Source organism: Capricornis sumatraensis, chromosome 22 (assembly GCF_032405125.1).
Source record: "Capricornis sumatraensis isolate serow.1 chromosome 22, serow.2, whole genome shotgun sequence".
Classification (NCBI taxonomy): domain Eukaryota; kingdom Metazoa; phylum Chordata; class Mammalia; order Artiodactyla; family Bovidae; genus Capricornis; species Capricornis sumatraensis.
This window is the reverse complement of record NC_091090.1, coordinates 11,951,333-12,003,503: the sequence shown is the minus strand read 5'-3', so window position 1 is coordinate 12,003,503 and position 52,171 is coordinate 11,951,333. Positions and strand designations below refer to the sequence as shown.

Sequence of the window (52,171 nt, the reverse complement as noted above, 5' to 3'; positions counted from 1 at the left end):
GCATATCTGAGGTTATTGATATCATAATGCAAATACAGCAAGTCTGCTACGTACAAACCTTGTTTTGAATTTTCAAAGATGCAAACCTGCCTTCCATCATGGTCAGGCTTTAGTGAAACTGCAGCTCGTCCTGTCTCCTATTGTTGACCCTTCAGCTCTGCCGTCTCCCACCTTCTCTCCCTCCTCGTCGGTAACTCTCCCTGCCTGCTCACTTGATGCCAGCCCCTGTATGTATGCCAGCTGTTGTCCTGTACTGCTGTACTTTCCAAAGAACTGTAAGATTAAAAATGTTTTATCTTTTGTGTTTGTTTTTTCATGTATTATTTGTGTGATAAGTACTATAAACCTATTACAGAACAGTACTATATAGCCGATTGTGTTAGTTGGGCATCTAGGCTAACTTTGTTGGACTTCCGAACATGGTCAGAACATGAACAGAACTTGCTTGTGTGTAGATTTACTGTAGTCTGAGGAGTGCATCTTTCCCAGCCAAGGTCACCTGCTAAGGCCTCCTCACATCCTGTCCAGACATTGGTTCCCTTCTAATTTACACTTTTGTAAATATCACTTGGCCTACATGTTCAGAAGCATTTACAGGGAATGTTAAAATATTTACACAAAAGCATAGAGAGGAGAGAGCAGCTGGTAGATCTCAGTGGCTTATCTTCATGGAACATAGGAGCAGGGAGCCTTAATCTAAATGGAAAGTTTGTTAGCAGCGCCCGTAAGAACCCTGCCATTAAACAGCCCATGTCCAGTTCTGAGAAGGGCCCCTTCCCCAGCAGGGAACCTTGATGCCCCGGAATCCCAGGCTCATAGCCCAGGTCTCTCCCCCCACATCCGACACCACCAGTCTTGAAGGATGCTGTTACATTTTCTCTCTGCAGGGTCCCCAAGGAACCTCCTGAGATGTGGCCTCATCCTGGGTTTCCACACTTTGCACTCTTTGTGTAGGTGCTAGTTCAGAAGGAGGCGGCCCAGGCCAGTGCCCTCCACTGAGACAGAAAGGCTCACCAACAGCTAGGGGCCAGGCGGCAGACAGAAGCATCCTGGGGCCAGGCTGGGCAGCAGACAGAAGAATCCTGGGGCCGGGCCAGGCCATGAGGCACACGGATTCGATTCCCTGACCAGGGATCGAACTTAAGCCCCCTGCCTCCGTAGCTTGCAGTTTTAACACAAGACCGCCAGGGGTCTGTCTGTAAACTTTTCTGTTTTTTCCAGTGCGGGGTCTCCAGCACTGCACAAGCTTTTCCCTGGTTGTGGCAAGCGGGGCTACTCCCTAACCGTGGCGCGGGCTTCCCACTGTGGTGGAGTCTTTCGCTGCAGAGCATGGGCTCCAGGGTGGTGGGTTCAGCCATGGCCCGAGGGCTGTGTGGCTCTCGGCTTAGCTGTCCTGTGCCATGCAGGATCTTCCTTGATCAGGGATAGAAAAACCCGTGTCTCTTGCACTGGCAGGCGGATTCGTCACCACTGAGCCACCAGGAAAGCCTCCTTCACAGGTTTTGTTTGGAAACCTCTTGTAAATCCAGGAGACTTGATGGGTCAAGAAAAGGCCAGTTGTGTTCTAAGTGAGTGGGACAAGGCACTCTTCGCTTATCTCACTGTTTTCCCCCCAAAGCCTGAACCCTCAGCTGTGTTCAGGAGGAAAAGGTGATGCTTTGTCTTGGATAGAGACACAGAGCTGCCATTTGAATTTTCATATACACATGAAAGATCAGTATCAGCTGACTTAGAACGGATGTGTGTCTGAGGTACAGGAGTGATCTAAGTCCCTGTTACTCAACATGGTCCACAGACCAGCAGCACCCCGGGCCCACTGAGCCAGAGCTGCACTTCAGAGATGTGTATGCAGATCTGTTTGGCAGTGGCCCTGCCCTGGGATCATTCAGAAAGATAAAAGCAGACCAGCAGGTGACGCTGAGAAAAGTGGACGGACCAGATGAACTAGGGGTCGGGGGTAGGTGAGAGATGTGTGTCTGAAGACATAGGTAGGCAGTGGCTGTCTGCTGGGCCTGCTGATCCAGTCTGAGTGGATTCTCCACTGTGCACAGAGCACCTGAGTTACTTGCATGTAATTCACCACATGATCACTGACTCAGCACGGTGACGGTTTGGAATAAAAGGAAAATTCATGTCCGGCGGTCACTGCTCCCCTCCCCACAGGGCTGAGGGCTCCTGGGGAGGTCAGGCATCTATCTGTTCTCATCACTGTGCTTCTTTCTAGAAAGAGCTGAGGATGGAGCATGATGAAGAAATCATTTTCTGGCGTACTTGGGCTAATTAAAAAAAATTCACCACCATCCGATTAGTTGCAGAACTCACTTTCAAGAGTTTTCACAATGCCAATTCCATTCTTTATTTCCTCATACCACAAACATTTTACTGCCTTTTTACAATCTGAATTTACATAAGCAAATTGCAAAGGGAAAATAGGCATTCTTTTATCCTCCAAAATGCATGTAAGAAATATAGTTCAAATGAACAGGCTTAGCTGAAGCTTTATGGCAATTTCTTAAAATGAGCATGACAGTTTAAATATTTATGCCTGTAAAGGTTTGCATAATCTACTATACATAGTTATTTCAGAAGCAGTTAAGACATTAATCGGAGAAAAACTTCAACAAAAAGCTCTAACAATTGTGTGCAACTTAAATTATTTACAATTAAACATTTAGGGTCCTGATTCACAAAACTTAGTGCATATCATGATTTTTGCAGAGAAGCTAAGTAGTACACAGAATATTCCTTGGGTAAAATCTAGAATAAATGGCTTTTAGAAGAATGTCTGTAATATGCTTATTGGAAACTAGAGGAAAAGTAACAAAACAAAAACTTCAGCAACTGCATTTGATTTGAAAATTTAAGTAGACAGCAGCAATCAGAAAAAACAGGGGCCACAAGAGAAGAGCCGGTGGCATTTTTGATTTTAGTTTTGCTATGTACAAGGAGAAAAACAATTCTCCCCATTTTTGTCCTTAAAAAAAAAAACAAAACACCCCCAATAATCACTACGTGTGAACTCAGAGTCTTTCTTCTTCCAGAGTTGTCTTCAAACTTAACACCAAAACTAGCAAATGTGGGTAAAAAGTACCATCAGTTCAGTGGGTTTTGTTTTAGTAGAGAAAGCCTGGGACAGGGTTACCAAGGGATTAGCTATTCAAATTATGAGAGAATTGTCACAGGTAAGGCGTCAGAACCCCAAGCTTCCCCTTGAAGCACTTTGGTGGATTCAAAAGTGATTTTACATATATGCCAAAGGAGATGATGCAAAGAAAATGAGCAGGACAATCTGTTTTCAAGGTAAAGTGACAGAATTTTCAGTGAATCAGGTACCAGGTTAAAGCCTTTAAAAAAAAAAAAGCCAACATTTACAGTAAACATCTTAAACTCTGGAATGCAGATATAGTACAGTTACCGGTAAGTTACATTTACAAAACTGCTTCAGACAGTAGTTGCTCCAGAGTCAGAATTGAAAAATGTACAAGCCAGCTCATGAGAACCTTAGATACAATGTTATTAAAATACATTGTTAATCATAAAAATACTTTACTATGTACATGTACACTGTATAAACTCTAGGTCTGCTGAATCCCACTTCTGCCAGCGCAGCGCACTATTTCCACCTGCTCCTCACACAACGCACACAGCTGGTCCAGCCGTCAGTTCTTCGGGAACGCGGGGAAGGGCTTCTCGTCCTGCGGGGCGTCTAGGTGGAAGAGTCGCTTTTACTTCCACTGTACCTTACTTTCCTAAACGCTGGTCCGAGTAACTCTGGGCACTCACATGATTCATTTGCGATTTGATTACACTTTAGAAGAAGGCTATAGTTCATCTGGTCAGTTATTACACTGTCCTGCTTGTAGTCGGGATGCTTTGCGATAAACTCCCTCATCCATTTGGCAACTGTCATTAATTCTCCTGGCGGGGGGAAAATAATTTTTTTTAATGACAACTTAGTAGCATTTTTTTTGTTTGTTGGGTTTGCGTTTTATCTTTAGAAAGGCGACATTTAGCGCCTGGACAACACAACCCTGAAGAAGAATCAAGAGGCGTTTGGGCCGAGCCACAGGGCAGGGGCTGGGAACAAGATGGTTTTCACCTTGTCTGAAAAACTCCTTCTGGGAAGGGTTTCATGCTGCCGGCAGGAGCAAGAACACACATGCCCTGCTGCTGTGAGGCCTGCTAGGTGCCAGCCATACGGGGACGCCGCCCGCCCTCAGACACAGGAGCCAGCGCATGCTGACTAGTCCGTGTCCTCCCGTCCAGCCAGACCTGCCCGTGTCGGTGTCAGAGACTGCCCTGGACGGGGGGCTCTGGGCTCCCCAGAGAGACTCGATCCAAGAGGGACACAGAATGGTGCGTAGATGCACTCAGAGAGAAACCCGCAGAGACAGCACTTGGGGGGTCACCCTCTTGGCTCTGGAAACCTTACAGAAGCCTCAAGTGAAACACACAAGTCACTGTCCTCTTAGTCACAGCTGACAGCTCCCTGGCCACCGGGATCTCAAAGCGGGAAAGCAGAGGTCCGCGGGTGTCCCTACCGGGAGCCAGGCTAGTGGGCCCGAGTCCAAGCTGTGTGCTTAGTTGGTTGACCCTGGAACCAGCTTAGGCTCATATAGAGCCCGGGGTGCTGCAGAGCACACACAGTTGGGCAATAATGACAAACTATCCACGTACGGTATTTCATCGCCTGAAATGCCATCGGGTTAAAGATTCAACACTGGTTTATGAACCAGTAAGAGAAAAAACGCTGCTGATTCTCTTTCACACTGTGAAAGACAACAAGGTGTATGTAACTGCAGAGATGGTACTACCCAGACAAGTGCAGTGATCAGGATGCAGTATACTTTAATAAAAGACCACTTCATAAACTGAGTATTTTAAGACTGTGAGGTTCTGCCTATGCTAAGAGATTCTTTTTTAAAGCACAAAGGAAAGCGGAGGCTGCCGTACCGGATGCCCTCTTCTTGATGAGCCTCAGGTAGTTCAGGATGCTGCACCTGGTGTCCACGTCCACCTCCATGCTCTCCAGGTAGGAGTTCAGGACGGGGATCAGCCCAGGGAACACGCCTTCCTGCGAGGAGCAGTGCGCGGTCAGGCAGGGGCGCCCTGGGGGGGCTCTGGGCAGGCAGATGGGGAGCAGGCCAAGGCAGGCCCTACCTTGCCGTTGATGATGGTGTCGATGGACATGAGCGCGTACTCCTCGGCCGCTGGCTCCGCCCTGCCCGCGGCCTTGCCGCAGCCGTCCACCACGGCGTTGCCACCTGCTGGAGGGGTGAGGGGTGCGTTAGCAACTGGTGCGGCCTCCAGGGACCCCAGAAATGCAAGAAAAGGTGGTACCTTTGCAAATGTCTTTTCTGAAATAAAACAGTTCCTGCAGGACGGCATCTCGCTTCTGGGCGACCTTCATGTTCTCATCAACCTAGGGAGGAAAACCATCATGGCCACGTTAGAATGTTCCCGAAGTCGGGGACACTCATGCTCCCATGTGGGTGGGGCCGCTGGCCTCTGTGGTGGGGACCCACCTGTGACGAACCCTCCCAACCCCAGCGCTGGCTGGGGCCAGAGAGGCTGCACGCTCACGTGGAGTCATGTCTCTCAACCCCAGCCTGGGATGTGCTTTTCAATAACGGGGCAACTTGAAGAGACACGCACCTTAGAAATCCATGTGAAACTTACACGCATGGAGGCTGCCTGGGAAAACTGGGGGGAATGTATGGTGCTGGGGAGGCAGGGAGCCGTCCCGGCTCACAGCTGGAGGCATGGAGGGAAGCGCTGAGGCCCTGCTGCCTTGGCGGGTGGGGGGTCCTCTGTCCTCCCTGCCCAGGGCTTTGCTGCCTCACCCAACCACCTGGCAGTGGGCAGGTCGCCAACACTGCCTGCCCGCCTGGGGCTCTGCCCACTCCCTCAGGAGCCCCCAGCTCCCTCTTCGTGAATTCTTATTTCGATCAACATAAGAAATCTTAGGGGACACTCCAATATACAAAATGGACATAAGTCAGAGGTCACACTGGAAGGGACGGCTGAGACAAAGTCCTGGATCAGCTTCGCCCTTCACACCCATTAATTCCTACAGGTATTTATTTGTTTTTAAAGGTACATATGACCTTCGGATTAATGTAGATAGTTCTAGGAACATGTTCAAATAATAATCCTCATATGTCTGGCTTCAATCCTAATCAACACTTGCATTTTTCTTAGTCTTGACAAAAAGTCACAAAGATCAACAGTTGTAACTTCTGCTTTTATAAATTCCTTTTTCAGTCTATTTTTACTACTGCTCTTTAGATTCTGAATTTGACTACCTAGGTTTATTTTTAATCTTTCTGTTAAAGCATTTAAAGCTATGGTTTTCCCTTGAGACCAGCGTTGCCTACCTCATTTTCCTATACAATCTACAGTTCTAATTTTGATTTAATCTAGAACCTATTAGGAAAACAATTTAAAATTTCCAACAGTTAAATTTTTCCTGAACATTTTCTTGATGAATCTTGGTGGAAATGTGACTTACTGTATGCTGTCTAGTTCTGAGAAGTGAAAATTTTCCTCGATTAGTTTTTGATATTCTTCCTCGGGGCCTTCAAAAGGCATGTGTGGTATGAGATCTGTGATACAAACGACACAGCCGGGCTTGTTAGCCATGCTGTTCACCTCCGCTGAGGCTTTTCTCTTCCTGACTGTGTGGCCTGTCAGTTACTGAGCAAGGCGCTGTTGTAAGTGGTCTCCTCCACCATCCCGGCGCGGCCTCAGGACAGCCCGCCCGGCCCCACTCTACACCTGCACACCGGGGTGCCAAGAGGACACCAACTGTCCAGGTGAAAAGGCTGGTAGGTGGTGCAAGCCAACTGAGTGTTCACCCGGACCAGTATCTTACCCACTGCACCACAGTGCCCTTAAATTCGTTTATGCTCTTGAGAAGCTAGGCTTTCTGGATGATAAAAAAAAAAAAAAGAAAGAATCATGTCTCTCAATGATCTTGGATGAGCAAGTGGATAAACTTGCTTTCTGCATCTCATTTAAGACTGTCTCACATTTCTCTGCTACATCTTTGCCATTCCTGTGTTCTTTTTAAAAGGTCATTATGGAGCTCTTTACTGTCAACATCTGTCCGTGTTTTAGGTGTCGCTTATGCAAATTACACTGCCATGTTAGATCACCGCTTTCAGCATTTGAATAGGAGAACACAGTCTATTCAAATTTGTCTTCACCTTATGTTCCCCACTGTGTGCTCTCCTGGGCACAGTCTTCCCATGCCTACGGCCGGAGACCCACTGCTGTGGCTCCGAAGTTTCCTTTGTTCTTTCCCCACCCCCTTTAGCTAGGAGATTAGAGGCGACAAATCCTATTTCTAAGCATTAAGTGTGAGACAGTTCAGTTCAGTTTAGTTGCTCAGTCGTGTCCGACTTTTTGCAACCCCATGAACCGCAGCACGCCAGGCTTCCCTGTCCATCACCAATTCCTGGAGATTACTCAAACTCATGTCCATCGAGTCGGTGATGCCATACGACCATCTCATCCTCTGTCGTCCCCTTCTCCTTCCGCCCTCAATCTTTCCCAGCATCAGGGTCTTTTCCAATGAGTCAGCTCTTTGCACGAGGTGGCCAAAGTATTGGAGTTTCAGCTTCAGCATCAGTCCTTCCATGAACACCCAGGACTGATCTCCTTTAGGATGGACTGGTTGGATCTCCTTGCAGTCCAAGGGACTCTCAAGAGTCTTCTCCAACACCACAGTTGAAAAGCATCAATTCTTCTGTGCTCAGTTTTCTTCACAGTCCAACTCTCACATCCATATATGACCACTGGAAAAACCATAGCCTTGACTAGACAGACAAGTAGTTTTGAAACTCTTTCTCCAGATGTCAGCCATTAAGAAGCATCTAATATTCCCCTCCTTCCACTGACCCCTTGCTAGATAAGATTTCTGTCTGACTTTGAGCCCTAACTTCATCTTTTTTGTTATAATCACTTGGAATTTAAACACTAGCTTGGCTGCCAGAGACATCCATGGTTCTGGTTCTTTACCTTCAGGATTCGGGAGACTTCTCTCCATCTCTTCCAGCATTTAATATTGCAAATGAGAAATGAGACCAACTGATTTTTCTTCTTTTTGGCAGAAAGCTAAGTAGCCTAATTTCCTTTCCTTTCTGGACAACTGATCTTTTCTTTGAGATTCTTCCTAGATTTCGGTTCTTCTTTACCTATTTCTGTCTCATCCTTAATGGATTCTTACTCAGGGAAAATTATATTCATTTATTTTCTTTATTGTATCTCACATCTCTTTTGTGTAGACTACTCTCTTCTTCTAATTATTAGCCAAACACTGAACTTTTCAAATAATTTCTCTCTTGCTTTTCCCATGAGTTCTGTTTCTCTGCCGTCCTACAGGGACGAACTCAGGTTGGTTCCCGAAATCAGTGACTTTGACCTTCAACCACATCTGCTTACTGGCGAGTATACCAAGTTTTAAAAGTGTGGCTACCACATTGTTTCTGAGAACTCCTCTGCTCCCCAAATGCTCTTTGATCCACAGGGCTTGTTTATTTAAGATGCAACTCTTCTCTAGAATTTCTTCAAGGGCATTAGTGAGAATTTCTTAAAATATTCTTTCCAGTTTCCAAATTAACCGTGTTCTACTCAGGATAACACACTCTGGGGGCCCATGGGCTCTTCTCTTTAAGGCTATTGAAAGTTTTCAAGTTTCTCCTGCCTTTCAGATATCTATACCAGGCCCTGGAACAACGCGTGTCCCCCTAGATGAAGATGCTCTCCAGCAGTGAACATCACGGTACTCCATGATCTGCTGCTGGTCGAATTCTCGGATACGGAGGAACCGACTGTAAGTTGCATGTAGTTTTCTGACTGTGTGAGGGTCAGAGTCCCTAAGGCCTGTGTTGTCCAAGGGTCAAGTGTATTTACATTCATAAGCAAAGGCTTAGAATGGCAGCTCTCGGGGACCCATGACATGGGCTGATCTCCCCAGGGGGTGCCCCGCAAGGCTAACAGGGGCCCGCAGGGTCCTGCAGGTCACCTTGGGCCTAGGCGCAGTGGGCAGGCAGGGTCTGCCTGACTGCCAGACTTCTTCAGGGTGCATGTATGCACGCCGGCGGGAGTGGCCCCCACAGAGGAAGGGGGCATCGGCGGCAGGCACTGGCCCAGTGGCTCTGGTCCTCCTCCCACGCTCGCGGGACAAGCAGCGTGTCCCGCTGTCTCTGCTCTGGCTCTGAGCCCCGCAGACCCCCACTCTGCCCGGCAGCCTCTCCCAGCCCCACTCTGTGCCAAGACCCTCCAGCCGGGAGCCCAAGGCCTCCATGCTCGCTTGGCTACACCCCCAGGGTCTGCAGCACTGCAGCCTCACAGCCTGGAGCTATTTCAAGGCCCTGAACAGCTTCCAGAAAGCTCCATCTTGGTTTTAGTTGGGCTGGGGCAGATTCAGATCTGTTCTTCCGATGGTGCCCTGCCATCCGCATTCTCCAGAAACCTCCCCAGCTCAGCGCCTCTGAGGCGCCCCCTCCCTGCACTGAGTAGTCACGCGTCCCTTCCTCCCGAGTCTGAGGTTGTGACCAGCCTGGGAGTTGACAGGATGAAAACACACTGGGGGGCACCCCCTGCCACCACCATCTTAAATCGAAAGTCTAGAAATTGGCGGCTATTCAAATGAAACTCTGAATGTCCTTCAAATGGGCCGAGTAAGGAGCTACCATCAGCACTCTGTTTCCAGGAGTCTCCACCAAAATGGTCCCCAGATCTATAGTATAAGCTTTGGTTTGAAAGGAAAAAGAAACAGGGTGGAAGGGGAACACTCTTTCTAAGGAGGAACAGGTCTAAGTGAGGTCAGAGTTGAAACAAGTATTATACAGAAAGGAGCATCAGATGGTAATCCAGATACCCACAGCCAGCCCTACGGTGAACACCGTCCTTACCTTGGACAGCGGGATGAGAAAGTCCAGTTTGTAGGACAGGATCACCCTGGTGAGCAGCACCACGAACACCACATACGCGGAGTTCTCGAAGTCCGTCAGCTGAACCTGGACGTGGGGCCAAGATGTCAGGGACCCACTGTGCCTCCCCGAGGGGCCCCGCGGATCACAGCGTTCCCATGCACCTCCTGAGCCCCCACCTGGGGCCGGAAGCCTCTGCCCACTGTCTACTCCCAGAAAGCAGTCCTCCTGAGAGACACACACACACACACACACACACACACACACACACACACACACACACACACACACACACACACACACACACACACACACACACACACACACACACACACACACACACACACACACACACACACACACACACACACACACACACACACACACACACACACACACACACAATCTGTGGTGCTGTCTGTGTAACCCAAGCCTCCAGGGAGGGTATAGGTGGGTGGGTGGCGGTCAGGTGGGAATAGGTTCTGCCCACTGTCTACTCCCAGAAAGCAGTCCTCCTGAGACACACACACACACACACACACACACACACACACAATCTGTGGTGCTGTCTGTGTAACCCAAGCCTCCAGGGAGGGTATAGGTGGGTGGGTGGCGGTCAGGTGGGAATAGGTTCTGCCCACTGTCTACTCCCAGAAAGCAGTCCTCCTGAGACACACACACACACACACACACACACACACACACAATCTGTGGTGCTGTCTGTGTAACCCAAGCCTCCAGGGAGGGTATAGGTGGGTGGGTGGCGGTCAGGTGGGAATAGGTTCAACAGAGTTGGTTCCGGCCCGCGGGCTGCATACCTCCATGGGCCGGAATTCCACTCTCCACCCAATGTCAGAGTTTGGAGGTGGAGGCTTGAATCGCATTGTCTGCCAATTTGTGGACTGAATATTCTGTAACCAAACAGGAGAGAATAAAACCAGTTTTCCACATATCCAGGAAGATACTAAGATGATTTCATATTTAACATGTGAAGCAGACTATTTACTGTCTATACCCTTCGACCTACAAAGAAAACTGAACAGCGAGCATTTTACAGAAGTGAGGTGACATTTCAGCGACTCTGAAAGTAGCAGTCATGTTCTTTATTTTTTAAAACATTTGTTGCAGATACCTCAAAGTGGTCGGACTCGTTGGCATCATCCAGGTGGATTTTCTCTTCAAACAGAGTCAGCGGGTCTCTGATGAAGAGATGAGCCACGTGCTGGGCCAGCAGGTGGTCGAGGCCTGCGGAGAGGTCACACCAGGCTCACTCCAGAGCTGCTCTCCACGCCCCGGGGACGGCAGACGGCTCGGGGTGGGGGGGGTTGAAGAAAGGCAGCTAGGAGCTTAGGAGACGCTGGGTTGTGCAGGATTCTTGTGCCGCCCCAAGTTTATCCTGCAGACCCGAGGGGAGTGTCGGAGTTGCGTTCACCCCTTAAACGACGCCCGTGGGGATCTGAGGGACACACCTCCAAAGTCAGCTCTTTTCGCTAAAAGTTAAGCTCTCACAAGTATCTGGGACTTGAAACTTTAGGACTAACAGCCTCGTAAGAAAAGTTAAGAGACCTCACATTAAAAATAGAAGCCAGATGGGAGTCAGCAGAGGAGTTTAACAGAGTTTTGAAGAACTAAAGGCTTACAGTCAAATCTAGACAAGGGGAATGGAGGCTTACCTTCCTGCAACAGCTGTTCGTAGATTTCTTTGTCTTTTGTCAGGTCAATGTCATTGTATTTCTCACCACACTCAGATAAGTAACTGTCTATCGAATCGTATCGGGACTTACTGATCCTATAGTGGTTGTTCTTCAGTGGCTAAAATTGAAAAAATACAAACGAATGCCATATACAGTGATGTGGAAATAAACGAATGCCCCAAGTAAGTATATTAAAAGGTTACATGCTTTATAAATAATTACATTAAACTGTTCAACCTGAACATGAGATCCCGAAAAATAGCTATTAACCCTAAAAAGTATTAGAATTAAAAAACAAAAATTGGAGACAATTTAATCTGTTCTCAGATCTCAGTTAAATGTATGTACATATTTCTTTTTTTTTTTTTTTTTACAAGTGGTTCACCATTATTATTAAGACTAGAAAATGCCCATGTTGGGAGCAAAAATATAAACCCACCATGTATTCTTGCCTGGAAAATCCCAGGCACAGAGGAGCCTAGTGGGCTTATATATAGTCCATGGGGTTGCAAAGAGCTGGACATGACTAAGCCACTAAAACTTTCACTTTCATAATGTAAACCAAAAAATTTGGCTTAAGCCATTAAAAAACCATTAAAATATCTACTTTAAAGCTTATTTGTACTTAGCATGGTCAACAATTTATGAACAATTATATAAAGACCAGAGCAGCAGTAGCGCAGCCCTGGTCAAGAACATGAGAATCACCTGTGAGGACTCCTTTACTAACACGCACGCCTGCATCTCAGTTCTGGACTTTCTTTACTCACTGGGTCTGGGGGTGGGCAGGGCTGGGTAACTATTTTTAAAGAGCTCTATAGGTGGTTCTGATGCACACTCTTGGTTGGAGAGATGCAGGGTCAGAGTTCAACATGCAAATAAGAGACACAAACCTACATTTCTTAGGCAAAACTCACCCTTTATAAGGGGCCAAGGACTCTGACAACAGACTGTGCTTTCCCCAGCAGAGAAAGCACCATAGGCAAAGCACTCATGTAGCGCCAAAAGCTTTCTGGTAAAAACAGCCATCAGCACTGCCTCCCAAACAAAGAAAACCTGTTCTATTAATCTTAGAGGGCAAAACAAACACAGATTGCAACAAATGATGGAAATTAACTTGGCACGGCCCCTCCCCCTCAACCAAATCACATTTCCCACATTCTCACCCCAAACACACCATAAAGCCAAAGACAGGCTGATCAGCTGCCAGCTTCTTCCTGGGTGTGACTAACCCACTCAGGATGGAAACGGTGTAAGGGAGACTTCAGCACTGTCAGTGGCGACAAGCCCCCCTCTTCACCTGCCGGATTCAAAAGGCTGGAAAGGAAAAGCGTGCCCACCTCCAGTCCTCTCTCCTCCCGAGTTCTATCATCTACAGACGCAGAAATCACGCCCCAGCGACAATCAATGTCTGACACATAGCCTCGGTAAAAAGGCGACGCAGCGCTCAAAGCCATCTAGGAACAAACAGAAGTCAGCACCTGCAAGGTCAAAGTGTCACCAACACGCTGAAGAAGGCTCCATGCAGTTATCCCCGGTCTAGAAGCACCAGCTTACGCCAACCCTGCAGGCTCTACCACAGGCACTGTGCCTGCCTGCTCCTGGGGAAGGACAGCGGGAGTGACTCCAGCCCTGGCCTCTGCTTCCTTGAATCATTCTCTCTAGACGGTGAGGACAGGCGGGATGAGAGAAGGAAAACAGCTATGCTTGAACTTGACGTTTAACACATAAATGCTTCGCTAGCTAAAGCACTGCTAAACTCTTCAGCTTAGACGCTTATCCAGGAGCTCTCCGTCTGCATACTAGTCGTGTTAGTTCAGTTCTAAATGAAGTCTTAGCTGGACTTAAATAGCACATGGTCAGCAAATTTTGCACATGCAGTCTTTATCTGATACAAAAGAGTAGTTAAAATTAGGTGTGATTTCTACTTACGACAATTGGGCAGATGGTAGCCAACTGATCATAAAGGTATCTGGCCTCAGATATGCTGCAGGCTTGGAACGTTACCTGTTTAAGAATCACAGATTATTAGAGAATAATACAAAATCATCACCATCCTCCCCAAGGAGCCAGTCCGAGAAGGAAGGTCGTTGCTCGTGGCATGTGAGGTCATCCCACTGATCGCAACACTGAAGCCAGTTTTAAAAGCTGTCTCAGATGAACTTGTCTAGAATATGGCTTTAATCATGTTTGCATGGGATATAAATAACCATGTTCTGATGTCAAGTAAGATGAAGAAGTCAGGAAAGAAAACCAGGACCTGTACTGACAGTGAAGCTCAGCCAGGCACTTCTCTATGGCTGGCCATCCATGTGCCATTGGCTGCGGGCTTGTATACATTTTGGTACAAAAGGAGAATCTGGAGATGCGAATAATGGGCGTCAAAGCTCCCCACTGTGGCACAATGGGTAACAGCTTGGAAGGGGGCAGGACTGTAGAGAAGGCAGGAAGAGAGGGCAGCTTAAACACTGACTGCCCAGGCGGAACTGCAGGCTGGTGGAGGAGGCACGGAAGAGCCACAGCGGGCCCGGAGGCCGGTGCGCACAGACCAGAGAGAGCAGACCTGGGTCTGGGCCCGAGGGATCCTTGGGCAGGTGGGGAGCTGCACCATCAGGACGCGACGGGCTTACTGAGCCACGGAAGAGACCAAGAGACCCTGTAAGCACGCTTTCTTCTCAGGTTTTTGATTGGTGTCTCTTAGACGGTCTAGTACACACTCCATTTACAGGCAAATTCTGGAAAAGTCAACCCTAGAAAAATGTGCTTGAGAAAACTGGCGGCTGGAATTCAATACCCAAGTTACAACAGTGACACAGCTTACAGCTTAGTTATTTTAAGTACATTTAAGAGCTAGCTTCCTTACCCCAAGAACGAGAGAGGCACAGCCAAACCAAAGAGGACATCACTGCCAATAATGATGGGAAAGGAAAAAAGTATTCTTAACACCTTAAAAAGGTATGAATATATGAATGGTTTTCGCTTCTGGTATCCTTTCAAAGTATCATATAAAGAAGAGAAGCAATTTCCCCTCAGGAAAATGAGGAGGGGGAAAAAAGAAGAAACATTGATTTTAGGAAACTAAGTACCTAAAATTTATCTAGTACCCAGTGTTGAAATCATAGAATTTTCTTGGGGTGGGGGGTAGGAAGGGAGCCTATCATAACAGGCATGAACTTATTAAATGATTCCTGAAAAGTCCCAAGTGTCAAAAATTTGAATATGGTTAAAAATACTTTTTGTTCTGTATAGTGAGTTGCTCAAAAGCCTTAAAACAATACTTTGAAATCATTTTGTCCTGCTTTCTTGTAATGGGTAGTTTCTAGAGTTCCACTTAAAAGATAACAGAGAGACTTCTGTGGAGATTGGTGGAATCTGTCTCATTTTCCACTTACTCACAGTAGCTGGGCTAAAGACTTTTAAGAGTAGTATTGAAAGTGGGGTGGCTGGACACGCCATTTAGAAAAAAAAAATGTTAAACCCATGACACAAAGCTTAAACTGGATGGGAAACTGTATCTACAAGCAATAAAAATGCCAACTACCTGCCATTAGGACACATTTGTTTGTATAAACACTGTATCAAGGGAAAGAATGATCCCTTTGGAATGGGGCGACAGTGTAGTCTTCTGCAAAACACCTTGGTTTAATAGTAAACCGATGAAAAAAGGCAACTGGCACTCCGACAGCACTGCTGCAATTTTAAAGCCGTGCGCTGTTAAGTTCTAGAGTTTAATGGCTCTCTTCAGAAATATTTGTAATTAAGATAGTTAAGTAGATATGCAGTTAGAAGTCAAAAGGTCTCCTTTGTTATGCAGTGTACCCAGCTGGAAGGAAACTCATGGCCTAGGTTTGTTTGGCAGACACGCTTTATACCACTTACATCAATAAGTCGGGGAAAGCGGGGGGAATGGGATCCTCGGCCACGGTTAAACACACTTAGCATGGATACATCTGAGTCTGACATTCAATTCTGATTATACATAGCTGGAAAAATGAACACATTCGAGATCCAAATGCAGGAAGGCGTGCCTCTGTGCAAAGCTGCCTGAGATGGTGGGACACAGTCACCAGCCATGTGTGCAGAGCAGAGCCACCCCACGTGGGGCCAGGCTTCACGGTGCTCCAACCAGCCAAGAAATTGGAACTAGAAAAAAATCTCCTTAAGTAATAACGAGGCCCTCCTTTTTATCGGAGATTTTGAAACATCTAGTTTTGAGCCACTCCTACTTCTAACATTTTATTTTTTAAAATTTGTATTTACTTAGTTTTGGCTGCACTGGGCCTTCGCTGCTGTGCGTGGGCTTTTCACGGCCACGGCTTCTTGTGTGGAACACAGGCTCGAGGCGCACAGGCTCAGCTGCCCTGAGGCATGCAGAATCTTCCCGGGCTAGGATCGAACCTGTGTCCCCCTGCACTGGCAGGCGAATTCTTAACCTGGTCTTTAACCTTAAGGTGGTCTTTTCCTGGACCACCAGGAAGGTCCCAACATGATTTTAAACAAACTAAAGATTGAAACCAGTATTGCTGTTAATAAAAACAACAAAAGAGTATGAGCCGAGTCAGACTTAGAAAGGGCCTTAATATAAACTCTTCTTTCAACTGCTGAGAAAACTGAGGCCAGAAGGGAAAGGAGTTAGCCAAGTACCCGAGAGGTGACAGCTGAAGCCTGGATGCAGGCTGGCGGGCAGCCTGAGGGGTCCCCCCACAGATCGCCTATGGGATGGGGACGCATCGCTGCCGTAGGCACCAGCAATAGATTAGACCCGGGGTGCGGGGGGAGCAGTTTAATCATGTCATTAAAAGAGAGGCTATTCTATGTCCTGTGAAACAGCCAGGGGCAAGGCAAACCGGGGCTGTTAAATATTTATTCTTTTTATACCACTATACAGCCTTACAGGAAGATAGATTGTTTAAAGTCCAAACAATCCTTCCCTTGGACCACAAACTCACTGGGGTGCATCCAGGGTTCATTTTCAGAAACAGACTTGAGCAGTGTTTACAATCTCAAAGCTAAACCATCACTAGATGGCAGCAGAAATTAGGCACAGAAAGAACTGAGACAGTGGCCCTGGAACATTCCACATTTTAAGTTCACGAGGAACTATGTCTTTGCAGTGAACTGAAGATTTTGCGAATTCTGTTCAGTGGTACCTTCCAATGAATTTACTAATATAACTTCAGTGGTTTTCAGAAAGATGTTACTAGTTACAGTAATATTTCAACCTGATGAAAATTTTTAAAACGAAACTCGCGCACCTCAAGAACAGAAGGTAATCAAGACAAGAGGAGGCGGAAGCACCTCTCTGGGTCTTTGCACGGTACCTGCAGGCAGCAGTTGCCCATCCCGAAGCCCATGGCGTCCATGTAAATGTGGTCGGGCTTAGAGGCCTTCGCGGCCTCCTCGTCCTCAGGGAAAGTCTCTATAAATGGAGCCGGGGTGTTCTTGTCCTTAAAGACTGCAGTAATAAAACCAGAGAGAAAGAGGAGAGAGCAGGGAGTGAGAGAGAGTCAGCATCAACAGCGGGGCAGGGGCTGCCCCCTCCCGCCCACGGACTCACTGGGCACGTTGATGACCACTTTCTCGCCCCTCCGATGCCGGATGTTCCTGGTGAGTGTGCTGAAACAGACAACAAACGTCCTGAGCGGGCTGCCCAAAACCCTCCTATGGAAGAAGAATTTGATAATACAGCGCTACGCGGGATGGCTCCTTCCTCAGACAAGTCCCCTAAGGAAGCCCTACAGAAAAATCACATGAGGGGGCCCGCGGGCTCCTCCTGCCTGAGGACGTCACCCTCTCTCCTGTCCAAGCCCCCTTCCCGGCTCCGGGTAACTCCCCAAACCAAGCTCAAGTGTTTAAGGTCTGCCGTGGTCTGGCCTCACGCTATGCTTCTAACATTTTCCATGTTAAGTCCAAAACCTGAGCCAAGTTGAGGTCATCACGTTCCCTGTGCCTCACGGGACCCCAGTACCTCATCACTGCCCCCATCCAACCCCCAGCTTAACACCATCTCACAGCCCACCACCTAATCCAGAAGTCCCCAGGCATGCTGTGAGCACCGAACATGTGGCCAGTCCTAAAAAAGATGTCCTCTGAGAGCAAACACACAGCAGATTTTTAAGACTTGGTTTAGAAATAAAGTAAAACTTACTAGTAATTTAAAAATACTGATTGCAAGTTGGATGTGTGTGTGTCATTAGTCACTCAATCGTGTCCAACTCTTGTGACCCCATGGACTGTAGCCCACCAGGCTCCTCTGTCCATGGGATTCTCCAGGCAAGAATGCTGGAGTGGGCTGCCATGCCTTCCTCCAGGGGACCTTCCGGACCCAGAGTCAAGCCTGAGTCTCCTGCTATACAGGCAGAGTCCTTACTGGCTGAGCCACCAGGGAAGTTGGATATAGCTATAAAGGTAATTCACTATTTTTTTTTTTTAACTTTTTTAACGTGGCTACTAAATTACTATTAAAATGACATGTGTGGCTCGCATTATGGTTTTACCAGGCAGGGCTGCTGCCCGCCTGGCATAACACCAGCGCTCTCGGGAGGCCTGCCTTTGACTCCCCCTCCCCCCCTCCTCCCCACCCCCCCACCCCCGCCATCAGAAGCACCTTCCTCTGTCGGGTGTTGCCATCTTTGGACATAATCTACCTTTTCTTATAGCTGACCATCTCCTCTTTGGCACACTCTAATCCTAATGTTGGAAACTAAGCTTCTGCGTCTTCCTCTTCCCCAAAGATTCCATGCGTAGCGGGTGTGTGGACGTGTTATAGGGAATGAACACTGAGCCGTCACAGGTCCCTAACTCTAGGTCAGGAGCCCGGGTTCAGGATGACAGGGGAGACCCAAAGGTACAAAGCCGAGATCAGACCGGTGTGGGTCCTAAAGCAGCCTGAAGCCCTGGAATCAGACCTACAGAGGAGAAGGCAGCCCGCGCCTATCACACACACAGGCACTGGACATGCCACCCTACAGTCAAGGCACACGAGCAGGGTGAGGAGACCACAGACACTGGAGGTGAAAGATTGGAGTAACGGCAAGAAAGCTTCTCCGAACAGAGACTGAAATGGCCTGGGATTGAAATGACTTTGTAGCTAATGAACAACTTTAGGATGACTCGGAAAACAGGCAGATCCAGCCTGGAAACAAGTGGCAAGGGCCGTGCAGCGCACAGGAGGGTCCCGGCGGGGGCGGGGACGACACCACCCCCAAGGCACGGGCCGGGCGCTGAGTCACGGCACTCACCTGAAGCGCGGGTGCTTGTTGATGGCTTCATCGGGAAAGAAGAGGGACTTGGAAGCTCCTCCTTCCACCGGGCTGGGTTTGAACTCAGGCAGCGTGAACCCAGGGCAGCCTAATCTACAACAAATTGAAGAACTAAAGAGATAGAATGCGTCTCCAAGGATTAAAAACTCGCAAGTGCAACACTGCCTTGTTCAGGGGGGCCCAGGTGTTCTGCCAACCCCGGGCCCCTTGCAACCAGCCCGCTGCAACCTGTCTTGCTCACCAAGCTCTTCTCTTGTGATTGCAGCCTTGGGCTAATTTATCAAAAGCCTCTATCCACCCAGGGTCTGCAGGGCACATGTCACAGCCGCCTCAGCTATTTCCCCCAGGAGCTTCTGTCTGAGGCATGCTCCTGTACCGGCTGTCAGCCCTGCACACCCTCACTTCCCGGCTGTGTGGGTGCCTTGGGAAGGGTCTCCTGTTTCCTGCCTCTGCCCAGCACCTCCCGAATCCCTCCAGATCAGGCAGGTCCCCCACAGGTGACCCCGTTCGCCTCCGGGTTTCCCCCAGAGGCTGAAATCCAACCCTATTATCTCACTAGACTTAAAAGCACTTTAATTCCAACACAGAAACAAAGCTCCGCTTTCATCCGTAAACGTAAAGCTCAAATTCCACATCATGGGCAGTGACGCCACCAGCTCTCCCAAGTTTAAGATCACTGCTGAGTGTGCTGGGGGCAGGCATGGGACTCACAGAGCAGCGCCAGCAGAGGAAGAGTGGCTGCTGGGGGGGCGGGGGTGCAGCTCCAGGGTGGGGAATTTCTGGCCTCAGAGCCAAAACTAGCTGGTGCCTTCTTTATTTTCAGCCTCACCTTTAATAAAACCGGTTGCCCGCAACCACCTTGTGAAGAACAGTGAACTTGCCCATCACATCTGGAATAGTCCCAGATGTGACGGGGTCTCGGGAGCGTTCCTGCAGCAGCCTGCGTTATCCACCCCGAGCCGGAAGCCTTAGGAGAAGCCCTCGCAGAGAGAGACAGACTGAGGGCCGGGGACTCTCCGCTGACCAGGGTCAGGCTGGAGCAGGGAGGTGAGCACCAGCGCGCTGAGCAGGAAGTGGGCGGCTGGGACTCAGACCTGCACGCGCAGCAGGGCCTTCCCTCTAGACGACCCATCCGACCATCCGACGGCGCCTCCAGGGGTGGAGACACCCTCCACCTGCCCTGCGGGGCCAGCACTGGCAGGCGAACAAGGCCACAGGGACCAAGGAACTGCACTTCCGTTTGCGTCAGCCTGAGTAATTGACGTGTCAACAGCCACGTGAGCCCGGGGCCACAGGGCCACCCTGCAGTTGCACCCGTTTAGGAGCAGAGAATCCCCGTTTACACTGAAAAAAGCCCAGCCTTCTCCCTCTTGATCCCCCAGTAAAACTTTCCTTACCACTCACCTGTGCATTTAAAGTTAGGCTTTTACAAACCAATAATTATTACTCTTGTTTTGCTTACAAATCCAAAAATACCCTCCCATCATAAAAGATAAACTAAAAAAAAATTAGATTTTTAGAATAAAACGTATTCCTCGCTCAACCTTCCTTCCTTCATAATGTGAGAAAAAGATACTTCTCTAAAACATTTGATGAGGTGCTTCAAGAAGGCCTCGATTATTTCGATGTGACCATGGAGATTTTAAAAAAGAAAATTCCCTTTGAGTGTCCTAAGACTGGTGGTGTGACTTCTGAATGCCTGTGTTCCCAGAGGACATTTATCAGGAAAAGAAAAGAAGGTATAAAAATAGTTCAGCGTGTTCCAGGCTTTGGATACCAATCCTCAAAGAGCTTCTGAACTTTGGGGAGGTAAGCATACTTTGCCACGACCTGAGAGATCTCTCGCAAAGATAACCAGATTTACGATTTGGTAGAACTGCATTCTTGCGTACAGGTCCTACATAAAACCGTGTGATATTTATGCACCTCATTCTAAGCCAAGGGCAGAATCCCACTGACTTCATATTCACTCTTGTGAACTTGTAGCCATAAGCTGATTTGACGAGAAATCCTAACTTGTTTCAGCGTGATCCGAACACGACCCGACGGCTCCCGTGTTCTTTGTGTGCGCCGCCCGTCCCAGGAGCACTGAAGCCAACCTGCTGATCTGATCTGCGGGCAACGCGTGCCCTTCCTTATACAATGCTCCTTCCCCTGGGCCTGGGGAGCGTGTGGCCCTCGGGTCCTCCCCCAGTCCCCCACCGCTGCCCCCACCGCCGGAGGCCAGCACGTGACTCGGCCTGCAGCTCTGACATTACAGATTCGGTCAGATGCTGCGTGACGAGGATAAACCATCCACAGTATGAGAGCTGCAGGGTCAAGCGTTAGGTTGTGATCTGCTCTCTGGACACCGGATGCTCTGGAGCGCCAGCTGCGCACGTTGACACAGGGACTAACCTGGGAAAGGAAGTGATGGTGCAGAGGGCCTGGTTTTCCCCCAGGAGAGATGTGGCCTCTTGGCGCCGTTTCCTCATGTTGTCCTCAACTGTGTTGAATTCAGACATGGTCCCACCATACGGCTGCCCGGGTGTCCCCTCGATCATGTAGCTCCCATATTCTGGTCTCCAAAGGGTCGGATGGCTGCAGGGGAGAAAAGGTTTCGGGTCCCTCTTACTCTTCTGCTGCAGGCTGCTCCCTTTTCAGTTTTGAAAAAGCGTCTTCCAAAAATTTAGAAACCACTGGGTATACAGAAGCCAAGAATGCTTTACGGTTCCCAGAGCCTGTTAATCTTCCATAGCTCTTTGACTGTGTAAGGGTTACAAGTGCTGGGTCCAAAATATTTATAAATAACTGAGCCGCACGCAGGGCACGCACTGTCCAAGACAAACAAGCCCGTCCACTCTGCGGGGAAGGGCGTGAGGGCTGAAGGCTCCTTCAGTTTAACGCTGGGCTCCAAACGCAAACCCAGCCTCCCAAAATTTAGTGGGCAGAAAAGTGAACATGCCCTCTTCACCTCTGTCTACTGAAATAAAGAAATATTTTTTAAAAAACATCTTTCCAGCCAAACAAAATCCATCTGCACGTTTTCTCTGGCACCATGGTTTGTGATCTTGGGAACACATTGCCAATTTTTTTTTTTTTAAATATTTAAATAGTAAACAGACTTTATGTGGCATTTACTCTTCCAAGCTCTCACTAATGTATTTAGAGTGTAAGCACCCTAAGAGGCACCCGTGATTTACAGAAGAGGAAACTGAGGCACAGAGAAGCGAAACCCCTCACCTAAGGGTGCCCAGCTATTGAGTAGAGGGAGCAGGATTTGAACCCAGGAAACTGGGAACCAGAGCCTGAGCCCTAAACTGCTGGGCTCCCTGGTCTCCTGTACGTGGGAGGAAAGATGTCACGCCGGTGGTCCTAACAGTTTCAGAAACTGGAAAACAAAGCCCCAGTCCATCAGCTTACTTTGGGTTCGTCCTTTCCCCCTTTTCTTGCAGAGTTTCAAGAAGTTCCTCTCCAGACAGGACCAGTTGGGCTTTTTTCTTTTCATGATCAAAAGACACCAACATGTACTCCACCTATTGAGAATAAAGGAGAGAAAGATGAACATTCCTCCATCCAGACTCGAGCTTGATGCGACCTTCAGGAGAGAGAGAAGCAGGGAGGTTGGGAAGGGTCACAGGGAGCTGAGGAGTCACCCTGGCTCACATGACGGTGCTTGTATGACTCGAAACCCAGAGAGAGCGGCCAACAGTGGTCTGGCAGGAGGACCAGAGCTCTCACTCACGTCTGTCTTCTCCTGTTTTACGTAGTCCCTTCTAGAAAGGTCAACACGCCCACTCTGACAAACAGTACTTCGAGAGAGAAGTTTTGAAAATAAGATTCTGTAAATTGCGGCTCCAAGAAGCAGTCGCGTTTTACAATGTATTTCCTCAGTGGGCTTACTATAAATTTATGAAAGGGGTTACCTGGGCGTACTCATCAAGGTAGATGACCCTTCCTCACTGGTAGGTTACTTAATCATCCCACTATAAGCCCTGCTAGTGGACCGTTAAATCATAATCAAACACATCGATATGGAAGTGTTAGCATCAGAGTTGTGGCAATTTCTTTTTTAAAAAGTATACGTTTCTTCATTACTTTAATTTTTTTATTAGTTATTTGGCTGCACCGGGTGTTAGTTGTGGCAGGCGGGATCTTTAGTTGGGACATGTGGGATCTAGCTCCCTGATCAGGGATCGAACCCTGGCCCCCCTGCTTGGGAGCACGGACTCTTTGCCACTGGTCTGCCAGGCAAGACGCTCGGCAATTTTGTTTTGGTTTCTCAAGAGTAAATTAAGGCTATTTCCCCACTCTGAACTGACACAGAATTTACAATTCAAGGTGCGCTAGCGCATTTATAACAATACCTGGTGGAATTCTGATAAAAATCAAGAGTGAAATACCAGAGTAAGACTTTTCTGGGCTGAGTATAAATAGAACCTGCTTTTGTTTTTCCTGAAATTGTGTGCTTTAAGTCATGAGAGCTGGGATTAATCCTGAAGGTTGTGAACCACTATTTACGGTTAAAATAAGACACACAGCATCCATATATAAGTGAAAAGATTGGAGCTGGATTGTTCGGGGAAACATGTGAGAGCACCCTTTGCGCAAGGCCCCAGACCTGTGCCACAAGGCAGCCGGCTCTCCAGAATTACCTCGTCTGGCTTATCATAAAAGAGGCAAGCAACAATGCACCTATTATCTGCCTTATCCACCTGACCTTCTGCATGTAAATCCAGATCCAGCCTTAAAAACAAACCAAAGCCCGGAAGCCCACCAGCAGGCCTGGGGCGGGGGTCGGGGGAGGTGGGGGTGGGCTGCTCCCCCTGGAGGGGGGCTCTGGCCTGAGCCTAATTCACATGGACCCGCCTCCCCAGCCTTGCAAGGTGCTTGAGTCAGACATCCCTATCAGAGACTTCCAAGAGACTGTTTGGCCCTTCAGCTAAAAAATACAAAAGGGAAAAAATGTTAGTAATCATAGGGAAACAGCTTGACAACAGGCTTAAATGAGAACAAAAAATAAACTTTTATTAGTTGCTGTATGGACTGAATGTTGGTGTCCCGAACCTCCAACCATATGTTGAAGCCCTTCACCCCAATGTGACTGCATTTCGAAGTGAGGCCTTGTGGGGGTGGGAGTGTACCTAGGTCAGGAAAGTGGGGCCTTTTGATGGGACTTGTGACCCTCAAGAAGAGATGAGGAAGATGAGTTCTCTCCCCTATGCGAGGACAAAGCGAGAAGGCGTCCAACTATAAGCCAGAAGAGGGCCCTCACCCAGAACCAAAACTATCAGCATTTTTGACTCCGGACTGTCTGACCTCCAGAACTGTGGGAAATAAATGTCTGTTGCTTAAGCCACCCAGTCTGTGTTATCTGTTACAGCAGCCTGAGCAGATCGTGACAGCTGTCTTATTGATGAGTTCAAGTCCCTACTCTTGCTTCTCTATTACGAATTTTTTAAGTTCAAAAAAAAATGAGTAAGATGGCTTGATTTACGTACATGAACCAGAAACGTGAGATCTGCACCTGTACAATCACTCAGTGTTCAAACACCAGGAAGCTGCAGGCTGCAGAATCTGGAATTGCTCCCAACGTTTACAAGTTTTCAGGTAACACCTACAGATTCAGGGCTCCTGAAAAGCTAAAACCTGATGGAACAGGAAACTTTGTTAGGTCTTGGAGGATATATGAAAATATCCTAAGTATGAGAAACAACTTTACCTTTAAACAAGCACAATGAGCAGTGGTCTGCTAGGAACCTCTGGGTCCTCATCTTACCCACCACGCACCGTAGGCACGATCACCCACTTTGCAGATGGACAAAGAGGCTGAGCGGACCGCCCCGGGCAGTGAGTGTCAGCAGCGATCTGAACCCCGGCCTGCCTGGTCTCAAGGCCCAGCACAACTTGTTGCTAGGACCACAGAGGATTTCAATCTTGGATAAGGATAGGAATAAGCTTTCTAAAAGAACTGTTGTAAGCTGTGAGGCAGGGAAAGGTTCTAATACTGGCTGCACATCTCTCAGCCTGGATTATACCTCCACTTTATGAAGTAGGCCTGATGTTCCATCATAGAAGCGGAGCTCACACAGTTCCAGGTAGAGATCTAAACTGATGGGTTGGCTTGCCTCTTTAGGCCCAGCTCAGATGGTCATTGCTCTGTGCTGCATTCTGAGCCCCACACCGTCCTTGCCCCGCCCCAGGTAGAAGGAGCCCTCCTCCTTCGATCACTGGTTCCAACACATCTGCCTTGCACCATCTGTTGGGGTGAAGTTATCTTCTTAACAAGATAACATGCTTCTTCCGGAAACAGAGATGAAGAGATACTCCCCTGCTGACTGGGTTCCCACTGGCTGTCTATTTATCAAAATGAGCAAGAACGTAGGCACGAATTTATACAACCTATATTGCAATTACTTTTGTTAGTTTCCTGGTTTTGAAATAATTGAAATCCTGTTTTCAGAATCACACTTGGCCCAGAAGTTTAAAGCTTGGGTAGGGCAATAGAACAGAAAGCTCAAACTGAGTTTGAGCTTTAAATATCAGCCAAATGGGTGACATTTAAAATGCTAACAAACCAAACCCTCCTTAATTAAAAAATAATCACCCATGATCTCATTAAGCAAGTGAAACAGAAAAACAGAATATTTACAAGAGGAAGAGAAACTTTTGGATAAAATTTACTTATCTTGGGGATAAAATCTAAGTTTAGAAGGCCTAGAATTCCCTGAACATTTTATAAACTCAAATTTAAGGCTTTCTGAATTATCCCTTACAACCGCCTCCATTTTTCTGCATTAGGGCTCAAAAGGCTTCTTTAGCCTCTCAGCTTTTTGTTAACTTATTTACCCCTTCCTCCATCCCAATATATTTATGTTTATCTCCAATTCTAGTTCATACAAGCCCTCAAATAAACAACTCATTCTTTAGGCGCCAATCTAGAATGGTAAGGGAGTTTGGTTCAGTTACAAAAAGTGACACGTTAGAAGAATGCGTTCCCAATATAAAATACCTAAAGCCACAGGGAATTATTTCTGAATTTTTTCCCCCATCCTAAACTTCCTATTTACATACAAAGGATGAGAGGAAAAGACAAAAGCAAAGGGAAAACAAAACAGGATATCGAGGCCCTTCTGCACACAACGTGATTCTAAGGACTGGCCTCTGCCTGCTAACTTCAAATACCATCTATGCTGGCGTGGTGCGGTGCCTCTCTACGTGCTCGGCACACAACGCGGCTCTAAAGGCAGACACCCCAGGAGCATTATAAATGGGAACGGAGGGACTAATTCAAGTCTGCACGATTAGCATATCATTTGCAAGCAGCAAAAACAGCCATCTGTTCTCCAAACAGATTACAACTCCCTGCAAATAATTTAAGGCACTACTACTTGGTGCCCATCAGCCGTCTCTTTAAATGCAAGGAGAACAGGCCCAACGGAAATGCCCAATTAGTTTTTGAGACACTCTACTTAAAATGTGCACTACTTTTTCTACAAATAAAGTTAAAATCCTTTAACTTTCTATTGCTCAAAGACTAAAGGTTATCCCACTAGGATAAAAGTCACTAATATTTCTGAGCTGCTGAATCAAAGACAAAGGCACATTCAAAAGACTATTACGTGGTTTACTAATGATAGAGGGTTGCTAGGAAGGGCCTGGGCACGGTAGCCTTCCAGCCATCCAACGCAGGTCTGCACAAGCAGGAGGGGCTGTGTGTTCACCCGAAATTAGGCCAATAAAAGTAAAGAACTTTAATGGAGGGTGATGTAAGTCAATGCTGAACACAGACAGTGAGACACTTGTGGCATTAAAGCTCAAGTTAACAGTACTGTTCACGTAATATTAAAATGCTGACATTTTTAGAATTCAAGTCATTAAATAGCACTAATTACTTTAAAATTTAAATGTTCTTCCTTTTTTTTTTAAAAGGCATTTTGATACTCTACCATGAAGGTAAGGGTTTCAGAAAGCTCAGAATTTGAGGAAAGCCTAGACATTTTATAAAATATTAAGTTTTAAATTTCTGCTTCCCAGAGATGAAAACAGTGCTTGATTCGGAATCTAGATCTATTAAGACTCAGAATCAGCCATAGGCAATTCCCTATTTAGGGAGACAGTACTTTGAGAAAGTCCCTCTGTCAATTTCTGTGTACATTAGAAAAAAGGGATGTTCAAATCTCTTTGAAACAAAGTTATACGAAGGTCCCTGGGCCACCTCTCTAAGTATCTAGCCGATCATGTGTATCTGACCTCTCAAGAGAGGGGAACCTATCACCACATCCTTGGGGACAATGAGGTCCTAAGTGCTTCCCAGGCACTGGGAGAAGGACTCCACCGCTATACACCTGTGCCCAGGAGGTCAGGCCGAGGAGGGCAGGGTGGGGGCACTTAGCCCTGGAGGAGTGGGCTGCAGCCACATTACTGACATTCACAATTCAGGATTTAGGGCCAGCTCCTCCCGTTCACCTGCCCAGGCTGGGAGTACTCTTGATTCCTACTGGAACCACTTGTTGTTTCTAAGAAACCTGGTTTTCTCCTTACACTGATCTCCTGAACAAGCCCGAAGCCATCCTGCGATCAGGCTCTAAGTGGCTGATGACCCACGAGCGCCGAAACGCAGCGTCCTGCAGCCCCCCCTCCAAGTCCTTTGACTCAGGTCCTATCTTCTGCAAGTGCTGGGAGCAATGCAGGTGCAGAGCCAGGCGGACGACTCCTGCTCTCAAGCTCACGCAGGGCCTGGAATGACAGTCAATAACCCAAGCGAGCCAAACGGTTTGGGCGGCAGCTCAGGATGACCATCAGAGCTGGGCCTGTTTTAACAGGAGGGTCTGGTTCCACCTGGGGGATCAGAAAGCTTCCTGGGGCAAGGGGTTGGCCAGGCAAAGGAGGGGGGTCCTCATAAATACAGCCCTCCAGCTAACAACTACCCTGACTGCAGTGTAATCACCTGGCTGGCTGCCCAGAGATACAGATAAACTGAGCCCGCACCCCCAGGGGACCATGTCACATAGCCCCGCCTCGAGATCATAAACTGCTTTAAAGTGAGAGGCCCTGTCCTCTGCCCGGAAGACGGTGCCCTCACACAGCAAATATTAATGACCAATGTCTTTGAGCACTTTCGACCATCCAGCTGGATGGCACCCATTTCCATACTGAGCGTGACACCCAAGCCTGGAACACCCAAGGATGTGCCCGCCACAGCGATGCTACTTGGTTTCAGAATTACCTGCAATGAAACAGCGAAGACCTGCGCGGCAAGATCTGAACAGCTGCGCTTGAAACAGTGGATGGACTTGAGCTGACCGCCGCAAGTCCAGCAACCACCTGTACATGGTGATATTTTAGACTGTAACTGTAGAGACGTTCTTTTAAAAACTGCCCTGTTTTTCCCAAAAGGAAACGTTTTAGTAGCTCACTCTCAGAGAAGGCAATGGCACCCTACTCCAGTACTCTTGCCTGGAAAATCCCATGGACGGAGGAGCCTGGTGGGCTGCAGTCCATGGGGTAGCAAAGAGTCGGACACACTGAGCGACTTCACTTCCACTTTTCACTTTCATGCACTGGAGAAGGAAATGGCAACCCACTCCAGTGTTCTTGCCTGGAGAATCCCAGGGACGGGGGAGCCTAGTGGGCTGCCGTCTATGGGGTCGCACAGAGTCGGACGCGACTGAAGCGATTTAGCAGCAGCAGCAGCAGCTCACTCTAAAGTTACATCAGGGAACTATACTCAGTATTTTGTGATAACCTCTAAGGGAAAAGAATCTGAAAAAAAAAAAAAATACATACAGGTATGTATGTGTATATATATGTGTACATATAACTGAACCACTCTGGTGTACACCCAAAACACAACATTGTAAATCAACTATACTTCAATAGGAAAAAACAAAAAAGAAACACACGGGCCAAAAACAAATAATTTTACAGCAAACTCTTAGAATATCTGTTATATTTTGACTTCTCCCCTACTATGAAATGCCGTTTCATACCACAGGATGACACAGGGTGCTCGTCAGGGAAGTTTACACAAAATAAAGTGACCTTGGCCTGGTCTTCCGCTGGCGTGTCCTAGACCTGGACTTCAGCTAACAAAGCAAGAGGTTCTTTATTTATAATACATTAATCTCAAAGATAACACTGCGTAAAATGACGAATTTCTTATATGATTAAGTAAAGTGACTTCCTTGAATCACTACCAAAACAAATTCTTCCCAGGCCAAGATTAAGATAAGAGGCCTTGGTGAAAAACTTTTAAGATTCAGAAGAGAGCAGGGAAAACTGATGGATCTCAGAAAGGGGACAATGAGACCTTCCAGTAAATGGGGGGGGGGGGGGGGGGGGGAAATCCTCTCCTTTATTGGAGACACTAGGCAGGTGTGACTTCCTGGATTTAAAATTAAATAAAAGTTTCAGTTCCCAAGTTCCTAACTGGGAATTGCAAACAATTCGATTACTGCAGCAAGTGGTACTGCACAGCGCTGGGAGAACTCTCCTCCTGGAATTGTATCTGGACACACTTACTGAGGCACTGCTGCTGGTTCAGAGGGAATCCTGCATGCAGACTGGCTCTTTCTCGTCCTACAAATGCTGTGAGACCTCTACCTTCTGGGCCTCTGAACTGACACTGGCCGATTTTTTTTTTAACCATGCCACTACATGTCAGGCATATGGTTTTAATTTTCTGATGTTTGGATGGCATCACTGATTCAATGGACGTGAGTTTGAGCAACCTCTGGGAGATGGTGAAGGACAGGGAAGCCTGGCATGCTGCAAGTCCATGGGGCTGCAAAGAGTCAGACATGACTGAGCGACTGAACAAGAAATAAAGGCCAGACTAAAGTACTCCTACCTTATTTCTGAATCAAACTAGCAGAACCCAACTGGCCTGCTCTTACAAATTAAACTCAGAAAAGACAGCAGATTATGTGAAGTTATCAAAGGAGATGTTTGCTGTGGCCATCAACAGGGGTACTCTGCAACTCAGAAACCTACGTCAGAAGACACTTCCTCCTAAAGAAACAATATTGTAAATATAAATAGTTCTTGTGTGCTGGACTTCGTCGCTCAGTTGTGTCCGACTCCCTCACGAACAGCAGCCCGCCAGGCTCCTCTGTCTATGGGAGTCTCCAGGCAAGAATACTAGAGTGGGTTGCCATGCCCTCCTTCAGGGGACTGTCCCAACCCAGGGATCAAACCCAGGTCTCCTGCGTCGCAGGCAGAATGTTTATGGTCTGAGCCACTGGGAAGCACACAGTAGTTCTTATTTATCTCAAAACATCTGCAGGTTAGAACCTTCCAGATTCTGAGGATAAGTAAGGTCCTTGGCTCTTTCCTGAGAACAGGGTCCTGGTCACCAAGTGGCTGACAAGAGAGGGTGCCGTGGACCAACGGCTCTGCAGTGCACAGCTGGGGAGAGGGCAGGGAGGGAAAACAGATGAATCTCTTAAAGGGGATGATACCTTGCAGTCAAGGGGGAAAAAAAAACACTATCCTCTCCCTTACTGGAGACAGTAGGCACATGTGACTTCTTGGATTTAAGGAGTGAGGGCCCCTGGAGGACTCCCATGAGGTGCAGGAGAACCCTGAGCTTCAGGAGGGTGGGCTCTGGGCTCCAGGCGAGAGAGGGACAAAGCAAGCTTGGCCCCTGTGAGTGTGCTTAGCAAAGAACTTGGCCCCAGTTCAGGGACCACTGTGGAGATAGGAGAAATTCAGGGGTTTCATTCTCAGGAACTGGTGGTAGGTCAACCCACCCGACAAAGGAAGGGGTGACGCTCTCTAAGGAGACTGAGAGCTGGTGCTGAAACAGGATGTCCAGCTCCCAAGCCACTGCTACGTTCAGAGGGCCCCCCAAGCCCCCAGGATTCCACAGCCCAGTCGAATGTCCTTCCATCTCAGGGAGGGTCTCTCATAACCGCGTCTCACAGAGGCCCTGGACGCTGCGGCAGACCCCACCAGCAGCTCTGACCTGCTGAAGACGGGGTCTGGGGGATGGAGATGTGCCAACCCAAGCCCCTTCCCACCAAGCCTGGAATTCACGGGGAAAGGCTACAATCTCAGATACATCAGAGCTCCTGACTTGGGGCGCTGATGCTGGCCTGCAGCCTGGGTCCAAGGTCCGCTCCTTGGCATAACTATCAGGTGAGGTTAGCCTGATCCCCAGAGAGGCTCATCTGTGTCTGCGCTTTTCCCAGGGCTGGGCTGCCAGCAGAAGATTAGCTGAGAAGGCAGCAGTCACATCACTAAACCTGTTAACATCTGCCCTGCGGACAGAGAAAGTGACTGCACATTCTCCATATTTCAGACCTGAAAGCACACTGGCCTTGCACAGTGGCTCGAGACCTTCATCACAGCAGCCCACTCCCCCATCACCACCGCCCCCCCCACACACACACACACACACTCCTTTCCCTTCTACCTCCAGCCTCCTCTCGGCTTGGAGCCTCATTTAAACCTAAGTTACTTTGCCAACAAAGGTCCGTCTAGTCAAGGCTATGGTTTTTCCTGTGGTTATGTATGGATGTGAGAGTTGGACTGTGAAGAAAGCTGAGCGCCAAAGAATTGATGCTTTTGAACTGTGGTATTGGACAGACTCTTGAGAGTCCCTTGGACTGCAAGGAGATCCAACCAGTCCATCCTAAAGGAGATCAGTCCTGGGTGTTCTCTGGAAGGAATGATGCTGAAGCTGAAACTCCAGTACTTTGGCCACCTCATGCGAAGAGCTGACTCATTGGAAAAGACTCTGATGCTGGGAGGGATTGGGGGCAGGAGGAGAAGGGGACAACAGAGGATGAGAGGGCTGGATGGCATCACCGACTCGATGGACATGAGTTTGAGTGAACTCCGGAAGATGGTGATGAACAGGGAGGCCTGGCGTGCTGCGATTCATGGGGTCACAGAGAGACTGAGCGACTGAACTGAAGGGCTGTATATTTTTTTCTTGTATAAAAAGAGGATAACGCCTACCTCAGGGGGTCACTAGTGATTACAAAGAATCACGCCTGTCAAGTGCCTAAAGCGGAAGCGAGTCCACCTATCCTCCGGTGTTACTGGGGATTACCTTCTAAGGTCTCACCGCAGGGGCACACATATTGAGGCAGAATGGTGTCTTGCAAGTGTTCTTAGCGGGGCATGATGGCCTGTAATCAACATTACCCAAAAGACTTGAGATAGAGCAGAATATCATGAATATTTCACCCTAACGCTGCTTCTCATGGCATTTATTTCCGGTACTCGGGGTCTCAGTAAAAGGAAAGCCTTCTGGCACAACACCCATTAGCACTGCGAAAGCAGGCACGGATCAAGTCACTCCCCTCCCGACCACTGCCAAGGTCTGAAACTCAGAGGAAGGCAGCGCCCATGCCATGCGGCCGCCCGGCTGCTCCAGCCCAGCCCCTCCTCTCCAGTCCTGCCCCCAGGCCGCACCAAGGTGACCGCGGGCCTTGATGCTTCTCTGGGCCTGCATGGCACCTCTGCTATCTGCTTGGCAAGCTCTGGCCACAGGCCTTCGGGAAGCTGGCTCTGGAGGGGCTCTGGCCAAGCGCCCACTCTTCAGAGGACCCCTGGCTGACTCCCAACACCAGGACCCCTCTTGGCCCCACGTCCAAGGGCTCCACCCACACTTGGGCCTGGTGAAGTTGTGGAAGGTGGTTACCCTAGCCAGAGCAGTCTCAATTTCTCCTCTCTCCTCACAAATATTGTAATCATGGACATTAGGGACATGTTTTAATCTCTGGAAAATATGGAAAAGAACCACTGTGTCCCTTCCAACTCTTAACTACTGTTTCTGTAGTCACACTCTTCCAGAAATTCTCACAGTATAGGACCATCTCTTTTTCGTTCCCTCTCAAATGCAAGACATTGCATACTCTGTATTGCCAGGAAGGGAGTTTCTTTTCAAATCCATTGTCTTGCTACCCAAGGCTCACCCCTTCTAGCACATGATCTCTTAAACTGTATGCATACATCAGTGGATTACGTCCTCTGGCGCTACAACAGGAAGACACTAAACACACTTCCATTTACGAAGGCTTCAGACTCCGGGCAGCTTCATTTCTGTAAGGAGAGTTGTAACAGAGCAAGGCCCTGGGAGGCAGCCACCAGCTACCGCGCCTGGATCTGCTTCTCCAGGCTCCTCCTGGCACTGGCTTCTCACTATGTGGTTCACCCTGAGCAGAGGAAAGAGATGACCGGCGTGCAGGAACAGCGTATGAAGTGGGTGATCTCTGGCTGAGGGCTTGGGACAGGCTTCCAGGAATAGTGTATGCCCTCTGCGCTACATGCTTGCTTCCTAGCTGCGGCTGTTTGCGTTCTGAGGCCAGCAATTCCTGACCCCTGGGTCCCTCTCACCCAGCCAGAGCGGCCCTGGGCCGAGGCAGCACCGCAGGCCGGGCTGCTGTGCCTTCCAAGCGCCCAACTTGTGTAAACACGTGAACACTTGAGCGGGAAATGAGGGGAGTGCTCCCAAATAACCTCTCTAGGTTGCTCTGAGGCTTCCAGGGCTCAGCATATTCTTTCAAACAAAAAAACCTTTTTTAAATTAAAAAAAATGTAAACGTTCGCAGAGGCTCTGGCCTCTGGGTTTGTTTTAAAACCCTGCTTCTTCAGCACACAGTTCAGAAAGAGGTTAACTGAATCCACAGGACTGAAAAACAGGCCTGGGGCATGGGAGACAGGACAGTGGGTTTGTGTGAAAATCTACGTTAATTACGAACATCTGGTTTGGGGGTTCTTTTGTAATTTTGTTGTGGAAATAAGTTCAATTACTAAATCCTGACCATAGCAGACACAAACATCTAAAAACACTGAGAGCTCTCCAAACAGAGTGGAGCCGTGGCCGTAGGAACTCTCCAAAAATACACCGACACAGGTAACCAAGCTTTCTGGATGCAGAAGATGTGTTCTTTTGGCTGGATGTCTAACGCTTATGATTCCTTAATTTCTCAAACAAGATCTGAGAAACTCAGCCTTTAAGAGGTGGCGATTCAGGGTCATCGTTCTGAACTACTCAATCCTTTATGATCAGTTTCAGTATACAGTCCCCTTGGCTACTAAGTTCAGTGACCAAAATGTGTATGCTTTCCGAGCTCAATTCTGTTTCTCTCTGAGACTCATAATCAAGATTTCAAGGACCCTACAAGCTGTGAAAACACGCATGGGCTTTGTGCCATTTATCTTGGCAGGAAACCAATTCTTGCTCTTTTCCCAAGTTCTTAATATGTTCGGGATTGGTCTCTGCCAAAGCCTCTGGTCCCTGCCTAACCGGCCAATTTGGGCTCACTTCCGTTCCCGTTCCTATAATCCCTTGAAAGCCTGCCGCCCTCCCTGCCCCCAGGGTGACCCACCGCCACTGAGGTCCTTCTTGGGGTCCCACACATGCCTGGGTCCCTCGTGGGGGTCAGCGGGGTTCAGGGGCGCTGGCCAGCCTTCCTCTCTGGGTCAGGCACCTCGCCCTCAGTTTTAGCCCTGTCTGCATGCCTGCGGCCACCCCACCACAAACACAGCCTGCCCAGACGTTGCTCCGGCTTCCTCTGCCCAGTATCTCTGCTGCACTAGCACGGGGATCCTTCACCTGGAGGGTCCCAACCCAGAAGGCCCAAGCAGTTTCGCAGGAACCAGCCCCCTGGCCCCCACTCCAGGCAACACTCTCTCCCCTTCCCCAGCGACGAGGAGTCCTCTGCAGGAGCTCCTAGCCTCCAGTTACCTTCCCAGGCAATTTTCCCACCCCCTCCGAAGGGACCTGGGCTTCCCTGGTGGCTCAGCTGGTAAAGAATCCGCCTGCAGTGCGGGAGACCTGGGTTCAATCCCTGGGTTGGGAAGATCCCTGGAGAAGGGAATGGCTACCCACTCCAGTGTTCTGGCCTGGAGAATTCCATGGACTATATAGTCCATGGGGTCACAAAGAGTTGAACAGGACTGAGCGACTTTCAGTTCACTTCTGAAGGGACCCAGGATTCCGTACCACCATTCCTAGACTAATACTCCTATCGTCAGACCCTGGCGCAATGCACGGCCCATCACAGAGGCCCTTCTACAGCCTCGGCCTCTACCCTCGCCCCATGCCCTGCTCTGGTCCCACGCCATGGCAGAGACCCTCAGTTTCAGGAACTTCACAGTTGCACGTCTGGACACGCCCCTCCCTGGCGCCCTTGCCACCTCCATCCGAGATCCTCCCAGAAGTCCCCCATCCCGCCCCCATCTCTAAGGCTCCCAGGATTTGCAGGTAGAGAGCAAACTTCTCCCTCCTCCCTGTGCCCCCACCGCCCCCCCGCCGGCACGCCACTGGCGCTCTTCCAGGGCAGAGAACGCCTCCCTTTCCTCAGTTTCTCTCTTCAAGCCCATGACCAACCATGGGAAGTCCGTAATAAACAGCAGTCAGTTGACAAATACATAAAAGTCGTCCATCACAGAAATAAAGTCATTAGTGTTTTGCCACACGTTAAGGGAGGCTGAAGTCTTAGCTTTTCTGAAAGAAACATTCTGCAATATCATCTTGCCTTTTTAAATAGAACCATTGTGAGGCTCAGAGGTTTATGTAGGAAATTAAAACTTTCTAGAAACCTAATATCAATGGGTTTGTAATTAGACTACTTTTTCCAGGAGCCAGTAAAATATGTTCTCTTTGAAAAATGGTAAAACCCAAAAAGGTAACAGGAATAGGAAATGAAATGGATTCTACCATCTCTTGCACACATTTCCTGATTGTCGTAAGTTATGCGGAGTTGTTTTCTGAAACAAATAGCTGAAAAGATACAGCTGAAATTGTAGGGCTTCCTGGTGGCTCAGTGGTAAAGAATCTGCCCGCCAATGCAGGGGACACGCGTTAGATCCCTGGGCTGGGGAGACGCCACAGAGCAACTAAGCCTGCACCACAACTACTGAGCCTGCGCTCTGGAACCCAGGAGCCGCAACGACCGGGCCCACGTGCGGCAGTTACTCAAGCCCTTGTGCCCTGGAGTTCATGCTCTGCGACAAGAGAAGCCTCCGCAGTGAGAAGCCCGTGCACCCCAACTAGAGGAGCCCAGCTGCCTGAGGCCTTGCTCCAGTTTTGGAGAGCAGGGACTCCTTAAGAGCTGTGGTGCACAGGCCATTGCGGGGGCTCCTCTTGCTGCGGAGCACAGGCTCCCTGGCCCGCCAGCTTCAGCAACTGTGGCGCGTGCTCCGGAGCATAGGCTTAGGAGTTGTAGCTCACGGGCTTAGCTGCTCCGAGGCATGCGGGGTGGTCCCAGACCAAGGAACGAACTCGTGTCTCCTGCACTGGCAGGCGGATTCTTTACCACTGAGCCACCAGGGAAGCCCAATAAATTATTAAAAAAAAAAAAAATTGTAGGGGCTTCCCTGGAGGCCCAGTGGTTAAGACCCCTGCTTCCAATGTGGGGACACAGGTTCAATCCCTGGTCAGGGAACTAAGAACCCACAAAGCATGCAGTGAGATCAAAAAGGTTTTTTTTTAAATTGTACGTGCTGTGCTCAGTTGCTTTAGCCATGTCCGACTCTTTGTGACCTTATGGACCATAGCCTGCCAGGCTCCTCTGTCCATGGAATTTTCCAAGCAAGGATACTAAAGTGGGTTGCCATGCCCTCCTCCTTTAAATTGTATCTATATACACGCAGGTCAGGAAGCAACAGTTAGAAATGGACATGGAACAACAGACTGGTTCCAAATAGGAAAAGGAGTATGTCAAGGCTGTATATTGTCACCCTGTTTATTTAACTTATATGCAGAGTACATCATGAGAAACGTTGGGCTGGAAGAAGCACAAGCTGGAATCAAGATTGCCGGGAGAAATATCAATAACCTCAGATATGCAGATGACACCACCCTTATGCCAGAAAGTGAAGAGGAACTCAAAAGCCTCTTGATGAAAGTGAAAGAGGAGAGTGAAAAAGTTGGTTTAAAGCTCGACATTCAGAAAACGAAGATCATGGCATCTGGTCCCATCACTTCATGGGAAATAGATGGGGAAACAGTGGAAATAGTGTCAGACTTTATTTTGGGGGAGGCTCCAAAATCACTGCAGATGGTGATTACAGCCATGAAATTAAAACACGCTTATTCCTTGGAAGAAAAGTTATGACCAACCTAGACAGCATATTAAAAAGCAGAGATATTACTTTGCCAACAAAGGTCCATCTAGTCAAGGCTATGGTTTTTCCAGTGGTCATATATGGATGGGAGACTTGGACTGTGAAGAAGGCTGAGCGCTGAAGAATTGATGCTTTTGAACTGTGGTGTTGGAGAAGACTCTTGAGAGTCCCTTGGACTGCAAGGAGATCCAACCAGTCCATCCTAAAGGAGATCAGCCCTGGGTGTTCATTGGAAGGACTGATGCTGAGGCTGAAACTCCAATACTTTGGCCACCTCATGTGAAGAGTTGACTCACTGGAAAAGACTCTGATGCTGGGAGGGATTGGGGGCAGGAGGAGAAGGGGATGACAGAGGATGAAATGGCTGGATGGCATCACCGACTCAATGCACATGAGTTTGAGTGAACTCCGGGAGCTGGTGATGGACAGGGAGGCCTGGCGAGCTGCAATTCATGGGGTTGCAAAGAGTCGGACACGACTGAGCGACCGAACTGAACTGACACACAGATATATATACACAAGTAAGCACACAATTCAAAACCAAATGACAGAATTTTTTGATTAGTCTTACAGATGAGGAAATTGTGGTCCAGAAGTTCTGTACCGAAGATCACACAACTGTTTGGAAGAAGACCTGAGCTGTGCTCCCACCTTCAAGTAAGCCCATTTTTACACATGTATGCAAACTTCAAAATAATTGTGTTTTAACCAAAGACAAACAGTGATACAAAGTAATGAACATTACAGCATAAAGGCAAAGAAAATCCTGACTTTAAACATTTGGCTAAATCTAGGTTGCTGGAGATGTAAGCACGAGGGCTAGCTTTTGGACAAAGTTTATAGACAAAGGAGAGGAAAGCTGAAGGAAAAACAAAAAAGGTGCGGCAAAGACTTCCACCTCTGATCAAGATGGAGTGATAGTGATCAGTTTTACCCTCCCATTGTATACCTGTGATACAAGGAAAATGTTCGAGTGAGTGAGACCGACATATGCTCCAGGTTCCTGCCTGCAGAGAGGCACTAGACCCTGGGCAGGGAGGTGAAGCAGAGCCTGTCGGGGAAGGGGGCTCCTTGAATCGAAGACAGAGAGCTGAAGGTCTGAAGGAACCAAGTCAACTAGAGGTCACAGGACCAAAGAGAAGAAAGCTGCACCAACAACCCCATAGATCTGCAGAGGGTCCGTATTGAGGACTTGGCACTGACCTGAACCGCACCTGAGAGGTAAGGACCCAAAGCTGGGACAGGGTGCCTTCCCACAAGCCAGAACGGAGTGACTCCTAGTTCAGGGCACTGCAGCAAGTCCTCCTGAAGGCCTTGCCTCAGCAGAAGGGCATAACTAGCCCTAAACTGAGACTTCTCAATCCAACAAATTGTAAAAGAAAGACCTGAAAGGATCAAACGTGCTTAGTCACTCAGTTGTGTCCGACTCTTTGCATCTCTTTGGACTGTGGCCCGTCGGGCTCCTCTGTCTATTGGATTTTTCAGGCAAGAATACTGGACTGGGTTGCCATTTCCTTCTCCAGGGGATCTTCCTGACCCAGGGATTGAACTCGCATCTCCTGCATTGCATGTGGATTCTTTACTGGTTGAGCTATCAAACCACCCCCAAATAATGATCTTTCAGAACAAAGCTTTTAGGAAAATACAAATATCAAGCACCCAAGAAGGTAAAATTCATGACATCTGGCATCCAAAGATTATCAGTCATGCAAAGAAGCAGAGGAACCTACTGAAAATAAAGAGGAAAAAAAAAAAAATCAGTTGACTCTTACCTTAAATGACAAAGATAGAATTAGCAAAAACATTAAAACAGTTACTAGCACTGTACGCTGTATGCTCAAAACACAGTTTTAACAAGGTTGCAGGATACAATATAAATACATAAAATCCACTTTAATGTATTAGCAACAATCAATCAGAAAGTGTAACTTAAAGAGTAATGCAATTTACAATAAAAAATATGAAACAGTGATAAATCTGACAAAGGACATGAGAGACGGCCACCAAAAACTACACAACACCACTGAGAGAAAAACAAGGAAGTGGAGAGACGCTCCTGGGTTGGAAGCGTCATTGTTAAGATGTCAGCTCTCCCCAAATGATCTATAAATTTGATGCAACCACAGACAAAAATCCCAGCAGGGTTCACTTTGGGTAGGAACTGCCAAGCTGTGCTAAAATTCATGTGGAAATTCAAAGAACCTAAAAAAATCAAAACAAGTTGAAAAAGACCAAAGTTGGAGAGTTAACACTACTTGGGATCAAAACTTCGTAATTATGAATTATAGCAATAAAAGAGAGTGTGGTATTGGCATAAAGATCAAGAGATCAACGAACAGTGTGGAGTCCAGAAATGAAACCGCACCCGCAGAGGCAACGGACAGTGTAAGAATGTGCAAAGGCCTTCAGCAACAGAGAAAGGATTCTTCAACAAGCCGTGCCAGAGCACTGTGCAAAAGCAACCAAACCACAAAATCCATACCCGGCATCATATACAAAAATTCACTCCAAAGGGGTCATAGGCCTAAATGTAAAACTAAGGAAAGATTTCCTTGATACCAGACCAAAAACATGATCCTTAAAAAAAAAAAAAAAAAGGACATATTAGATTTCATCAAAACCAACAACTTCTGCTCCTCAAAAGACACAATTAAGAGAATGAAAATAGACTGGGAACACAAATGTGCAAAGCATGTATCTGATATAAGACCTACATCTAGAATACAAAGAACTCTCAAAACGCAGTAATAAGAAAACAACACAAATAGACAAATTATTTCAACACACTTCACCAAAAAAGAAAAAAAATACAGATGGCAAATAGGCACATGGAAAGGTACTCAAAATCAGCAGTCTTGGAGAAATGCAAATAAAAAATACAATAAAATACCACCACAAGTCAATTAGAATGGCTAAAATTAAAGACACTAATATTAAGTCAGACTTTATTTTTTGGGGCTCCAAAATCACTGCAGATGGTGGCTGCAGCCATGAAATTAAAAGATGTTTACAGCTATGACCAACCTAGATAGCATATTGAAAAGCAGAGACATTACTTTGCCTACTAAGGTCCGACTAGTCAAGGCTATGGTATTTCCAGTGGTCACGTATGGATGTGAGACTTGGACTGTGAAGAAAGCTGAGTGCCGAAGAATGGATGCTTTTGAACTGTGGTGTTGGAGAAGACTCTTGAGAGTCCCTTGGACTGCAAGGAGATCCAACCAGTCCATTCTGGAGGAGATCAGCCCTGGGATTTCTTTGGAAGGAATGCTAAAGTTGAAACTCCAGTACTTTGGCCACCTCATGCGAAGAGTTGACTCACTGGAAAAGACTCTGATGCTGGGAGGGATTGGGGGCAGGAGAAGAAGGGGACGACAGAGGATGAGATGGCTGGATGGCATCACTGACTCAATAGACATGAGTCTGAGTGAACTCCAGGGAGGCCTGGCGTGCTGCGATTCATGGGGTTGCAAAGAGTCAGACACGACTGAGCGACTGAACTGAACTGAATATTAAGTGGTGACAAGAATATGGCTGAACTGGAACCAGCATATTCTGATGATGGGAATGCAAAATGGTACAATCACTCTGGAAAAGTTTGGTAGTTTCCTTCAAGAGTTAACGTACATCACTCCTACATAATAAACAAGATAGACGAAGGCCTAAGTCCATAGAAAAGACTTGAACGTTTACTTTCATAGCTTTGTAACAGCTAAAAATTGGACACAATTCAAACAGTGAAAAGATAAACAAACTGTCGTGTATACATACAGTGGAATACTACTCAGGAATGAAAAGGAGTGAACCGCTGATACATCCAACAACACAAATGAGTCTCAGAACAAAAGCCAGACCAAAGAGTACATGCTGTGTGATTTCCTAGATATAAAACTAGGAAATGCAAATTGAGCTATGGTGACAGAAAGCAGGTCAGCGGTTGCCTACAGATGCAGGGGACGGAAAGCGAGTTTTGAAGGGACACAAGGACATTTCTGGAGACGATGCATCTTCATTATGCTGACGGTGGTGACGGCTTCACAGGTGTATGTGTATATATATACACATTATATCTATGTCAAGACTTAGTAAATTGTACAGTCTAAATATGTGCAGCTTATGTCAACTATATCTAAAAAATGCTGTTAAAATACACCTAACTTGGTCAAATGTATAAACAGAGAATATGAATAAGCAAGCTCATTAGGATATGGCCTATCCAGTTAACGCAACAGCAGTAATGCCCCGTATAACAACATACTCAAATGGGCATCGAAACAAACATTCAGAAACACAAACTCTGTGTGAGAGGCTCAAATAATATTCTGCCATCTTAAGATATGGGGTCTTACACTGAACTTTACTGAGGTTTCTCCTTCAAAATGAAGGTACCCACAGAGTTCTTGTTAAGTACATTTGCTAACACCACTTCTAGACATTTCTGAAAGTGGTACCACTAGAAACGGTATCCTGGACATTCCTCTTCCTGGAGAAGAATTCAACAAGGATACGATGGGGTGTTAGTAACTCATTCAGAGGTCTGGAAACATCCTCGAGGGGAGCCAGGCGTACGGAAGGAATAAATCTTTCCTTCCATTGTGTTTTCCTCGTGCCTTTAAGGTACAGCAAAGCTTCCATGTATCCAAAGCCCTCTGCATGCTCATCCTGCCCGCTCACTGCGCTGACACCACCGCCAGGCACAGAGCCGCTCACCTTCTCACCTTTATTACACTGCTCACTCGCCTGGAATGACTTCCCTTTGCTCTATCTAGATAAGGCGCGGATTCTCTAGGGCAGCTTCCCAATGACGTGCTCAAGCACCAGAATCACCTGAGGGGATATGAGTCTCACATGTCTGCAAAGGGCACAAGGGGAACTTCTGGAGGGCATGAAAGTTTTATATACAATATATACGTTTCATATTTTAAAGTTTTGACTGCCGTAGCAGGTATCTAGCTGTATACACTTCTTAAAAGTCACTGAGCTCTACATTTAAAATGGGTGTGTATTATTTTATGTAAATTATAATTCAATGAAACTGGTTTAAAAAGAAAGTCCACATAAAACTATACAACACAAAATGAATAAGGGGAAAGAAATTCCCAAAGTGAGATGGACACCAGAGGAGGCACCCAAACTCAGCTCCTAACATAAACGAAATTGACCCTCAAACCAGGAGGGGGTCAGCGATGCCGACTCTCCCCATAGCCTGACATCTGCATGTTAACTTTACAGTCCAGATCACGTAGTACGTATTTATTGAAAAAAAAAAAAAAATCCATGTATAAAGTGGACCAGTGCAGCTCAAATCCAGCTCAAAACCCCAACTGTACACACAGGGTCAGTGATCTGGTTCTCTCATCTTCAAAAATGAACCTCTTGGTTGAGAAAGGTAATTATGGGGGGGGGGGGCGGAAATCACCAGAAGGTACCAATCATGTTCCGCTCTTTTCCCCGGCTTTCATCACAGAGCTTTAGAATGTCAGTAGAGGCTGTTAATGTCCATGATGATCGGAAGAGAGGGAAATATGCAGCAACTGTGCTTCACGTGCAGAGAGCACACGATGACCGATGGACTCTGCATGACTCTCAGGAATCTGTGCTCAAAACCATATTCTAAGAAGTCAGTGTCTAATAAGGCATTAAAAAAAAATTTACTTCACTCTGTATAATAGGCTCCAGTTTCATCCACCTCATTAGAACTGACTCAAATGTGTCAGCCAGAAAGAAAAACACCAATACAGTATACTATCGCATATATATGGAACTTAGAAAGAAGGTAACGATAACCCTGTATGTGAGACAGCAAAAGAGACACAGATGCATAGAATAGTCTTTTGGACTCTGTGGGAGAGGGAGAGGGTGGGATGATTTGGGAGAATGGCATTGAAACATGTAAATTATCACATGTGAAACGAATCGCCAGTCCAGGTTCGATGCATGAGACAGGGTGCTTGGGGCTGGTGCACTGGGATGACCCAGAGGGATGGGATGGGAGGGAGGTGGGAGGGGGGTTCAGGATGGGGAACACGTGTACACCTGTGGCAGAGTCAAGTCAATGTATGCCAAAACCAATACAATATTGTAAAGTAAATAAATAAAACTGAGATTTAAAAAAAATAAAGAAAAAAGAATACAATTTAAATTCTGAAATGCAGTTCAGAAATACAATAAACCGTGACTGACTAAGCTAATGGAACACCATTATACATGAATGGCAAATTTCAGTTAAAAACCCACAAAAATGGAATGCCTCATTCCCCAAAGACCACAGCTATTTAAATGAGACAATTTAAATGAATGGTATCTTGGATATTTAAACACTTCCAAGCACATATCTTAAGCTACCATTTATGAGTCTTACTTAAAAGACAAGACACTGATTGTAAGCCATTTCACCAATATTATCTCATTTAATCTTACTAACTCTATAAGGAAGGAATTACTTTCTCCATTTTACAGATAACAAAACTGAGGTTAAGACAGGTTAAGCAACTTGTCCAAAGCTACACAGAACCTTCGATTAGACTCAAATGACTATGCTTTTGTCCATTCTAGATTTATAGTTCAGGATGTTATTTTTGCTATAAAATCATAAGCTTATTAACAAGCTATGCATTTTCTAATTAGTCATGTAAGCATCCTCAACCTACACAGTAATTTGAAGTTCAGTGAGTGATATGCCAGCCTTTTATAAATCCTTCTCATGGTTTTAGGCATGATACCAACGCACTCATAAATATTAAAGATGTATTTTCCTCTTAAAAGTTCACATGTACTTATATCTGCTAATTAGAGGACAACTGACCTTCTTTCCTTTGAAAGCCACTATAATATTGGGTCAAAAAAAAAAAAAACAACTCAGGAAAATGTATGTTCCCTTTAAAATGTTTTTCTGATACCTCTCTAACCAGGAGACTTTGAAGAAATTTGATGAAATCTCATACACTGTAAATAATCCAAACCCTGGTATAATGTATTTAAGAAAGGTCCCTGGAGTCAGACAGATTTCAATTCTGATAATGCCTGTGCCACTAAGAATCTGAAAAGGCTGGCAGGTAGCTGATGCTAGAGGGGTATTGGAGTCATGTTTACTGCAACACGTTCAGCTTTTATAAACTTCCTAGGTGCATACTCCAAGTTATAAACAAAATCTGTACCTAAACGTTGTGTGTGGGCTGTGGAGAGAGAAGTGCCTTTTTTTTTTTTTTTTTTTGGATAAAAGAAGGCTTAACGGACATCAGGGCCCCCAGGAACAGCCATCTCAACTTCCCCAGACCCCCATCCTGGGCCTACACGAAGCATCTTCTCTATACCTGGGAGTTAAAACTTCAATTCCCTCCAGAAGCAGCGGGATCACTGGTGGCTGGGGTTGGGATCTTCCACATTCAAGGCGAGACCTGCACCTGTAAGCTGACCTGGGAGTCTGCCTGTTTGTAAGGTTCTCACGGGAAAACACTTCTGAGCTCCAAAAAGCCAGCACACACATCTGCGCGATACAACCCCTTTGGCCCGTGGCTGGTGCCAGCCTTCTCTGTCTCAGTCAGCAGTTTAAAGACGAGCTATGCCCGGGGGGATTTCAAAGAGGACCAACTCTGCTCCAAAGGAGGAAACTGAGGCTCACAGCCACACAGGCCATTGGCAGGCCTTGGAATACAACACAAGGGCAGCTCCAAGAGCAAATTCTTCCCGACAAACACCATCAAACACTGCCCTAGCGCCAGGCATTTCCAAGATGGCAGGCTCTCCTTCCAACCACGGGTTTAGACTCCTTTCATCTTATTTTTAATCCAAGACCACGGTCCTGTAAGCACAACACCAAAACCTCCAGAAAGAGCAGAATTTGGTATCACACCGACACAGCCCAACGTATCATGTCCCAAACACCCCTTTCTGTCTGGTGGGGCCAACCTGCATCTCCGGGGCCACAGTCCCCACCACACCCTTCCCCACTTTTATCTGCCTGGCCTGATTCTTGGTTGTCGCCTAGGCTTCTGAATACAGACAAGCTCACTTGTGGGCTAACCCTGCCTGCAGACGTTACTCAGTAGTTGTGACAGGGAGCTCCCACCAAGTGCAAGGATCAGTGCTAACAGTGTTAACTTCTGTGCTGCTCTCAGTACCCCACCTCACACGATCAGTGTGGGACCCTGACTTCCAAACTCCTTAGCTGCAACCAGAGTAGTAATTTACTGCAACACAGGCACCCAACATACCACCCCCCACACACTCAAATTATTCAGGTTTGACATAATATCCTTGCTATGTATGATAAACCAATACTCTTCATCCTACTCTTCATTTTTTACAGTCTTGGAGAGACAAAAATCTAGCAGAGGAGGAAAGACCATAAAATACACACAATACATAAATGAATACACAGTCATCCCTCAGTATCCATGAGGGGCTGGTTCCAGGACCCACCAGACACCACAATCCACAGATGCTCAAGGCCCATAGTTAGCCTTCCATTCAGCATCTGTGGATTCAACCACTCTCGAATCGGGTCATGTATCCTTTTGGACAAAAAAATCTGTTATAAAAAAATCAGATTCCTAAAATCGTCTAAATTTATTTCTCAACCCACTAATGGATCATGATCTCCAGTTTGAAAAGTAATTTTTGGTAACATAACAGTGATTACCTTTGCATAATGCCAGAGGTACACAAACACCAGCAAATACTCAGGAGATCCCACACCACCCACCACCGCCCCCCACCCGGCAACCCTCAAGTCACATCTTCTCTCTGCCCAGAAATGCAGAGGTACCACAGTGGAGAACCAGCATCTGAATGCCCCAGGTCAAGGAGAGAAGACAGCAACAACCTGGGGCAGACTAACATGTCAGTCAAGTGCCATTCCAGGAAGAGAAAGAGTGTGGCTTTTCTCTTCATCACCTGAGAAGTCTACACAATCTCAAGTCTTCCCCTTGGGTCAGGGTGCCCATTTCCCAACTGGACTGTCAGTACTGGCAGGCAGGAATTTCTCTGTGAAAATCCTACACTACCCAGACATGACTGAAGCATGATTTAGAGTAATAATACATGGTCAGTGGGTATTTCTTAAATCTAAGATAACTTTTCTAATTCGTGGTTTCTGTTAAACAGTCCTCATTGCTAAGGACACTGGTTTGTTAGTGGGAAAAAAGGGAGATGTGGGACAGAAAAAATCTAGAGGGAACACAAGAATAGATCATAAATACAAGTACATAAAATGTCGGATGCTGTTGAAAACAAAACCAAGGATTAGAGTAAAACTGAAGAATTATCACCGAACACATACTGTACCCCTCCTCTGTCCAATAAGGTATGGCGAACCATATAGTAGAAACATGCGTTACAAGTCAAGTTACTTTTCTAGCTTACAACAGCACAATTCCTTCAACTACTATGAGAGGCAGAGCCATTTTCCCATCATAGAAAAACAAACTTTTTGCAAGGAGACGGATCGGGCACTGGTGTAGCAGCACCCTGACACTTAGGTCAGGAGTGATAACACTGCCGAGAAGATAAATAATTTACACCTGAGCAAGCCATGGGCCGTAAAACACGAAAAACAGACGGACCTTTTGAGAAGTCACTCGATTCGAACTGTATATACAAGTGATTCTTAAAAACAGGAAGCCAAGGAAGACATAGAAAGCTTTGGCAGAAAAGACTCTTAACAGCAGGCAGTGCTTTCCAGATCCTTCCAATAAATAATGGTTCAACACTGAGACTCTAGAGGCATTTCACCTGGAAGCGCACACATGGGGAAGCACGGATTCGGAAAGTTTACAGGCTAAATCTGGGCCATGGAAAGGCACTAACAAATCCTAATTTTGAAGCTCTCCGAGTTCCCATAATTTGTTTTAATTTACACCTATAAAGTTGTGGTCGAGAGGTGGTTGATGGAGAAGCTGGAGGCTTAAAAGGTAACTGGATGAGGTGGGGCGGAAGTGAAATCCTTTAGACCTGATCCCGAAAAGCAACCGGCCTTCTGAAACCAACCTAGTCCCTTTCACTTCAGTGGCATTTTGAGACGGGACGGGGACAGTGGATCAATAGGCGGCGGCGGCAGACACCCTAGCCTGAAAACTCCTCCAGGCACCCGGTGTCACACTCTGGCACGCTCAACGCCTTCCCAGCGCCTGCTCCGCGTTTGCTGAATGGAGAGGAACCCCAAATGAATGAATGGGAGAGAGACGTCTGGCCAGAGGCTCTGAGCAGGCAGGGCCCTGGACAGCGCCGGGCGCCCGACCCTCGGGGCAGCGCGGCGAAGGGCGCAGACCGAGGGGGCCGGGGACTCGCCGAACAAAGGGGCGCGGGGGGCCGGGCGCTCACCTCATCGCCCCACTTGAGCACGTCCTTGTGCCGGTCCTTGACTGCGTGGTAGATGTGCAGGAACTGGAGGATCCCGTGCCGCCGCACGTGGTCGGCGTGGCGCTTGGTCTCCTCCCAGCTCAGCGGCGAGCCCTGGGACAGCAGCCCCATGGCCGCCCCCTCTCTCCGCCCTCGGGGCCGGCGGCGGCCGCTCCGGGCTCGGGGTGCGCGGCGCGGGTCGGACGCTCAGCTGCCCGCAGAAGGCGGCGGCGGCTCAACCCCGGGGTGGGGTGTGGCGGGGGGGAGGCGCCCTCGGGCCCCAGCCGGCGGAGGGAGGGTCCAGTCCCCTCCGGCTCCCAAGCGCGGGGTCCTCGCCGCCCCGGGGACCTAGGCAGGGATCGGGCGCACCGCGCGGACGGCGGCGGCGGCCCCGAGGCCGGGCTGGCTGGCTGGCCGGCCCTCCGCCCGACCCCTCGCCCGCTCTGGCTCCCGCACCGCTCCTGCTCCGAGGCGGCGGCGGCCGGCGCTTCTCTTTGCCGGTGTCGTGCACTAGCTCCTTCCTACTTGTGACCAAAACCTGCGCCGCTGAGCATGCCCAGTACTCCCGTCCGCCCGCCGGCCACTCCCGGGCGCGAGAGGCCGCTCCGGATTTTATAGGCTGCTGAAGGGGCGGGGAAAGGGGCGGGTCCGGTGAGGGGTGGGGCCGAGCGCCCGCGGAGACTCGGGGGCCCGGGGTAGGAGTGCGGAGGCGTGGTTAGGGCGGAGTCCAGGGGGAGCATCCGCGGAGGCCGCAGTCCGCCTGGCTTTAGACAAATGATCTCTGTGAAATTCCTTTTTTTGTAATCCGAAAAGAGAAACTGAGTTGGGGAAGAAAGTTGATTATTCGAGCTAATGAAGAATCCACCAGATTATTTTTTTAGGTGAGAAAGGCCTCACACTTATAAAAACAGGTGAGAGCATTATGGTGTGGCAAGAAAATTTCTCTATAGGTTTTAAGATGTGAACATATTAAGTATTTGTGTTGTCTCTAACTATTTGGTGACATAGGTTCTTTGGATGGCACAGGAACCATTCATTGCAACCAAAGGGTTGCAATTCACCCATTAAGCGATTAGAATGACGTTCCTGTGAGCTTACCATGCAGGTGGAGGATATTAGAAACTTCTTGAGTTGGCCCTCTCTTGGTGGCAAAGGGAAGGGACGGGGTACCTCGCCCCCAAATAACTGTTCAAATAATGTGTTAACAGAGCGATGAGATGATAGATGAGGCTGACAGTGACAGCAGCTAGATCATACAAGTATTGAGACCAGAAAGTGTGTATTTACTGTGCCAGCTTCCCTTACAGCTAACATTTAGTGAGCACTATGTGGATCACAACAAACTGTGGAAAAGTCCTCAAGAGATGGGAATACCAGACCACCTGACCTGCCTCCTGAGAAACCTGTATGCAGGTCAAGAAGCAACAGTTAGAACTGGACATGAAACAACAGACTGGTTCCAAATCCCGAAGGGGGTACATCAAGGCTGTATATTGTCACCCTGCTTATTTAACTTATATGCTGAGTACATCATGAGAAATGTTGGACTCGATGAAGCACTAGCTGGAATCAAGATTGCTGGGAGAAATATCAATAACCTCAGATAGGCAGATGACACCACCCTTATAGCAGAAAGCAAAGAAGAACTAGAGCCTCTTGATGAAACTGCAAGAGGAGAGTGAAAAAGTTGGCTTAAAACTCAAAAGTCAGAAAACTAAGATCATGGCATCTGATCCCATCACTTCATGGGAAATAGATGCGGAAATAATGGAAACAGAGACTTTATTTTGGGGGGCTCCAAAATAACTGAAGATGGTGACTGCAGCCATGAAATTAAAAGATGCTTGCTCCTTGGAAAAAAAGGTATGACCAACCTAGCCAGCATATTAAAAAGCAGAGATATTACTTTGCCAACAAAGGTCAAAGCTAAGGTTTTCCCAGTAGGCATGTATGGATGTAAGAGTTGGACTACAAAGAAAGCTGAGCGCTGAAGAACTGATGCTTTTGAAGTGTGGTGTTGGAGAAGACTCTTGAGAGTCCCTTAGACTGCAAGGAGATCCAACCAGTCCATCCTAAAGGAAATCAGTCCTGAATATACATTGGAAGGACTGATGCTGAAGCTGAAACTCCAATACTTTGGTCACTTGATGCGAAGAACTTACTCATTTGAAAAGACCCTGAGGCTGGGAAAGACTGAAGGTGGGAGGAGAAGGGGACGACAGAGGATGAGATGGTTGGATGGCATCACAGACTCAATGGATATGAGTTTGAGTAAGCTCTGGGAGTTGGTGATGGCAGGGAGGCCTGGCATGCTGCAGTCCATGGGGTCACAGTCAGACACGACTGAGCAACTGAACACTTACTGATTGTCAAATGGATAAATGATCGTAGGGGGTCTCTTCTCCCCATCCTTCATATTGGACTTGCCCATCTCAGGGTCTGGGGACATGGAAATCCAAGGTCTGGCTGTAATGTCCACAGGTGTGTGTGTGTGTGTGTGTGTGTGTAGTGTGAGTGGGGATGTGAGGGTATTTGAAGCTCAGAAGATAATGTTTCAATCATCTGTTTCAACAGCCGGGATAAAAATCAAGCCTCATTCTACTTTGTCCATAGCCCAGTCTTCTTTGTACCCTCCCCACCAATCACAAGACCTGTGTGATTCTGACTTTCTGCTGTTTTTCTCTGGTTGGAATTCTCCATTTGACACAATCCTATACATTCGTTGGGCCCCAGTTACTCTTCTCTGTATTTTGGTTGCATTTGTACGTATCACTGTTTCTACATCATGATAGAATCGCTTAAAAAATATTTCCACACTAGATAGTGACTTCCTCTGGGATAGAGTTGATTCAGGCCTCTTGTATCTTTAGCTCTAAAAAAAGTGCTTGGTGTAAATGGAAGGAAGGTGGTGTGGGAGTGGAGAGGAAGGGATAGTATTGGTCACTGTTTCACACCCAAGCCAGGCATCCAAAGGATCATTTTGTAATTCTTAAAATCTCATCTCACATATGCATACCCTGGCATTGTTCAGTACAATAGCCATTAGCCACATGTGGCTGAGCACTTGAAATGTGGCTAATTGGAGAAACTGAATTTTACTTTGATTTTAATTCACTAAAAATAGAAAAATTTAAATTGATGTTCCATGTGGCTACTGGAAAACTTCTAAGTAAAATTTGGAACAGATTGGGAGTATGAAATCCACTTTTTCATCTGTTAATTTTGTAAACTCTAAATACAGAGCAAATATTTCCAAAGAAAATTTAGTGGATTGGAGATGCATTGTGAGGGTAAGACACATACCAGATTCAAGGTGACACACACAAAGAACGTAAATATCTCATTAGTGATTTTATTTTGATTTAATGTTGCAACAGTAATATTTTCAATATGTTATATTATTTAATTGACCTCCAGGATGCCTTGCAAAGGCCAAGGGAAGCCATATTTAACAACACTCATTCCTCTCTCTTAGTGTTTTGCATTTTTTGGTTTACTCCTCGAGTTTGTTCCGTAGATTGCACCACGGTTGGGTTTCGACTTCTGGGAGTGGGTTCTCAGCGGACAGCCCCACACAGAACGTTCAGTGCTTTAACGATGGCTAGGACAAAAAGAAGGCGCTTGTAGCCTGCCACAATCAGCCTTCACCAAAGGCGGATTCCGGGTCAGTTCTGCAGAAGAGAGAAAGACCCACTGGGCCAGAACCCGGTGACTCTACGAACACCGCATCCGGCCCCGCGGGCGCTGGGGCCAGCAGCAAGCCGCGCCCCTAGGGCCGCGCGGAAAACCCGGGCGCCGGAGCCCGGCGCGGCCGGGTGGCGCTCTGCGCAGGCTCCGAGGGCCAGCGGGTGGCGCGGGGAGGCGGCGCGGGCGCTGCACGCCGCGCCGTTGTTGTGGTCCGGCCCCCGTCACGTGACCGCGGCCCGCCCCCGAGCGCGGCACCGCCTCCCCATGACTCAGCACTTCGTGCCGGCTCGGTCCCCGGGGTCAACCTGGGAGAGCCTGCGCGGGGTCGGAGTGCGCTCCGCCGCTCCTGCCCCTGAGGCGGCGGCGGCCGCGGGTGTAGCCGCTACCCTTGCAGTCTCTTCGGTTTTCCGGCCTCCGGGCAAAGAGGAAAAATATATGGTGTTTCCCTGGAGCAAGATCGCTCTGGGTTTCCCCTGAGTCAGCAGCTCCGCGGAGAACCTGCAGCTTGCCTTGAGTGAGGCGATGCGGGAAGCAGAGGGCCGTACTTAGGGGTCTCTAAGCCTCAAGTCGTTTGCAGGTGACCTGTCTAGCCCTTACTGCTCCGTTTGGCCTGAGCATCCGCTCGATGGTCTCTCGGGTGGTGTCATTTCAGCTCAGTCCAGTTGCTCAGTCGTGTCGGACTGTTTGCGACCCCACGGACTGCAGCATGCCAGGCCTCCCTTTGCATCACCAACTCCCGGAGCTTGCTCAAGTCATGTCCATCAAGTCGGTGATGCTTCCTCTGTCGTCAACACCTTACTCTTTATGACTGCTTTATACCAAGCCCTTTGATCTGGAAGTCTATGGAACAGCCCTGGTTGTTTCCTTGTTCTTGGATGAGGCTGGAGAGATCCAGTGAACAGGTCGTTGTTATGCAGAGTTGAACTGCAGTGTTTCAAAGCCTGTGCACTTCCTGCTGCACCCCGAATCCTGCGTGAAGCTGAGCGCCGCCTTCCATGACACACCTCTCCCCCCAAAGACCGCTGGTCTGCCACTGAGGGGCTTAAGATTTTCTTCCTTTTTAATTATTGGTAGAAAATAAACACACAGTGCTGTTAACTTCAGCGTACATGATGCAAATGATGTGGAAAGGATTTTTTCCCTACAACCGCGTGGTGTTCAGCATTTGAATTGATTATGTTGAAGA

The 52,171-nt window shown here is 47.8% G+C and overlaps 1 protein-coding gene across 4 annotated transcripts; it reads right to left on the bottom strand.

The window, feature by feature from the left end:
* Window positions 1-2,356: 2,356 nt before the first annotated feature.
* On the bottom strand, window positions 2,357-47,451 carry GCLC (glutamate-cysteine ligase catalytic subunit). Of its 4 annotated transcripts, none has more exons than XM_068994134.1 (16): window positions 47,281-47,451; window positions 22,297-22,409; window positions 21,292-21,474; window positions 18,874-18,987; window positions 17,190-17,248; window positions 16,954-17,087; window positions 13,565-13,639; window positions 12,973-13,089; window positions 11,612-11,750; window positions 11,071-11,183; window positions 10,757-10,849; window positions 9,921-10,025; window positions 5,341-5,422; window positions 5,161-5,267; window positions 4,954-5,074; window positions 2,357-3,918 (listed from the first exon to the last, which is right to left on the bottom strand). In XM_068994134.1, exons 1-16 carry the CDS (start codon window positions 47,428-47,430, stop codon window positions 3,707-3,709), a joined length of 1,917 nt encoding a protein of 638 aa, XP_068850235.1. In that variant the 5' UTR covers window positions 47,431-47,451; the 3' UTR covers window positions 2,357-3,706. The 4 variants fall into 4 exon arrangements, with proteins under 4 accessions (XP_068850235.1, XP_068850236.1, XP_068850237.1 ...); XM_068994135.1 differs by having other exon boundaries at window positions 5,161-5,264; XM_068994136.1 differs by lacking the exon at window positions 12,973-13,089.
* Between the last annotated feature and the right edge of the window lie 4,720 nt (window positions 47,452-52,171).

Bases quoted from the DNA above. Each gene is read 5' to 3' on its own strand.
- GCLC (XM_068994134.1), bottom strand. From the start codon at position 47,430: ATGGGGCTGCTGTCCCAGGGCTCGCCGCTGAGCTGGGAGGAGACCAAG. The intron at 13,640-16,953 runs GTACCGTGCAAA...ATTCTTAAACAG, and splicing joins TGGGCAACTGCTGCCTGCAG to GTAACGTTCCAAGCCTGCAG. The intron at 11,184-11,611 runs GTAAGCCTCCAT...ACCTCTCCGCAG, and splicing joins CGAACAGCTGTTGCAGGAAG to GCCTCGACCACCTGCTGGCC.